Source organism: Pseudophryne corroboree (assembly GCF_028390025.1).
Source record: "Pseudophryne corroboree isolate aPseCor3 chromosome 10 unlocalized genomic scaffold, aPseCor3.hap2 SUPER_10_unloc_1, whole genome shotgun sequence".
In the NCBI taxonomy this organism is placed as follows: domain Eukaryota; kingdom Metazoa; phylum Chordata; class Amphibia; order Anura; family Myobatrachidae; genus Pseudophryne; species Pseudophryne corroboree.
In genome coordinates, this window is record NW_026967472.1 from 1,550,490 (window position 1) to 1,622,578 (window position 72,089).

Genomic DNA, 72,089 nt, shown 5'->3' on the forward strand with positions numbered 1-72,089 from the left:
TGCTGAACAGAAGGGCGACACGCCCCTATCAGTGTGGCCAGTCAGAGCAGGGGAGGGGTTTTATTAAAGAGTATTTACTCCATCTGCTGGTTGCTTGTAGGTTAGGACTCTGATGGAGGATTTTCCATATGTTTTCAATCAGGCATGTTATACTAATTTTCAAGGGACTTTTAACACAAAGATCCTGTGAACGACTGGATATCAACCTCGACCTCAGAACTGAATCACAGTTGGGTGTGCGAGGGTTGTAACGAGGCTGTTGTTTAAATAAGATTTTACTTACCGGTAAATCTATTTCTCGTAGTCCGTAGAGGATGCTGGGACTCCGTAAGGACCATGGGGAATAGACGGGCTCCGCAGGAGATAGGGCACTTTAAGAAAGCTTTGGACTCTGGGTGTGCACTGGCTCCTCCCTCTATGCCCCTCCTCCAGACCTCAGTTAGGGAAACTGTGCCCAGAGGAGATGGACAGTAAGAGGAAGGATTTTTGTAAATCTAAGGGCGAGATCCATACCAGCCACACCAATCACACCATATAACTTGTGATAAACTTACCCAGTCAACAGTATGAACAACAACATAGCCACGGTTCAACCGAAAAACTATAACATAACCCTTATGTAAGGAATAACTATATACAAGTCTTGCAGAAGAAGTCCGCACTTAGGACGGGCGCCCAGCATCCTCTACGGACTACGAGAAATAGAATTACCGGTAAGTAAAATCTTATTTTCTCTAACGTCCTTGAGAATACTGGGACTCCGTAAGGACCATGGGGATTATACCAAAGCTCCCAAACGGGCGGGAGAGTGCGGATGACTCTGCAGCACCGATTGAGCAAACAGGAGGTCCTCCTCAGCCAGGGTATCAAACTTATAGAACTTTGCAAAGGTGTTTGTCCCCGACCAAGTAGCTGCTCGGCACAACTGTAATGCCGAGACCCCTCGGGCAGCCGCCCAAGAAGAGCCCACTTTCCTAGTGGAGTGGGCCTTAACCGATTTCGGTAACGGCAATCCTGCCGTAGAATGCGCCTGCTGAATCGTGTTACAGATCCAGCGAGCAATAGTCTGCTTTGAAGCAGGAGCGCCAACCTTGTTGGCCGCATACAGAACGAACAAAGCTTCAGTCTTCCCGATTCTAGCCGTTCTGGTCACAAATCTTCAAAGCCCTGACTACATCCAAGGACTCAGAATCCTCCAAATCCCGTGTAGCCACAGGCACGACAATAGGTTGGTTCACATGAAAAGATGAGACCACTTTTGGCAGAAAGTGAGGGCGAGTCCTCAACTCTGCCCTATCCACGTGAAAAACCAAGTATAGGCTTTTATGTGATAAAGCCGCCAATTCGGAAACACGTCTAGCCGAAGCTAACAGCAACAACATGACCACTTTCCACATGAGGTATTTCAACTCCACAGTTTTGAGTGGTTCAAACCAAAGTGACTTGAGGAAACGTAACACCACGTTAAGATCCCAAGGCGCCACCGGAGGTACAAAGGGAGGCTGAATATGCAGCACTCCCTTCACAAAAGTCTGTACTTCAGGAAGAGAGGCCAATTCTCTTTGAAAGAAAATGGATAAGGCCGGAATTTGGACCTTTATGGACCCTAATTTTAGGCCCAAATTCACTCCTGTTTGAAGTAAGTGAAGTAGACGGCCCAAATGGAACTCCTCCGTAGGAGCAGCTCTGGCCTCACACCAAGAAACATATTTCCGCCATATACGGTGATGTTTTAACGTCACGTCTTTCCTAGCCTTGGTCAGGGTAGGAATGACTTCCTCCAGAATCCCTTTTTCCGCTAGGATCCGGCGTTCAAACGCCATGCCGTCAAATGCAGCCGCGGTAAGTCTTGGAACAGACAGGGCCCCTGCCGCAGCAGGTCCTGCCTTAGAGGACGAGGCCACGGATCCCCTGCAAGCAACTCTTGCAGCTCCGGATACCAAGTCCTCCGTGGCCAATCCGGAACAATGAGTATTGTTCTGACCCTGCTTCTTCGTATTATTCTCAACACCTTGGGTATGAGAGGAAGAGGAGGAAACGCATAGACCGATCTGAACACCCAAGGTGTCACCAGAGCGTCTACCGCTACCGCCTGAGGGTCCCTTGACCTGGCACAATACCGCTTTAGCTTTTTGCTGAGACGGGATGCCATCATGTTGATTTGAGGCCGTCCCCAACAATCCGTGATCTGTGCGAAGACTTCTTGATGAAGTCCCCACTCTCCCGGATGCAGGTCGTGCCTGCTGAGGAAGTCCGCCTCCCAGTTGTCCACCCTCGGGATGAACACCGCTGATATCGCGCTTACATGGCCTTCCGCCCAGCGTAGAATCCTGGTCGCTTCTGCCATGGCCATTCTGCTCCTTGTTCATATGAGCCACTGCCGTGACATTGTGTGACTGAATCAGAACCGGTTTTCTCCGAAGCAATTCCTCCGCTTGACGCAGGGCGTTGTATATGGCCCTCAACTCCAGGACGTTGATGTGGAGACAAGACTCTAGGCTTGACCAGAGACCTTGGAAATTTCTTCCCAGTGTCACTGCTCCCCAGCCTCGGAGGCTTGCGTCCGTGGTCACCAGGACCCAGTCCTGAATGCCGAACCTGCGACCTTCTAGTAGGTGAGCACTGTTCAGCCACCACAGGAGAGATACCCTGGTCCTGGGAGACAGGGTGATCCTTTGATGCATTTGTAAATGGGACCCGGACCACTTGTCCAAGAGGTCCCATTGAAAAGTCCTCGCATGGAACCTGCCGAAAGGGATGGCCTCGTAGGATGCACTGATGCACTGAAACCTTTTTTGGTTTTAATAGGTTCCTGACCATGGCTATGAGTTCCTGAACCTTTTCGATCGGAAGAAAAACCTTTTTCTGGTCTGTGTCTAGAATCAGCCCCAAAAAGGTCAGACGCGTTGTAGGGACTAACTGGGACTTCGGTATATTGAGAATCCAGCCGTGTATCTGCAACGTCTTCATGGACAGAGACACGCTGTCCAGCAACCTCTCCCGAGATCTCGCCTTTATGAGATCGTCCAAGTATGGGATAATTGTGACCCCCTGCCTGCGCAGGAGCACCATCATTTCCGCCATTACCTTGGTGAAAATTCTCGGGGCCGTGGAAAGCCCAAACGGCAACGTCTGAAATTGGTAGGGACAGTCCTGCACTGCAAATCTCAGGAACGCCTGATGCGGGGGGGAATATCGGAACATGAAGGTAAGCATCCTTTATGTCCAGGGACACCATCCAATCCCCCCCCCCCCCCCCTCCAGGCTGGCGATGACCGCCCTCAGTGATTCCATTTTGAACTTGAACCTCTTCAAGTACAGGTTCAGAGATTTCAGGTTTAAAATGGGTCTGACCGAACCGTCCGATTTCGGGACCACAAACAGGGTTCAGTAATATCCCTCTCTTTGCTGGAGATGAGGAACTGTGACAATCACCTGTTGAATACACAATTTTTGGATTGCTGCCAACACTAGCTCCCTCTCTGACGGGGAAGCCGGCAGAGCAGATTTGAAAAATCGGCGAGGAGGCAAGTCTTCGAATTCCAGCCTGTATCCCTGAGAAACAATCTGTAATGCCCAGGGATCCACCTGCGAGTGAACCCAGACGTGGCTGAAAAACCGAAGACGAGCCCCCACCAGATCTGCCTCCCCTCGGGAAGCCCCAGCGTCATGCCGTGGACTTTGCAGACGCAGGGAAGGACTTCTGCTCTTGGGAACTAGCTGTGTGCAGCTTTTTTCCCCTGCCTTTCCCTCTGGCAACAAAAGGATGATCCCCGTACCTTCTTGTTTTTATTGAAACGAAAGGACTGCATTTGATAATGAGGTGCCTTTTTTGTATGCTGCGGGGGGACATAAGGTAAGAAATTTGACTTACCAGGTGTAGCGACCAGATCCGAGAGGCCGTCTCCAAACAACTCCACCCCTTTGTAAGGCAAGGACTCCATATGCCGATTTGAATCGGCATCTCCCGTCCACTGTCGGGTCCACAAGAGCCGCCTAGCAGAAATAGACATAGCATTTATTCTGGAGCTTAATAAACAAATGTCTCTCTGAGCATCCCTCATATACAAGGCAGCATCTCTGATATGCTCTATGGTCATATGAATGGCATCCCTATCTAAGGTGTCAATTTCCGTAGATAAGGAATCTGCCCCTGCCACAACCGCACTACAAACCCAGGCCGACGCCATAGCCGGTCGAGCAATAGTACCGGAATGATTGTAAATGTGCTTTAAGGTAATTTCCTGCCTGCGATCAGCAGGTTCCTTGAGGGAAGCCGTATCCTGAGAAGGCAGTGCCACCTTTTTGGACAAACGTGTCAGCACCTTGTCAACTTTTGGCGAAGATTCCCAGCGTATCCTATCAGTTTGTGAAAAAAGATACGCCATGAGAATCCTTTTGGGAACTTGTGGTCTCCTATCCGGAGATTCCCAAGCCTTTTCGCACAAGTCACTTAATTCAAATGAGGATGAAGAGTGACTTCAGGCTTTTTCCCTTTATACATGTGTACCCTCGTGTCAGGGACAGGGGGTTCCTCAGTAATAAGCAAAACCTCTTTAATGGCAATAATCATGTACCGTATACACTTTGCCAACTTCTGCTGTAATTTTGCATCTTCATAGTCGACACTAGAGTCAGTTTCTGTGTCGGTATCTGTGTCATCGATCTGGGATATGGTGCGCTTCCGAGACCCCGAAGGACCTGGCGCCCCAAAGAAAGGCATGGACTGGCTACCTGACTGATCCCTAGCTTCTGCCTTGTCTAACCTTTTATGCAATAGATTGACATTTGCATTCAAGACATTCAGCATATCCACCCATTTCGGTGTCGGCGTTGCCGACGGCGACCTGACATTCAAGCACTTCTCCAAATTAAGCGAGCCTTTCTTGTCAAACATGTCAACACACGCGTACCGACACACTTCCCACACACACACACACAGGGAACCCCTTTCCTGAAGACAATATCCCTATCAAGGCCCTTTGGAGAGACAGAGTATGCCAGCACACACCCCAGCGCAATGACCCTGGAGACCAACACAAAATGTTTTTCCCCAGCAGCGCTGTATAATTGTAAACCGCCAATTATGTGCCCCCCCCTCTCTTTTAAGCACCCTTTCACCGTGTGTAAGCAGGGGAGAGTCCGGGGAGCTTCCTCTCAGCAGTGCTGTGGAGAGAAAATGGCGCTGGTGAGTGCTGAGGGAGAAGCCCCGCCCCCTCAGCGGCAGGCTTCTGTCCCGCTCAAACTTAGTAAAATATGGCGGGGGCTCTTTTATATACATGTACAGAGTCCACCTGTACATGTATTTAGTCTTTTTGCCATGCAGAGGTTTATTATTGCTGCCCAGGGCGCTGCGCCCTGCACCCTTACAGTGACCGGAGTATGTGAGGTGTATGGGAGCAATAACGCACAGCTGCAGTGCTGTGCGTTACCTCAGTGAAGCTGAAGGCTTCTGCCGCCTGACGACTTCTGTCTTCTGTACTTCTAGCTCTGAGAACGGCGGCGCAGCTTCGGGGGTGGACGCCCAGTAAGAACCTGCGTTCACCCCCTCTGGAGCTAATGGTGTCCAGTAGCCGAGGAAGCAGAGCCTATCTTTGACAAGAAGGTCTGCTCCTCTCTCCTCAGTCCCTCGATGCAGGGAGCCTGTTACCAGCAGTGCTCCCTGTGAAAAAGTAGTAAAAGGTAGAAGAAAACAAAAAACAAAAATGCTTCTAGGCAGAGAACTCTGGAGAGCTCTCTGCAGTGCACCCATCTTGCTCTGGGCAGTGTAAAACTGAGGTCTGGAGGAGGGGCATAGAGGGAGGAGCCAGTGCACACCCAGAGTCCAAAGCTTTCTTAAAGTGCCCTATCTCCTGCGGAGCCAGTCTATTCCCCATGGTGCTTACGGAGTCCCAGCATCCTCAAGGACGTTAGAGAAAAATAACTTATTTATTTTCTGTCAGTGAATTCAGCCAAGTGAATCCAATGTACTTTTGTTCCCGTCATCCGTACGGTATTCCGTTGCCTATTATAAGGTTGAAAGGCACTGCCAGGTATTCTGTGGGGGTGCATTTTCAACATCAAATGCACAAACCAAGAACGCTAAGACTTATTACCAGTACGGTAACTCCAGTTTGGCGTCCATCTAATTATATATACACATAATGACTCCAACTGACGCTGCCGACAGGTCCGACGGAGAGAGCATCAATTGTCACCCAATTCAACTCTATCTGTATTAGCAGTTGATGTTTTTGTGGGTGATCGTTGAATGAGTATTATTTATTTTTTACTAGAATCCAGCTGTTTGAAGATACTCTTCAGAGCTCCAAGTATTTATACGGCTGTTTTCCTCCTATTCTCAGAGGTGACAGTCCGGCTGAGTGGTAGGTCTAGGTTTAGCTAAGGTAATTAGGAGCACTTGGCTTAGTTTGGTTACTCAAATCAATGAGCACTGAGGTTAACAGCCCTGGGGTGTGTGACAGCTGAAAATGGGCACACAACCAAGGGGCAGTGGTCCATCAAGGTTAGGAAAACATAACCTGACAATTATTTCGACAATTAAGTATGGACTGCGGGCCCATCCAAAAATAGAGAAATTCATAGTTAGAATTACTCCACCTGCACAGGTATAACACGATGGCCGAAGACTGTAATGAGACCCCTTCCTACCCTTGAGTCAGAGTAGAAAGAGGTGGTGGCTTCGTAACCGAGGGCGAGCCATTAGAGGCGTAAATATGCAGTAACAAAAGAGGCCAGGAAATGCTTCCATATTCCCAAATACAAATTTTGATTAGCGGAGCATATCCGAGGGTTAGCCATATATACAGTGGGGATTGAAAGTTTGGGCACCCCAGGCAAAAATTCATTTTAATGTGCAAAAAGAAGCCAAGGAAAGATGGAAAAATCTCCAAAAGGCATCAAATTACAGATTAGACATTCTTATAACATGTCAAAAAAAAGTTTGATTTTATTTCCATCATTTACACTTTCAAAAGAACAGAAAACAAAAAATGGTGTCTGCAAAAGTTTGGGCACCCTGCAGAGTTAATACCTTGTACTGCCCCCTTTGGCAAGTATCACAGCTTGTAAACGCTTTTTGTAGCCAGCCAAGAATCTTTCAATTCTTGTTTGAGGTATCTTCCCCCATTCTTCCTTACAAAAAGTCTTCAGTTCTTTGAGATTCCTGGGCTGTCTGTGACGCACTGCTCTTTTAAGGTCTATCCATAGATTTTCAATTATGTTGAGGTCAGGAGATTGTGAAGGCCATGGCAAAATCTTCAGTTTATGCCTCTTGATGTAATCCACCGTGGATTTTGAGGTGTGTTTAGGATCATTATCCATTTGTAGAAGCCAGCCTCTCTTTAACTTCAGCTTTTTCACAGATGGCATCAAGTTAGCATCCAAAATTTGCTGGAATCTTATTGAATCCATTTTTACTTCTACTCGTGAAATGTTCCCTGTGCCACTGGCTGCAATACAACCCCAAAGTATGATTGATCCACCCCCATGCTTAACAGTTGGACAGAGGCTCTTTTCATTAAATTCTGTGCCCTTCCTTCTCCAAACGTACCTTTGCTCATTCCGGCCAAAAAGTTCTATTTTAACCTCATCGGTCCACAGAACTTTATTCCAAAATGCATCAGGCTTGTCTATATGTTCATTTGCAAACTTCAAACGCTGATTTTTGTGGTGAGGACGTAGAAGAGGTTTTCTTCTGATCACTCTTCCATGAAGACCATATTTGTACAAGTATCTCTTTATAGTGAAATAGTGTACCACAACTCCAGTGTCTGCCAGATCTTCCTGGAGGGATCGTGCAGTCAAACGTGGATTTTGACTTGCTTTTCTCACAATCCTGCGAGCTGTTCTATCTGATATTTTTCTTGGTCTTCCAGATCTTGCTTTAACTTCCACTGTTCCTGATGACTGCCATTTCTTAATTACATTCCAAACAGAGGATATGGGCATCTGATAACGCTTTGCTATCTTCTTATAGCCTTCTCCTGCTTTGTGAGCGTCAGCTGTTCTCAGTTTCAGTGTTCTACACAACTGCTTAGAGGAACCCATGGTGCTGATTGTTGGAGCAAGGTCAGATGAGTCTGGGCTTTTAAAACCTTTGAGATTGACATCACCTGGTCTTTCCAGACGATGATTGAGAACAATCCATGACACTGCCAGGTCTCAGCTGTCCAAAGGGGGAAGTACAAGGTATTAACTCTGCAGGGTGCCCAAACTTTTGCAGACACCATTTTTTGTTTTCTGTTCTTTTGAAAGTGTAAATGATGGAAATAAAATCAAACTTTTTTTGACATGTTATAAGAATGTCTAATCTGTAATTTGATGCCTTGGAGATTTTTCCATCTTTCCTTGGCTTCTTTTTGCACATTAAAATGAATTTTTGCCTGGGGTGCCCAAACTTTCAATCCCCAGTGTACTTACCGGGCTACTAAGGAGTGTTAGCATCCCAATCTCAGCTATATTGCTCAATGGTTTCTGTGACTAACAGAATTTCGGTTTCCACAGAGGAGGAAAAATAGGATTTTGATACCTACCGGTAGTCCGTAGAGGATGCTGGGGTCCACTTCATGACCATGGGGTATAGATGGTTCCGCAGGAGCCATGGGCACTCTTAAGACTTTTCAATGGGTGTGAACTGGCTCCTCCCTCTGCCCCTCCTCCAGACCTCAGTTATAGGAACGGTGCCCAGGAAAACGGACATTTCGAGGAAAGGATTTACTTTAATACTAGTGAGATACATACCAGTTCACACTTCAACCATGCCGCACAACATGGCATTCAACATAACACGCCGACAGGCATGAACCATTTACAGCAACATGCTGAAAACAAATGTAACAACTTGTGTAACCAAAATGAACAAAACTGCAGGTAAAGTACACACTGGGACGGGCGCCCAGCATCCTCTACGGACTAGGAGAAAAGGATTTACCGGTAGGTATCAAAATCCTATTTTCTCATACGTCCTAGAGGATGCTGGGGTCCACTTCATGACCATGGGGTTTATACCAAAGCTTCAGTACGGGCGGGAGAGTGAAGATGACCGTGCAGCACCGATTGACCGAACTTGAGGTCTTCATCGGCCAAGGTGTCAAACTTGTAGAACTTAGCAAATGTGTTTGACCCTGACCAAGTAGCTGCTCTGCAAAGTTGTAATGCCGAGACCCCCCGGGCAGGCGCACAGGATGAGCCCACCTTCCTAGTAGAATGGGCCTTCACCGACGTAGGTAACGGCAACCCAGCCGTAGAATGTGCATGCTGAATCGTACCTCTGATCCAGCGCGCAATAGACTGCTTGGAAACAGGACACTTAATCTTGTTGGGAGAATACAGGACACACAGAGTCTCTGTTTTCCGTATCCTAGCTGTTCTAGTGACATAAATCTTCAAAGCCCTAACCACATCTAGAGACTTTGACTCAGTGAACGTGTCAGTAACTACTGGCACCACAATAGGCTGGTTTATGTGGAAAGATGAAACCACCTTTGGAAGAAAATGTTGGCGAGTTCTCAACTCTGCCCTATCTTCATGGAAGATCAGGTAAGGGCTCTTGTGAGACAAGGCCCCCAATTCAGACATCCGCCTTGCGGATGCCAATGCCAAAAGCATCACCACTTTCCAAGTGAGAAACTTCAACTCGATCTCTTGTAGAGGCTCAAACCAACCCAACTGAAGAAACTTCAACAGCACATTACGGTCCCATGGTGCCACTGGAGGCACAAATGGAGGCTGGATTTGCAGAACCCCTTTCACGAAGGTCTGAACCTCTGGAAGAGCGGCCAATTGTTTCTGGAAGAAAATTGACAAGGCCGAAATCTGGACCTTGATTGACCCCAATCGAAGGCCCGCCTCCACACCAGCCTGCAGAAAATGGAGAAAACGTCCCAAATTGAAACTCTTCCGTAGGAGCCTTCTTGGATTCACACCAAGACACATATTTTCTCCAAATACGGTGGTAATGTTTCGACGTTACTCCTTTCCTGGCCTGAATAAGTGTGGGAATGACTTTTCGGAATACCCTTTTGGGCTAGGATCCGGCGCTCAACAGCCATGCCGTCAAACGCATCCACGGTAAGTCTTGATACACGCATGGCCCCTGCTGCAGCAGGTTCTCGCGAAGAGGAAGAGACCGAAGCTCTTTTATGAGCAACTCCTGAAGATCTGGGTACCAAGCCCTCCTTGACCAGTCTGGGGCAATGAAGATTGCTCGAACTCTTGTTCTTTTTATGATCCTGAGCACTTTTGGGATCAGCGGAAGTGGAGGGAAGACATACACTGACTGGAATACCCACTGGGCCACCAACGCATCCACTGCTATTGCTTGAGGGTCTCTCGACCTGGAACAATATTTCTGAAGCTACTTGTTGAGACGAGATGCCATCATGTCTACTTGAGGAACTCCCCAAAGACTTGTCACCTCTGCGAAGACTTCTTGGTGGAGGCCCCACTCTCCTGGATGGAGATCGTGTCTGCTGAGGAAGTCTGCTTCCCAGTTGTCTACTCCAAGAATGAAAATTGCCGACAGAGCTTTTACATATCTTTCTGCCCAGAGGAGGATCTTCTCTACCATTGCCGCTCTGCTTTTCGTTCCTCCCTGCCTGTTTATGTACGCGACTGTTGTTACATTGTCCGACTGGATCTGCACGGGATGATCTTGAAGATGTACCGCTTGTCGAAGTCCGTTGTAAACGGCTCTCAATTCCAGCACGTTTATGTGAAGGCAGGCTTCCTGACTTGACCATTTTCCTTGGAAGCTTTCCCCCTGAGTGACAGTTCCCCAGCCTCGGAGACTTGCATTCGTGGTTACCAGGACCCAGTCCTGAATACGGAACCTGCGTCCCTCTAGTAGGTGCGAACTGTTTAGCCACCACAGGAGCGACATCCTGGCTTTTGACGACAGGACAATCTTCTGATGCATGTGTAGGTGGGATCCCGACCACTTGTCCAACAGGTCCCACTGGAATACTCTGGCATGGAACCTGCCAAACTGTATGGCCGCGTAGGCCGCCACCATTTTCCCCAACAATCGAATGCACGGATAGATCGACACACTTGACTGTTTCAATATATGTTTTACCATTGTCTGGATTTCCAGAGCCTTTTCCACCGGAAGAAATACTCTCTGAACTTCTGTGTCCAGAATCATCCCGAGAAAAGACAATCTTGTCGTCGGTTCCAACTGTGACTTTGGAGAATTTATGATCCAACCGTGTTGTTGGAGTATGGACAAGGAGAACGTGATGTTCTGTAGCAACTGCTCCCTGGATCTCGCCTTTATCAGAAGATCGTCCAGATAAGGAATTGTATTGACTCCTTTTTGACGAAGGAGGACCATCATCTCCGCCATCACCTTGGTGAATACCCTCGGCGCCGTGGAAAGACCGAAAGGCAACGTCTGGAACTGGTAATGGCAGTCCTGAAACGCAAATCTCAGATAAGCCTGGTGAAGAGGATAAATGAGAACATGTAGGTAAGCATACTTTATGTCTACTGACACCATGTAATCCCCCTCCTCCAGACTGGAAATCACTGCCCTGAGTGATTCCATCTTGAACTTGAACAGTTTCAAATAGAGATTCAGATTTTTTAGGTTTAGGATCGGTCTGACTGAGCCATCCGGCTTCGGAACTACAAAGAGGCTGGAATAAAACCCCTCCCCTAGTTGTGACAAAGGTACCAGGACTATGACCTGATCCTGACATAATTTTTGAATTGCCGCTGTTACTGCCTCTCATTCTGGAAGAGAAGCTGGCAAGGTCGATTTGAAAAATCGTCATGGGGGGGAACGTCTTGAAACTCCAGCATGTACCCCTATGATACTATCTGTAAAACCCAGGGGTCCAGGCCAGATTGAATCCAACCTAGACTGAACAGTTTCAGACGTGCCCCCACCTGAGCGGCCTCCCGCAAGGGAGCCCCAGCGTCATGCTGTAGATTTGGCAGAAGTAGGGGTTGACTTCTGCTCCTGGGATCCCGGAGATGCTGCGGGCTTCTTACCTCTTCCCCTTCCTGCAAAGAAGGGGGAACCTCTGGCCTTTTTGTATTTGTTGGGCCGAAAGGACTGCATGTGAGGGGGATGTGTCTTTTTTGCCGGTGCAGGGGCATAAGGCAAAAACGTTGACTTACCTGCGGTAGCCGCAGAGACTAACGCATCCAGCCTATCACCAAATAAGGCCTCACCTTTATATGGGAGAGCCTCCATATTCTTTTTGGAATCTGCATCCGCGTTCCACTGGCCAATCCATAACGCCCGCTGAGCCGATACTGCCATGGTAGCGGCTTGTGAACTCAAGAGTCCAATATCTTTCATCGCTTCTAGCATGTATGCGGCTGCGTCTTTGATATTACCTAACTTTAGGAGTATCTCATCCTTATCAATCGTGTCAATTTCCGATGACAAGTTGTCTGACCATTTTTCAATCGCACGACTGACATATGCGCAAGCAATTGTTGGCCTGAGCAGCGTACCATTGGCAACATAAATGGATTTCAATGTAGTCTCTATTTTGCGGTCTGCCGGCTCCTTTAGCGAAGCCATGCCAGGAGCAGGGAGAATTACCTTCGTCAACTTGCAGTGCACTGTCTAACACAGGGGGAAGGGGCGGATCCAGAAGAAAATGATAGAGGGGCACCATGGAAAGGGCAAGTACATTTGCGTGCGGCTTAGGTGCATGTGAGGTGCAGGGGGCAGCGTGTGAGGGGCAGTGTGTGAGGTGCTGGGTACAGGGGGCAGCATGTGAGGGCGCAGTGTGTGAGAGGCAGGGTGTGAGGGGCAGGGGGCAGCGTGTGAGGGGCAGGGGGCTGTGTGTGTCAGTGTGAGTGTGGGGTTGAAGAGAACTCTCATATGTGGGCTGCAGCCAGGGAAGTGAGTAGTGAATTGGTCACAGGGGCTGCCTCTCAGCAGCAAAGCTGGCCAGCCCACCTCCTGCTTCCTGGCACCAGTGACCAGGCTCAGCAGCTGAGGTCGGAAGCTGTTTCTCAGCCATCATACCCACTACACTCCGCAGCAGCTCCGGTCTTCAATGTGAGGCGCTCCGTGGTAGGTTGGACTAGTATCAGCAGGATGCCGCCCACTATGCAAATACTCCAGCCGCAGCAGCGCAGTGAGAGGCTGCCAGCCTGGATATGTGGGATGCCCGGCCCCTCGCTGTTCTGGCTGCGGCTGGAGTACTTGCATAGTGGGCAGACGGCAGTGCTTAAAGTGGTCCTAGAGAGGCGGTGGAACTCACCCCCCTCCCCACGGCGCCCAAGTAATAAAGGTATTGCGCACGTGATGCAAAAAAGGGGGCGTGGTCGCCAAAAGAATGGGGCGTGGTCATACAATAGTAATATTGCCCACAGTAGTAGCACACCGTAATACACATAATGCCCACCACAGTAGCGCTTCTTATACAATGCCCACAGTTGTAGCGCTCATTATGCAATGTCCACTGTACTGGTAGTGCCCCTTATATATACCCCATAGTAGTGGTGCCCCTTATGCAATGCCCGTATTGCCCCCAGTAGTAATGTTGCCTGTAGTAATGCCCAGTCATTTAGCGCCCTAGTAGTTATGCCCCCAGTGGTAATGCCCCTGCAGTTATGACCCCAGTAGTTTACCCCCCCACCCTTTAGTTTAGCCTCCCAGTGGTAATGCCCCTGCAGTTATGACCCCACTAGTTCACCCCCCCCCCCCTTTAGTTTAGCCTCCCAGTGGTAATGCCCCTTCATTTATGACCCCACTAGTTTACCCCCCCCCCCCTTTAGTTTAGCCTCCCAGTGGTAATGCCCCCAGTAGTTTGCCCCATTGTAGTTTAGCCCCCTGTAGTTATGCCCCCAGTAGTTTGGACCCCCTCTAGTTTAGCCCCCAAGTAGTAATGCCCCGTAGTTACACCGCCAGTAGTAATGCCCTCCCGTAGTTTGCCCCCAGTAGTTAGCCCCTTTGTAGCTTACCCCCAGTAGTTTGACCCCAGTAATAATGTCCTCCAGTAGTTTGCCCCCAGTAGTTTCCCCCAAGTAATAATGCCCCTTGTTGATGCCCCCCATAGTTTGCACCCAGTAGATGCCCCCGCTGCACTAAGGAAGAAAAAAACCCATCATACTCACCGAGCCCAACTGCCCCTACCCCCTCCCCCCACCCCTCATGGATCTACCACTGACAGGGGGTGACTCCCATTTTTTTTCTGTCCTCCACCGGGAAAGGATAAGCTATCTGAATCCTCTTGGGAATACGAAATTTCTTTTCGGGATTCACCCACAGTCCTTCAGAGTATTCAGCTCGTGGGAGGGAGGGAAAGTGACCTTAGATTTCTTTTCCTTATAGAAATAAGCCTTCTCCTGAGGTAGAGGAGCGGCTTCCGTGACTTCCAGAACCTCCCTTATAGCCACAATCATATATTGTATATTTTTAGCTAATTTATGATCTATTTCCCTAGAGTCACCATCGCCGACACAGGAATCAGTGTCCATGTCAGTATCAGTATTCACAATATTTGAAAACGGTCTCTTATGTGACCCAGAGGGGTCACCTGCGGATAGAACAGAACCCCGAAAAATCACATCTTCTACAGATTTTCTCAAGCATTCAGCATGAGTTCAGACTTATCTAATCTATTGATATGATGCATACTATCACGTATTTCTTAACCAATGCAGGCTCTTGGTGTGTCGGCAGCGCCACCACATTACAAGTCTGTGTCCCTAAAATGGTTTCCTCTGGGGAAGAACTCCCTGCCTCAGACATGTCTTACACACGTGCACAACACCCACAGAGACACACTGGGACTTATAGGGGACAGACCCACAGTAAAATCTGTCAGAGGGACACAGTTTAGGAGCAGCCAGTTCACAACCCCAGCGCCAGTATCTAATGCCTGTGAACACAGAATGCCCACCGACATGCAGCGCTGTTTTACACAGTAAACACACTAAATTCGCTTGTGCCCCCCCCCCCCCCTTTTTGCACCCTGATACATGTAGTCAGAAGTGGAGGAGGACCAACGATGTCTCTGCAGCCTGAGGAGAGAAAATGGCGCTGAGCAGTATGCTGGCTGCCTAAGGAAGAAGCTCCGCCCCCGCAATGGCACATTTTTACCTCAGATTTTTTTTATACAATATTTGTACTGGCGGGGTTAGGGCTGTGCCTGGGCATCTTATGCCCCCTTTTAGCCAGTTTATTAAGGTATTTTGCTGCCAGAGGCACCCCCACGCCCTGCAGTGCCTGTGTGTCTGGGCAGCAATGGCGCGCTGCGCTCCCACCAGCCGCACAGTACCTCAGCCGTCACTTTACTTAATTGAAGATCTATCTTCTTACACTCACCTGTCTTCTGGCTCTGTGAGGGGGGTGACGGCGCGCTGTGGGAGTGAGCATCTAGACACAGCTAGCGTTCAATACCCTTCAGGAGCTAATGATGTCCTGTCAGCCAGAAGCAGAGCCATGAAACTCTTCATGTAGTTGGTTCCTACTTCTGCCCCCTCAGTCCCACGAAGCAGGGAGGCTGAAAATAAGATTTTACTCACCGGTAAATCTATTTCTCGTAGTCCGTAGTGGATGCTGGGACTCCGTAAGGACCATGGGGAATAGCGGCTCCGCAGGAGACTGGGCACAACTAAAGAAAGCTTTAGGACTACCTGGTGTGCACTGGCTCCTCCCACCACGACCCCCCTCCAGACCTCAGTTAGGACACTGTGCCTGGAAGAGCTGACACAATAAGGAAGGATTTTGAATCCAGGGTAAGACTCATACCAGCCACACCGTATAACTCGTGATACTATACCCAGTTAACAGTATGAAATAACTGAGCCTCTCAACAGATGGCTCAACAATAACCCTTTAGTTAGGCAATAACTATAAACAAGTATTGTAGACAATCCGCACTTGGGATGGGCGCCCAGCATCCACTACGGACTACGAGAAATAGATTTACCGGTGAGTAAAATCTTATTTTCTCTGACGTCCTAAGTGGATGCTGGGACTCCGTAAGGACCATGGGGATTATACCAAAGCTCCCAAACGGGCGGGAGAGTGCGGATGACTCTGCAGCACCGAATGAGCAAACTCTAGGTCCTCCTCAGCCAGGGTATCAAACTTGTAGACTCTTACAAAAATGTTTTAACCCGACCAAGTAACAGCTCGGCAAAGTTGTAAAGCCGAGACCCCTCGGGCAGCCGCCCAAGAAGAGCCCCTTTCCTCGTGGAATGGGCGTTTACAGATTTAGGGTGCGGCAGTCCAGCTGCAGAATGTGCAAGTTGAATCGTGCTACAGATCCAGCGAGCAATAGTCTGCTTAGAAGCAGGAGCACCCAGCTTGTTGGGTGCATACAGGAGAAAGAGCGAGTCAGTTTTCCGGACTCCAGCTGTCCTGGAAACATACTTTTCAGGGCCCTGACTACGTCCAGTAACTTGGAATCCTCCAAGTCACAAGTAGCCGCAGGCACCACAATAGGTTGGTTCACATGAAAAACTGATACCACCTTAGGAAGGAATTGGGAACGAGTCCTCAATTCCGCCTTATCCATATAAAATACAGATAAGGGCTTTTGTATGACAAAACCGCCAATTCTGATACACGCCTGGCCGACGCCAAGGCCCACAGCATGACCACTTTCCACGTGAGGTATTATAGCTCCACGGATTTAAGTGGCTCAACCCAATGCGACTTCAGGAAATCCAACACCACGTTGAGATCCCACGGTGCCACAGGAGGCACAAACGGGGGCTGACTATGCAGCACTCCCTTAACAAAAGTCTGAACTTCAGGCAGTGAAGCCAGTTCTATTTTGGAAGAAAATCGATAGAGCCGAAATCTGGACCTTAACGGAACCCAATTTTAGGCCCATAGTCACCTCTGACTGTAGGAAGTGCAGAAATCGACCTAGCTGAAATTTCTCCTTTGGGGCCTACCTGGCCTCACCAAACGCAACATATTTCCGCCATATGCGGTGATAATGGTTTGCGTTCACTTCTTTCCTAGCTTTAAATAGCGTAGGGATAACTTCCTCCGGAATGCCCTTTTCCTTCAGGATCCGGCGTTCAACCGACATGCCGTCAAACGCAGCCGCGGTACGTCTTGGAACAGACAGGCCCCCTGATGCAGCAGGTCCTGTCTGAGCGGCAGAGGCCATGGGTCCTCTGAGATCATTTCTTGGAGTTCTGGTTACCAAGCTCTTCTTGGCCAACCCGGAACAATGAGTATAGTTCTTACTCCTCTCATTATTCTCATTACCCTGGGTAAGAGAGGCAGAGAAGGGAACACATACACCGACTGGTACACCCACGGTGTTACCAGAGCGTCCACAGCTATCGCCTGAGGGTCCCTTGACCTGGCGCAATAGCTTTGTAGCTTTTTGTTGAGGCGGGACGCCATCATGTCCACCTGTGGCCTTTCCCAACGGTGTACAATCATTTGGAAGACTTCTGGATGAAGTCCCCACTCTCCCGGGTGGAGGTCGTGTCTTCTGAGAAAGTCTGCTTCTCAGTTGTCCACTCCGGGAATGAACACTGCTGACAGTGCTAACACATGATTTTCCGCCCATCGGAGAATCCTTGTGGCTTCTGCCATCGCCATCCTGCTTCTTGTGCCGCCCTGTCGGTTTACATGAGCGACCGCCGTGATGTTGTCTGACTGGATCAGCACCGGCCGGTGTTGAAGCAGGGTTCTAGCCTGACTTAGGGCATTGTAAATGGCCCTTAGTTCCAGAATATTTATGTGTAGGGAAGTCTCCTGCCTTTTCCATAGCCTTGGAAGTTTCTTCCCTGTGTGACTGCCCCCCAGCCTCGAAGGCTGGCATCCGTGGTCACCAGGACCCAGTCCTGTATGCCGAATCTGCGGCCCCCTAGAAGATTAGCACTCTGCAGCCACCACAACAGCGACACCCTGGCCCTTGGAGACAGGGTTATCCGCCGATGCATCTGAAGATGCGACCCGGACCACTTGTCCAACAGATCCCACTGGAAAATCCTTGCATGGGACCTGGCGAATGGAATTTCTTCGTAAGTGTCACGATCCGGGTATCTGGACGCCATTACTTACCCTTCAGATGCCTCCTAAGGCGGGCTCAGCGTTCCAGGACCAGATTCCGCTGTTCCTGAGTTTCCACATGCAGAGTGTCAGAGTGGTGTTTTCATCAGCCGCGGCCTCCGCTGTGCCCGCGTGGTTAAATGTGCATCTATCAGCCTGGCGTCTCCTGTCTCCGGTGGCCGGCGCCGCCATTACTGTTTCCCAGACCACATGGATTACAAACCAAACTTCCCTCCAAGTGTCTGCATGGGCGCAGCCATCTTGGATTCTGTCATCTGATCATTTCCACCAATCTGCTGTTTGTATTGTTGATTTGCATAATTGCCTAGCCAACCCCTTCCTTGCTGCAGGTATAAGTAAGCTGTGCCTGAGCAAGGAAGACGTCAGTGCTTTGGTTGTCAAACCTAGTTCCTGTTTGTCTCTCTTCTATGATTGTCTTCCAGGTTCCAGCTCCTGTCTCAAGACTTCCACCATAGAGACCCGCACCAGCATTCCACCTGCGGTGTAGCCTGACTCTCCAATCCATTGTGGATTCATCTGTTTCCAGCTACAACACTACCTGCTTCCAGCCTCAGCTTCCAGCAGAATACAGCTTCCCTTAAAGGGCGGGTGTCCTTTCTACACTTTACCACTCTCCACCGGAATTATTATTTCTCCGCTCTCAAGTTCTACATTTCAGTTCACATTTCATCGCTCCCAAAGTTCATTTATTATTTAACTGGTTCCAGCCAGTATCCACTCCGTGCTAACAGTCTGGTTCCAGCCAGTATCCACAGCAGCTGTTTTACCTTCAGCAACCCAGCTCTTCCTGGAACACCAGCTGGTACAATCCTGGGTTATCTCCATTGCTACAGCCGGGCCTGGTAAGGACTTTCCATCTAGAAGATCATAAGAACTATCTCACACTACCAGTGCCCTGTGGCTCCTGCCATGCTGTAGTACTCAGGAACTGTATTTATTCTTTGCTGACTTTTACGTTTTCCTTTATTGCTGCTGTGATGCGGAGTTGTCATAATAAACATCATTGACTTTTATCTAAGTTGTCGTGGTCACGCCTTCGGGCAGTTATTATTCATGTTACTTACATGTCCAGGGGTCTGATACAACCTCCCAGGTTCCGGTACATCTCAGCCCCTACAACTGAGGCTGCCTCCCGTCAGCTCAGGCCCTCAGTTGTGACAGTAAGAAGCTACCATCTTTCCCAGGGCTCGCGTGCATTGATGCACCGACACCTGTATTTGTATTAGGAGGTCTCTGTCTAGAGACGACAACTCCTTGGACTTCTCCTCCGGGAGAAACCCTTTTTATCCTGTTCTGTGTCCAGAACCATACCCAGGAACAGTAGACGCGTCGTAGGAACCAGCTGCGACTTTGGAATATTCAGAATCCAGCCGTGCTGTTGTAGCACTTCCCGAGATAGTGCTACTCCGACGAACAACTGCTCCCTGGACCTCGCCTTTATAAGGAGATCGTCCAAGTACGGGATAAATTATTTCGGCCATTACCTTGGTAAATACCTCTGTGCCGGGGACAGACCAACGGCAACGTCTGGAATTGGTAATGACAATCCTGTACCACAATTGAGGTACTCCTGGTGAAGAGGGTAAATAATAAGAATTTACTTACCGATAATTCTATTTCTCGGAGTCCGTAGTGGATGCTGGGGTTCCTGAAAGGACCATGGGGAATAGCGGCTCCGCAGGAGACAGGGCACAAAAAGTAAAGCTTTAGGATCAGGTGGTGTGCACTGGCTCCTCCCCCTATGACCCTCCTCCAAGCCTCAGTTAGGTACTGTGCCCGGACGAGCGTACACAATAAGGAAGGATTTATGAATCCCGGGTAAGACTCATACCAGCCACACCAATCACACTGTACAACCTGTGATCTGAACCCAGTTAACAGTATGATAACAGCGGAGCCTCTGAAAAGATGGCTCACAACAATAATAACCCGATTTTTGTAACTATGTACAAGTAATGCAGATAATCCGCACTTGGGATGGGCGCCCAGCATCCACTACGGACTCCGAGAAATAGAATTATCGGTAAGTAAATTCTTATTTTCTCTATCGTCCTAGTGGATGCTGGGGTTCCTGAAAGGACCATGGGGATTATACCAAAGCTCCCAAACGGGCGGGAGAGTGCGGATGACTCTGCAGCACCGAATGAGAGAACTCCAGGTCCTCCTTAGCCAGGGTATCAAATTTGTAGGATTTTACAAACGTGTTTGCCCCTGACTAAATAGCCGCTCGGCAAAGTTGTAAAGCCGAGACCCCTCGGGCAGCCGCCCAAGATGAGCCCACCTTCCTTGTGGAATGGGCATTTACATATTTTGGCTGTGGCAGGCCTGCCACAGAATGTGCAAGCTGAATTGTATTACACATCCAACTAGCAAAAGTCTGCTTAAAAGCAAGAGCACCCAGTTTGTTGGGTGCATACAGGATAACAGCAAGTCAGTTTTCCTGACTCCAGCCGTCCTGGAACCTATATTTTCAGGGCCCTGACCACATCTAGCAACTTGGAGTCCTCCAAGTCCCTAGTAGGCGCAAGACACCACAATAAGCTGGTTCAGGTGAAACACTGACACCACCTTAGGGAGAGAACTGGGGACGAGTCCGCAGCTCTGCCCTGTCCGAATGGACAAACAGATATGGGCTTTTTTGAGAAAAAAAACACCAATTTGACACTCGCCTGGTCCAGGCCAGGTCCAAGAGCATGTTCACTTTTCATGTGAGATGCTTCAAATCCACAGATTTGACTGGTTTTAAACCAATGTGTTTTGAGGAATCCCAGAACTACGTGGAGATCCCACAGTGCCACTGGAGGCACAAAAGGGGGTTGTATATGCAATACTCCCTTGACAAACTTCTGGACTTCAGGAACTGAAGCCAATTCTTTCTGGAAGAAAAATCGACAGGGCCGAAATTTGAACCTTAATGGACCCCAATTTGAGGCCCATAGACACTCCTGTTTGCAAGAAATGCAGGAATCGACCGAGTTGAAATTTCTTCGTGGGGCCTTCCTGGCCTCACACCACGCAACATATTTTCGCCACATGTGGTGATAATGTTGTGCGGTCACCTCCTTTCTGGCTTTGACCAGGGTAGGAATGACCTCTTCCTGAATGCCTTTTCCCTTAGGATCCGGCGTTCCACCGCCATGCCGTCAAACGCAGCTGCGGTAAGTCTTGGAACAGACATGGTACTTGCTGAAACAAGTCCCTTCTTAGCGGCAGAGGCCATAAGTCCTCTGTGAGCATCTCTTGAAGTTCCGGGTACCAAGTCCTTCTTGGCCAATCCGGAGCCATGAGTATAGTTCTTACTCCTCTACGTCTTATAATGCTCAGTACCTTAGGTATGAAAAGCAGAGGATGGAACACATACACCGACTGGTACACCCACGGTGTTACCAGAACGTCCACAGCTATTGCCTGAGGGTCTCTTAACCTGGCGCAATACCTGTCCCGTTTTTTGTTCAGACGGGACGCCATCATGTCCACCTTTGGTAATTCCCAACGGTTTACAATTATGTGGAAAACTTCCCCATGAAGTTCCCACTCTGCCGGGTGGAGGTCGTGCCTACTGAGGAAGTCTGCTTCCCAGTTTCCATTCCCGGAATGAAACACTGCTGACAGTGCTATCACATGATTTTCCGCCCAGCGAAAAGTCCTTGCAGTTTTTGCCACTGCCCTCCTGCTTCTTGTGCCGCCCTGTCTATTTACGTGGGCGACTGCCGTGATGTTTTATCCCACTGGATCAATACCGGCTGACCTTGAAGCAGAGGTCTTGCTAAGCTTAGAGCATTATAAATTTACCCTTAGCTATATTTATGTGGAGAAAAATCTCCAGACTTGATCACACTCCCTGGAAATTTTTTCCTTGTGTGACTGCTCCCCAGCCTCTCGGGCTGGCCTCCGTGGTCACCAACATCCAAAACTGAATGCCGAATCTGCGGCCCTCTAGAAGATGAGCACTCTGTAACCACCACAGGAGAGACACCCTTGTCCTTGGATATAGGGTTATCCGCTGATGCATCTGAAGATGCGATCCGGACCATTTGTCCAGCAGATCCCACTGAAAAGTTCTTGCATGAAATCTGCCGACTGGAATTGCTTCGAAGGAAGTCACCATTTTTTTACCATGGCCCTTGTGCAATGATGCACTGATTTTAGGAGGTTCCTGACTAGCTCGGATAACTCCCTGGCTTTCTCTTCCGGGAGAAACACCTTTTTCTGGACTGTGTCCAGAATCATCCCTAAGCACAGGAGACTTGTTGTCGGGATCAGCTGCGATTTTGGAATATTTAGAATCCACCCCTGCTGTTGTAACAGTATCCGAGATAGTGCTACTCCGACCTCCAACTGTTCCCTGGACTTTGCCCTTATCAGGAGATCGTCCAAGTAAGGGATAATTAAGACGCCTTTTCTTCGAAGAAGAACCATCATTTCGGCCATTACCTTGGTAAAGACCCGGGGTGCCGTAGACAATCCAAACGGCAGCGTCTGAAACCGATAGTGACAGTTCTGTACCACGAACCTGAGGTACCCTTAGTGATAAGGGCAAATTTGGGACATGGAGGTAAGCATCCCTGATGTCTCGGGACACCAGATAGTCCCCTTCTTCCCGGTTCGTTATCACTGCTCTGAGTGACTCCATCTTGATTTGAACCTTTGTAAGTGTTCAAAAATTTTTTAGATTTAGAATAGGTCTCACCTAGCCTTCTGGCTTCAGTACCACAATATAGTGTGGAATAATACCCCCTTTTCTTGTTGTAGGAGGGGTAATTTAATTATCACCTGCTGGGAATACAGCTCGTGAATTTTTTCCCATACTGCCTCCTTGTCGGAGGGAGACCTTGGTAAAGCAGACTTCAGGAGCCTGCGCAGGGGAAACGTCTCGACATTCCAAACTGTACCCCTGGGATACTACTTGTAGGATCCAGGGGTCCTGTACGGTCTCAGCGTCATGCTGAGAGCTTGTCAGAAGCGTTGGAACGCTTCTGTTCCTGGGAATGGGCTGCCTGCTGCAGTCTTCTTCCCTTTCCTCTATCCCTGGGCAGATATGACTCTTATAGGGACGAAAGGACTGAAGCTGAAAAGACGGTGTCTTTTTCTGCAGAGATGTGACTTAGGGTAAAAACGGTGGATTTTCCAGCAGTTGCCGTGGCCACCAGGTCCGATGGACCGACCCCAAATAACTCCTCTTCCTTTATACGGCAATACACCTTTGTGCCGTTTGGAATCTGCATCACCTGACCACTGTCGTGTCCATAAACATCTTCTGGCAGATATGGACATCGCACTTACTCTTGATGCCAGAGTTAAATGCTCTATAGTCAATAAAATACTGTCCCTGTCAAGGGTATCAATATTTTTAGTCAGGGAATCCGACCAAGCCACCCCAGCTCTGCACATCCAGGCTGAGGCGATCGCTGGTCGCAGTATAACACCAGTATGTGTGTATATACTTTTTATGATATTTTTCCAGCCTCCTGTCAGCTGGCTCCTTGAGGACGGCCCTATCTATAGACGGTACCGCCACTTGTTCTGATAAGCGTGTGAGCGCCTTATCCACCCTAAGGGGTGTTTCCCAACGCGCCCTAACTTCTGGCGGGAAAGGGTATACCGCCCATATTTTCTATCGGGGGGAACCCACGCATCATCACACACTTCATTTAATTTATCTGATTCAGGAAAACCTACGGTAGTTTTTTCACATCCCACATAATACCCTCTTTTGTGGTACTTGTAGTATCAGAAATATGTAACACCTCCTTCATTGCCCTTAACGTGTGGCCCTAATAAGGAATACGTTTGTTTATTCACCGTCGACACTGGATTCAGTGTCCCTGTCTGTGTCTGTGTCGACCGACTAAAGTAAACGGGCGTTTTAAAACCCCTGACGGTGTTTTTGAGACGTCTGGACCGGTACTAATTGTTTGTCGGCCGTCTCATGTCGTCAACCGACCTTGGCGCGTGTTGACATTATCACGTAATTCCCTAAATAAGCCATCCATTCCGGTGTCGACTCCCTAGAGAGTGACATCACCATTACAGGCAATTGCTCCCCCTCCTCACCAACATCGTCCTCATACATGTCGACACACACGTACCGACACACAGCACACACACAGGGAATGCTCTGATAGAGGACAGGACCTACTAGCCCTTTGGAGAGACAGAGGGAGAGTTTGCCAGCACACACCAAAAACGCTATAATTATATAGGGACAACCTTATATAAGTGTTTTCCCTTATAGCATCTTTTTTATATATTTCTAACGCCAAATTAGTGCCCCCCCTCTCTGTTTTAACCCTGTTTCTGTAGTGCAGTGCAGGGGAGAGCCTGGGAGCCTTCCCCTCCAGCCTTTCTGTGAGGGAAAATGGCGCTGTGTGCTGAGGAGATAGGCCCCGCCCCTTTTTCGGCGGCCTCGTCTCCCGCTCTTAACGGATTCTGGCAGGGGTTAAATATCTCCATATAGCCCCCGGAGGCTATATGTGAGGTATTTTTAGCCAAAAAAGGTTTTCATTTTGCCTCCCAGGGCGCCCCCCTCCCAGCGCCCTGCACCCTCAGTGACTGCCGTGTGAAGTGTGCTGAGAGGAAAATGGCGCACAGCTGCAGTGCTGTGCGCTACCTTAAGAAGACTGAGGAGTCTTCTGCCGCCGATTCTGGACCTCTTCTCGTTTCAGCATCTGCAAGGGGGCCGGCGGCGAGGCTCCGGTGACCATCCAGGCTGTACCTGTGATCGTCCCTCTGGAGCTAATGTCCAGTAGCCAAGAAGCCAATCCATCCTGCACGCAGGTGAGTTCACTTCTTCTCCCCTAAGTCCCTCGTTGCAGTGATCCTGTTGCCAGCAGGACTCACTGTAAAATAAAAAACCTAAGCTAAACTTTTCTAAGCAGCTCTTTAGGAGAGCCACCTAGATTGCACCCTTCTCGGCCGGGCACAAAAATCTAACTGAGGCTTGGAGGAGGGTCATAGGGGGAGGAGCCAGTGCACACCACCTGATCCTAAAGCTTTACTTTTTGTGCCCTGTCTCCTGCGGAGCCGCTATTCCCCATGGTCCTTTCAGGAACCCCAGCATCCACTAGGACGATAGAGAAAGGGACATGCAGGTAAGCATCCTTGATGTCCAGTGATACCATGAAATTCTCCAGGCTTGCAATAATCGCCCTGAGCGATTCCATTTTGAACTTGAACCTTCGTATACAAGTGTTCAAGGATTTCAATTTTAGAATGGGTCTCACCGAACCGTCTGGTTTCGGTACCACAACATTTTGGAATAGTAACCCCAGCCTTGTTGGAGGGGTACCTTGATTTCACCTGCTGGAAGTACAGCTTGTGAATTGCCGCCAGTACTACCTCCTTTTCTCCGAGGGCAGCAGGCAAGGCTGATGTGAGGTAACGGCGAGGGGTAGTCGCCTCGAACTCCAGCCTATATCCCTGTGATACTATTTGCAGAACCTAGGGATCCACCTGTGGGCAAGCCCACTGGTCCCTGAAGTTCCCAAGACGCGCCCCTACCGCACCTGTCTCCACCTGTGGAGCCCCAGCGTCATGCGGTGGACTCAGAGGAAGCGGGGGAAGATTTTTGATCCTGGGAACTGGCTGCTGGTGCAGCTTTTTCCTTCTTCCCTTGTCTCTGTGCAGAAAGGAAGCGACTTTGACCCGCTTGCTTTTCTGAAGCCGAAAGGACTGCACCTGAAAATACGGTGCTTTCTTAGGCTGTGAGGAAACCGGAGGTAAAAAAAATTTCTTCCCAGCTGTTGCTGTGGATACGAGGTCCCAGAGACCATCCCCAAACAATTCCTCACCCTTATAAGGCTCTCCATGTGCCTTTTACAGGCAGCATCACCTGTCCACTACCGGGTTTCTAATACCCTCCTGGCAGAATGGACATTGCATTAATTCTGGATGCCAGCCGGCAAATATCCCTCTTTGCATCCTTCATATATAAGACGACGTCTTTAATATGCTCTATGTTAGCAAAATATTATCTCTATCTAGGGTATTAATATTATCTGACAGGGTATCAGACCACGCTGCAGCAGCACTATTTATGCTGAGGCAATTGCAGGTCTCAGTATAGAACCTGAGTGTATATACAGACTTCAGGATAGCATCCTGCTTTTTATCAGCAGGCTCCTTCAAGGTGGCCGTATCCTAAGACGGCAGTGCCACCTTTTTTGACAAACGTGTGAGCGCCTTATCCACCCTAGGGGATATCTCCCAACGTGACCTATCCTCTGGCGGGAAAGGGTACGCCATCAGTAACTTTTTAGAAATTACCAGTTTTTTATCGTGGGAACCCACGCTTCTTTACACACTTCATTCACTCATCTGATGGGGGAACAAAACACTGGCTGCTTTTTCTCCCCAAAAATAAAACCCCTTTTATGTGGTACTTGGGTTAATGTCAGAAATGTGTAACACATTTTTCATTGCCGAGATCATGTAACGGATGTTCCTAGTGGATTGTGTATATATCTCAACCTCGTCGACACTGGAGTCAGACTCCGTGTCGACATCTGTGTCTGCCATCTGAGGTAACAGGCGTTTTTCTGAGCCCCTGATGGCCTTTGAGACGCCTGGGCAGGCGCGGGCTGAGAAGCCGGCTGTCCCACAGCTGTTACGTCATTCAGCCTTTTATGCAAGGAGTTGACATTGTCGGTTAATACCTTCCACCTATCCATCCACTCTGGTGTCGGCCCCCAGGGGGCGACATCCCATGTATCGGCCTCTGCTACGCCTCCACGTAATCTTCCTCATCCAACATGTCGACACAGCCGTACCGACACACCGCACACACACAGGGAATGCTCTGACTGAGGACAGGACCCCACAAAGTCCTTTGGGGAGACAGAGAGAGTATGCCAGCACACACCAGAGCGCTATATAATGCAGGGATTAACACTATAACTGAGTGATTTTTCCCCCCAATAGCTGCTTGTATACACATATTGCGCCTAAATTTAGTGCCCCCCCTCTCTTTTTAACCCTTTGAGCCTGAAAACTACAGGGGAGAGCCTGGGGAGCTGTCTTCCAGCTGCACTGTGAAGAAAAAATGGCACCAGTGTGCTGAGGGAGATAGCCCCGCCCCTTTTTCGGCTGACTTTTCTCCCGCTTTTTTATGGATTCTGGCAGGGGTAATTTATCACATATATAGCCCTGGGACTATATATTGTGATGATTTGCCAGCCAAGGTGTCTTATATTGCCCTCAGGGCCCCCCCCCCCCCCCAGCTCCCTGCACCCATCAGTGACCGGAGTGTGAGGTGTACATGAGGAGCAATGGCGCACAGCTGCAGTGCTGTGCGCTACCTTGGTGAAGACCGAAGACTTCTGCCGCCGATTTTCCGGACCTCTTCATGCTTCTGGCTCTGTAAGGAGGACGGCGGCGCGGCTCCGGAAACGAACACCAAGGTCGGTTCCTGCGGTCAATCCCTCTGGAGCTAATGGTGTCCAGTAGCCTAAGAAGCCCAAACTACCACCTGTTCGGTAGGTTCGCTTCTTCTCCCCTTAGTCCCTCGCTGCAGTGAGTCTGTTGCCAGCAGATCTCACTGTAAAATAAAAAACCTAAATATACTTTCTTTCTAGGAGCTCAGGAGAGCCCCTAGTGTGCATCCAGCTCATCCGGGCACAAGATTCTAACTGAGGTCTGGAGGGGGGTCGTGGTGGGAGGAGCCAGTGCACACCAGGTAGTCCTAAAGCTTTCTTTAGTTGTGCCAAGTCTCCTGCGGAGCCGCTATTCCCCATGGTCCTTACGGAGTCCCAGCATCCACTTAGGACGTCAGAGAAAATAAAAAACTTTAGTCTTTTCAGAGAAACTCAGTAGAGCTCCTCTGGAGTGCATCCAGTCTGCCTGGGCACATTTCTAAAACTGAGATCTGGAGGAGGGGCATAGAGGGAGGAGCCAATTCATACCCATTGAAAAGTCTTAAGAGTGCCCATGGCTCCTGCGGAACAGTCTATACCCCATGGTCATGAAGTGGACCCCAGCATCCTCTAGGACGTATGAGAAATATTCCATAAGATGTTGCGCTCACCTCTACCTAGGCTGTCAACGGGACATTCTTCCTTATTATGTCCTTTGAAGAACAAGGGTCATATGTAGGTTGGAATTGACTTAGAAACTCAACTTCTAAGTACAAGGCCATCTCAAACGGACCTAAGAAGTTCGTGGTTTGGTAAAGAGGCTAAAGTTACCGGGTTGGAAGGAGATTTCTCTGTCAGTTCAAACAGATCTGTTTACCAGGTATCATTGATCTATGGCAATAGGCAGTAGAAGTGACTCTGGTCCATTAGTCAACTAGTTTGGTTCTCAGTCTCGGGCTGGAGGAGTCTCTGATAAGAGACCGTTCCAGATAGCCAGTAATCAGGTCTCTACACAAACTCACCTTGTACCTCCTATGGGGGGGTAGGGGTTGGAAGGGTCCACGGTGCCCGGGTGCGAGACTTGAAAAAGACATTCCGTGCAAAAAAATAAGATTTTACTTACCGGTAAATCTATTTCTCGTAGTCTGTAGTGGATGATGGGGACTCCGTAAGGACCATGGGGAATAGACAGGCTCCGCAGGAGACAGGGCACTTCAAGAAAGAATTTGGATACTGGTGTGCTCTGGCTCCTCCCTCTATGTCCCTCCTCCAGACCTCAGTTAAAGAAACTGTGCCCGGAAGAGCTGACAGTACAAGGAAAGGATTTTGGAATCCAGGGCAAAACTCATACCAGCCACACCAATCACACCATATAACTTGTGATAAACTTACCCAGTTAGCAGTATGATCAACCCTGATGAAACTATAACATAACCCTTATGTAAGCAATAACTATGGGGGTAATTCCAAGTTGATCGCAGCAGGAATTTAGTTAGCAATTGGGCAAAACCATGTGCACTGCAGGGGAGACAGATGAAACATGTGCAGAGAGAGTTATATTTGGGTGGAGTGTGTTCAATCTGCAATCTAATTTGCAGTGTAAAAATAAAGCAGCCAGTATTTACCCTGCACAGAAATAAAATAACCCACCCAAATCGAACTCTCTCTGCACATGTTACATCTACCTCCCCTGCAGTGCACATGGTTTTGCCCAATTGCTAACTAAATTCCTGCTGCGATCAACTTGGAATTACCCCCTATATACAAGCATTGCAGAAAAAGTCCGCACTTGGGACGGGCGCCCAGCATCCACTACGGACTACGAGAAATAGATTTACCGGTAAGTAAAATCTTATTTTCTCTAACGTCCTAGTGGATGCTGGGGACTCCGTAAGGACCATGGGGATTATACCAAAGCTCCCAAACGGGCGGGAGAGTGCGGATGACTCTGCAGCACCGAATGAGCAAACACAAGGTCCTCCTCAGCCAGGGTATCAAACTTGTAGAACTTTGCAAAAGTGTTTGAACCCGACCAAGTAGCAGCTCGGCAAAGCTGTAATGCCGAGACCCCTCGGGCAGCCGCCCAAGAAGAGCCCACCTTCCTTGTGGAATGGGCTTTTACTGATTTTGGCAGCGGCAATCCAGCCGCAGAATGAGCCTGCTGAATAGTGTTACAGATCCAGCGAGCAATAGTTTGCTTTGAAGCAGGAGCACCCAGCTTGTTGGGTGCATACAGGATAAACAGTGACTCAGTTTTCCTGACTCTAGCCGTTCTGGCTACATAAACCTTCAAAGCCCTGACCACATCTAGTAACTCTGAATCCTCCAAGTCACGAGTAGCCACAGGAACCACAATAGGTTGGTTCATATGAAAAGATGACACCACTTTTGGCAGAAATTGCGGACGGGTCCGCAATTCCGCCCTGTCCATATGGAAAACCAGATAGGGGCTTTTATGTGACAAAGCCGCTAATTCTGACACACGCCTAGCTGAAGCCAAGGCTAATAAAATTTCTCACGTGGAAGGTGGTCATGCTAACTCCACGGTTTTAAGTGGCTCAAACCAGTGTGACTTCAGGAAACTCAACACCACGTTAAGATCCCAAGGTGCCACTGGAGGCACAAAAGGGGGCTGAATATGCAGCACTCCCTTTACAAACGTCTGAACTTCAGGAAGAGAAGCCAGTTCTTTTTGAAAGAAAATGGATAGGGCCGAAATGTGGACCTTAAAGGAACTCAATTTTAGGCCCAAAGTCACTCCCGACTGTAGGAACTGAAGGAAACGGCCTAGCTGGAATTCCTCCGTAGGGGCATTCCTGGCCTCACACCAAGCAACATTTTCACCATATACGGTGATAATGTTTAGCCGTCACGTCCTTCCCAGCCTTCATCAGCGTAGGAATAACCTCATCCGGAATGCCTTTTTCTGCTAGGATCCGGCGTTCAACCGCCATGCCGTCAAACGCAGCCGCGGTAAGTCTTGGAACAGACAGGGCCCCTGCTGCAACAAGTCCTGTCTTAGAGGCAGAGGCCATGGGTCCTCTGAGCATTTCTTGCAGCTCTGGATACCAAGTCCTTCTTGGCCAATCCGGAACAATGAGTATTGTTCTCCCTCCTCTTTCTTCTTATGATTCTCAGCACCTTGGGTATGAGAGGAAGAGGAGGAAATACATAGACCGACTGGAACACCCACGGTGTCACTAGTGCGTCTACAGCTATCGCCTGAGGGTCTCTTGACCTGGCGCAATACCTCTGTAGCTTTTTGTTGAGGCGTGATGCCATCATGTCTACTTGTGGCAGTTCCCACCGACTTGCAATCTGCGTGAAGACTTCTTGATGAAGTCCCCACTCTCCCGGGTGGAGGTCGTGCCTGCTGAGGAAGTCTGCTTCCCAGTTGTCCACTCCCGGAATGAACACTGCTGACAGTGCGCTTACGTGTTTCTCCGCCCAGCGAAGAATTCTGGTGGCTTCCACCATCGCCACCCTGCTCCTTGTGCCGCCTTGGCGGTTTACATGAGCCACTGCGGCGATGTTGTCTGACTGAATCAGCACCGGTCGGTCGCGAAGCAGGGTCTCCGCTTGACGTAGGGCGTTGTATATTGCCCTTCGTTCCAGGATGTTGATGTGAAGGCAAGTCTCCTGACTTGACCACAGACCTTGGAAATTTCTTCCGTGTGACTGCTCCCCACTCTTAGAGGCTTGCGTCCGTGGTCACCAGGACCCAGTCCTGAATGCCGAATCTGCAGCCCTCGAGAAGGTGAGCACTCTGCAACCACCATAGGAGAGACACCCTGGCCCTGGGGGATAGGGTGATCAGCCGATGCATTTGTAAATGTGATCCGGACCACTTGTCCAACAGATCCCATTGAAAGGTCCTCGCATGGAACCTGCCGGAGGGAATGGCCTCGTATGATGCCACCATCTTTCCCAGGACTCGTGTGCAGTGATGCACCGACACCTGTCTTGGTTTTAATAGGTCCCTGACCAGTGTCATGAGCTCCTGAGCCTTCTCCATTGGGAGATAAACCCTCTTCTGGCCTGTGTCCAGAATCATGCCCAGGAAGGGCAGACGAGTCGTAGGAATCAACTGCGACTTTGGAATATTCAGAATCCAGCCGTGCTGTTGTAACACTTCCCGAGAGCGTGCCACGCTGATCAGCAACTGCTCTCTGGACCTCGCCTTTATGAGGAGATCGTCCAAGTATGGGATAATTGTGACTCCTTGCCGTCGCAGGAGCACCATCATTTCCGCCATTACCTTGGTAAATATTCTCGGTGCCGTGGAGAGACCAAACGGCAACGTCTGGAATTGGTAATGACAATCCTGTACCACAAATCTGAGGTACTCCTGATGAGGTGGATAAATGGGGACATGAAGGTAAGCATCCTTTATGTCCAGAGACACCATAAAATCCCCCTCCTCCAGGCTTGCGATGACCGCTCTGAGCGATTCCATCTTGAACTTGAACCTTTTCAGGTATATGTTCAGGGATTTTAAATTCAATATGGGTTTGACCGAACCGTCCGGTTTCGGTACCATAAACATGGTCGAATAGTAACCCCTTCCCTGTTGGAGGGGAACCTTTACCACCACCTGCTGAAGATACAATTTGTGAATTGCAGCTAACACTATTTCCCTCTCTAAGGGGGAAGCTGGCAGGGCCGATTTGAGGCAACGGTGAGGGGGCATCTCTTCGAATTCCAGCTTGTATCCCTGAGCAGGGGTGTATCTAGGGGTCTGAGCGCCCCTGGCAAAGTAAGGAACTGGCACCCCCCCCCCCGCCTTCCCCACCCAGGGACACAGAAGGGGGAATTACAGATAGGCTGAGGTCAGGGTCACTGAGGGAGAAATACAGGAAGGGTGCGGATAGTGACAATGAGGTGGAGGGCTTACAGGGAGGCTGAGGTCAGGGACACTGAGGGGCAATTACAGGGAGGGTGTGGGCAGGGACACTGAGGGGGAATTACAGGAGTGTGCGGGCAGGGACACTGAGGGGGATTTACGGGGAAGGTACTGGCAGGGACACTGAGGTGGAATTACAGGAGGGCGTGGGCAGGGACACTGAGGGGGAGTCACAGGGAGGCTGAGGTCAGGGAAACTAAGAGGGAATTACAGGGAGGGTCCGGGTATGGAAAATGAGAGGGATGGGCTTCAGGGAGGCTGAGGTCAAGGACACTGAGGGGCAATTACAGGGAGGGTGCGGGAAGGAACACAGAGGGAATTACAATAATGTGCGGGCAGGGACACTGAGGGGGGAGTCACAGGGAGACTGAGGTTAGGAACACTGAGGGAGAATTACAGGGAGGGTGCAGACGGGGACATTGAGGAGGAATTACGAGGAGGGTGCAGGCAGGGACACTGAGATGGAATTACGAGGAGGGTGCAGGCAGGGAGACTGGGGGGAATTCCGAGAAGTATGCAGGCAGGGACACTGAGGGGGAATTACGGTTAGGGTTCGGGTAGGGCGCACTGAAAATGAATTACGGGGAGTGTACGGGAAGGAATACTGAGGAGTAATTATGGGAAGGGTGCGGGCAGGGACACAGAGGGAATTACAGGAGTGTATGGGCAGGGTCACTGAGGGGGCAGTTACAGTGATGGTGCGGGCAGGGACACTGAGGGGGAATTACAGGAGTGTATGGGCAGGGTCACTGAGGGGACAGTTACAGGGATGGTGCGGGCAGGGACACTGAGGGGGAATTACAAGGCGGGTGCAGGCAGGGACACCGTGGGGATATATGCACACATACAGTTAAAAACCCCTCTCTAGGTGTGATGGCACTACATGTCCCAGTAAATCCAGCTGATGAGGTGTGCTGGGACTTGTAGTCTCAACACAGCTGGACAGGCAGTCACTGGTCTAGATACCTCTCCATACAGAGCTCTTTGTAACCGGTTATCCAGAGTGCCAGGATAGACCATGCAGTGCAGCTACGGTACCGCAGAAAATGTACAGGTATGCTCAGGCTGCACTGCTGACTGGTGCTGATTGTAGCGGCTGCTATTTGGTGACAGGCCGCGCGGACCAATGAGAAGGGGAGCGGATGAGGAAGTGCCTCGCCCCTCCCCATACCTGGAAGTGCCCCGCTTCCCGGCTATATTCACTATCATTGTGACCGTAGTCACAGAGAGTGTCAGAGTGCAATATGCTTCTGAGAGTCCGGCAGTGGATGAGCACTTCAAGGGATGTACTCGGTGAGAACTACTATGTCATTCTACCCCCTGGCGTGGGTGGCACTGCCGGGCGGCGCCCCCCTCTTGGCCGGCGCCCCTGGCAAGTGCCATCCTGGCCAATAGGAAGATACACCCCTGTCCCTGAGACACAATCTCTATAGCCCAGGGATCCACCGGGAGTGAACCCACTTGTGGCTGAAATTTCGGAGACGCGCCCCCACCGGGCCTAGCTCCGCCTGTGGAGCCCCAGCGTCGTGCGGTGGATTTAGTGGAAGCCGGGGAGGACTTCTGTTCCTGGGAACTAGCTGTATTGTGCAGCTTCTTTCCTCTACCCCTGCCTCTGGCAAGAAAAGACGCACCTCGGACTTTCTTGCCTTTTTGTGATCGAAAGGACTGCATTTGGTAATACGGTGCTTTCTTAGGTTGTGAGGGAACATATGGAAAAAAATTTGACCTTCCAGCCGTAGCTGTGGAGACCAGGTCCGAGAGACCGTCCCCAAACAATTCCTCACCCTTGTAAGGTAAAACCTCCATGTGCCTTTTTGAGTCGGCATCACCTGTCCATTGCAGAGTCCACAGGACCCTTCTGGCAGAAATCGACATTGCATTTATTCTAGAGCCCAGTAGGCTAATGCCTCTTTGAGCATCTCTCATATATAGGACAGCGTCTTTTATATGCCCCAGGGTTAGTAATATAGTATCCTTGTCCAAGATATCAAGTTCCTCAGATAAGGTATCTGTCCATGCTGCTACAGCACTACACATCCAGGCCGACGCAATCGCCGGCCTTAGTAAGGTACCTGAATGAGTATAAATGGACTTCAGGATACCTTCCTGCTTTCTATCCGCAGCATCTTTTAGGGTGGCCGTATCCTGTGCCGGCAGGGCTACCCTCTTGGATAAGCGTGTTAAAGCTTTGTCTACCCTAGGGGAGGATTCCCAGCGTAACCTGTCCGTTGGCGGGAAAGGATACGCCATAAGCATCCGTTTGGAAATCTGCAGTTTTCTATCTGGAGATTCCCAAGGCTTTTCACATAACTCATTTAACTCATGTGAAGGGGGAAAGGTCACCACCTGCCTTTTTCCCCCCATACATATAAACCCTCTTGTCAGGGACTGGGGTTTCCTCTGATGTGCAACACATCTTTCATTGCTATAATCATATAACGGATGGCTTTAGCCAATTTTGGCTGTAACTTTGCATCATCGCCACCGACACTGGAGTCAGAATCCGTGTCGACATCTGTGTCAACAATTTGGGATAGTGGGCGCTTCTGAGACCCTGACGGCCTCTGCGACATAGGATCAGGCATGGGCTGAGACCCCGTCTGTCCCAAGGCTTCAGCTTTATCCAACCTTTTATGCAAGGAAGTAACATTATCATTTAAGACCTTCCACATATCCATCCAATCGGGTGACGGCGCCGTCGGCGGCGACCCCACATTCATTTGTTCCCGCTCTGTTTCCACATAGCCTTCCTCGTCAAACATGCCGACACAAGCGTACCGACACCACACACACAGGGGATGCTCTATTTGAAGACAGTTTCCCCACAAGGCCTTTTGGAGAGACAAAGAGAGAGTATGCCAGCACACACCCCAGCGCTATATGTCCCAGGAATCAACCCAGTAGCTGCTGTATATACTGTTTTTGCGCCAAATTTATGTGCCCCCCTCTCTTTTTACCCTCTTCTACCGTGATTCTGCAAGGGAGAGCCTGGGGAGCTTCCTCTCAGCGGAGCTGTGGAGAGAAACTGGCGCTGGTGAGTGCTGAGGAAGAAGCCCCACCCCCTCAGCGGCGGGCTTCTGTCCCGCGATTCTGTGTAAAAATATGGCGGGGGCCCATGCATATATACAGTGCCCAACTGTATATATGCCCACTTTTGCCAAGAGGTCTCCAATTGCTGCCCAGGGCGCCCCCCCCTGCACCCTACAGTGACCGGAGTATGTGGGTTTAGTGTGGGAGCAATTGCGCACAGCTGCAGTGCTGTGCGCTACCTCATATGAGTCTTCTGCCACCGATTTCGAAGTCTTCTTGCTTCTGTCACCGGCTTCTGTCTTCCGGCTCTGCGAGGGGGACGGCGGCGCGGCTCCGGGATCGGACGACCAAGGGTGCGATCCTGTGTACGATCCCTCTGGAGCTAATGGTGTCCAGTAGCCTAAGAAGCAGGACCTATCTTCAGTGAGTAGGGCTGCTTCTCTCTCCTCAGTCCCACGTAGCAGAGAGTCTGTTGCCAGTAGATCTCTGAAAATAAAAAAACCTAACAAAATACTTTTTTTAGCAAGCTCAGGAAAGCTCACTAAGTAGCACCCAGCTCGTCCGGGTACAGATTCAAACTGAGGTCTGGAGTAGGAACATTGAGGGAGGAGCCAGAGCACACCAGTATCCAAATTCTTTCTTGAAGCGCCCTGTCTCCTGCGGAGCCAGCCTATTCCCCATGGTCCTTACGGAGTCCCCAGCATCCACTAGGACGTTAGAGAAACAGACATTACTGACGGCAATTCAGAAATTGCTACCTAATAACAGACGGTTAGATTGATACTCAATTTAGAAGTTTTTAACCAGTTCTAAAGACCTACAGATTCAAGATGGAATCAATCCAATCGGTCATTGCAGGCCTAGAATACTTACGATTCATACTGGTGAAGGACCATTACCAGTTCGAGCTTTACCATTCGGTGTATCATTAGACCCAAGAATTTTTACAAAGATCAGGGTAATAAGGGTCGCAAGATTGAGACGGTAAGGGGTCACCACCATACCTTATCTAGAAAATCTGCTGCTCAAGGTCACCTCTCGGGAACAGCTGATTAAAGATGCTCAGTCCACTCATCAATTTCTCACTCATCATGGGTAGATTTTGATTTTTCCGAGATCCAACCTGATGCAACCTCAAGGGACTCAATTTTTAGGTCTCCCAGAGAGCAAGAGCTAAGACAGAAGCTGGTGGCTCAAGTAACAGACTTTCCCTACACCTAGGTGTAAAACGTCTCGGGAAGATGGGGGCATCTTGGAAGGCTCTACAGTACGGCAGACTCCAGACTATTACAGAGGTACCTCATTGCTCAGGGAGCAGGTTCGCACTGGTTACTATATCGCAAATTGCGGCTTTTGCACAAGTCTAAACTGCCCTAATTTGGTGGTCGTTACACAGGAATCTCGCAGCAGACAAGAAATTCAGTATTTTTGATTGGAGGATCCTCACCACAGATGCCAGGCTTAAAGGTTGGGGCGCCGTCCTTGAGGAACATCTGTTTTCAGTATAGAAGGACGTCACGAGAGAGCAGTCTACCCATAAACATTCTCGAGCAGAGTGCAGTTACAATGTAACTTCTCTTAACCGTATACTTAGTGATGTGTCAACACTTTCCGTTGCAGTCGCACAGTTTCACAACAACGGCATACATAGACCGGTAAGGAGGAGCAAGGAACAAGATGGCATTTAAAGTACCCACGAAGATCTTGTTTTGGACAGAAGGGCGCAACATTGTCCTTTAAGCATAGTTCATTCCAGGAGTGGAGGACTGGGATACAGATTCTCAGTCGCCAGGACATGCATCTGGGAGAGGGTGTCTACACCCACAAGTCTTCAAGATGGTGGTATGGAGATGCAGCCCATCTTAAGTAGACCCATTGACCTCTCAAACCAACCTTCAGCTGACCAGGTATGTGGCCAGAACGAGGGATCCAGCAACGGAAAGCAGTGGACGCATTGTCACTTCCTTGGTCTTATAGAAGAGTTTACGTTTTTTCCCACCATTTCCTCTCATACCCAGGGTATTAAAAAAGGGCAAAACGGAAGAGTGTGGGTAATTCTCATTCCACCAGACTGGCCCAGCAGGGGGTGGTACTCGGACTTGAAGGGGTTAATAGCGGAAGTTCCCTGGAGGCTACCTCAGAGAGAAGACCTGTTATCACAGGGGCCGTTCCTTCACCCAGACCTGAACAGGTGGCGTTTAACAACGTGGCTATTGAGAACCTGATCTTGAAAAGTAGAGGAATACCAAATGCGGCTATTCCTACAATGATAGCCACTGGGTAGCCGGTCACGGCCATACGAGAACATGGAAGAAATCATAGACTGGTGTCAGGACCGTGGGTGGAATTCGACGAACTTCCACTTATCCAGACTTCTGCTTTTCCTTCGGGTCGGTCTTTATGTAGGACGGAGGCTGGGCTCTCTGAAGGTTCAAATTTCGTCTCTCCACATCCTATTCAACGGCGGTTAGCATCCTTGCCAGAGGTTCAAATCTTTTTACAGGGGGTTCTGAGGATAAAACCCCCCTTTTCGTCCTCCCACTGCACCATGGGACTTAAATTTGGTGCTGGAATTTTTGGGATCACCAACTTTTGAGCCATTAGCAAGCACAGACCTGAAATATCTCTCTTGGAAGGTCACGTTATTGCTTGCCTTGGTTTGCCACAAGGGTTTCGGGGTTGGGAGCCTTATTGTGTAGGAGTCCCTTTTTAAATTTTCATGAGGATAGGGCAGAACTCCGTACCAGAGCAGATTTCCTTCCTAAGGTTGTTTCGGGGTTTCACGTAAACCAGCCAATAGTGGTCCCATCTTTTCAGGGTCTTGCAGATGGGGAAGTGTCCTTGGAGGTTGTCCAAGCTTTGCGGGTATACATACAAATTACGTTGTCCTTCAGAAAGTCGTACCATTTGTTTGTTCTTTATGATGGGCCATGGAAGGGTTGGCCGGCATCTAAGCAGTCTTTGTCTAGATGGATTAGACTTGCCATCCGGCAAGCTTATATTTCCTGTGGTAAACAGGTTCCGGTTCAGACGGGTACTCATACCACCATATCAGTGGGTGCCTCATGGGTGGCTGACAGGTGCTTCCACTACGCAACTTTGCAGTGCGGTGACGTGGTCCTCAGCCCACACATTCGCAAAATTTTACAAGTTTGATACCTTTGTGTCCGGAGACTAAGTTCAGACGTTTAGTTTTGCAGGCCACCGACAGCACTCCCTCCCTGGGGGATAACTTTGGGACGTCCCCTACTGTATAAGGCTCCATTGTCCCCTAGTGGATGAAAGATAGAGAATTTTGGTACTTACCGATAAATCCATTTCTCTGCATCCTCTAGGGGACACTGGACACCCACCTCGGTGCTGTCAACCTGCTGTGTTCAAAGTACTTGTTCAGTTTGTGCAAACAGCGTTAGTTTTTTTTCTGTTAAAAGAGTTCTTGGATGCTGTTTGATATGTTGTACAGTTCGGTTCCTCGCCATGTGCTATAGTATAAATGTCCTATTCTCTCAAATTTTCCAAACAGGGGAAGGAGGGATGTGAAGGGGGAGCAGCCGGCTGTGCAGACAATGCTAATTTTAGATTGTGCCACACCTCCGGTTGCAAGCTTCACACCCCTCCTGTATAAGGCTCCAGTGTCCCCTAGAGGATTCAGAGAAATGGATTTAATCGGTAAGTAAAAAAAAATCCTCTTTTCTGATGGCACTGGTACGATCTATGTAGATTCTTAATGTCCGGACTACGTCCAGCGACGCTTCTCCCGCAGACAGTCCTGATACCTGAAAAGCCAGGACTACAATTTCTTTGTTAAGGTGAAACTTCGAGACCGCCTTTGGAAGATAACCAGACTTAGTTCTGAGAACTGCTTTATCTGGATTAAAAAAAAAAAAAAAAAAAAAAAACTAAAAATATTCAGAAAAATAAGATTTTACTTACCGATAAATCTATTTCTCGGAGTCCGTAGTGGATGCTGGGGTTCCTGAAAGGACCATGGGGAATAGCGGCTCCGCAGGAGACAGGGCACAAAAAGTAAAGCTTTTTCAGATCAGGTGGTGTGCACTGGCTCCTCCCCCTATGACCCTCCTCCAGACTCCAGTTAGGTACTGTGCCCGGACGAGCGTACACAATAAGGGAGGATTTTGAATCCCGGGTAAGACTCATACCAGCCACACCAATCACACCGTACAACCTGTGATCTAAACCCAGTTAACAGTATGATAACAGCGGAGCCTCTGAAAGATGGCTTCCTTCAACAATAACCCGAATTAGTTAACAATAACTATGTACAATTTATGCAGATAATCCGCACTTGGGATGGGCGCCCAGCATCCACTACGGACTCCGAGAAATAGATTTATCGGTAAGTAAAATCTTATTTTCTCTATCGTCCTAGTGGATGCTGGGGTTCCTGAAAGGACCATGGGGATTATACCAAAGCTCCCAAACGGGCGGGAGAGTGCGGATGACTCTGCAGCACCGAATGAGAGAACTCCAGGTCCTCCTTAGCCAGAGTATCAAATTTGTAAAATTTTACAAACGTGTTCTCCCCTGACCACGTAGCTGCTCGGCAAAGTTGTAATGCCGAGACCCCTCGGGCAGCCGCCCAAGATGAGCCCACCTTCCTTGTGGAGTGGGCCTTTACAGATTTAGGCTGTGGCAGGCCTGCCACAGAATGTGCAAGTTGGATTGTGCTACAGATCCAACGAGCAATCGTCTGCTTAGACGCAGGAGCACCCATCTTGTTGGGTGCATACAATATAAACAACGAGTCAGATTTTCTGACTCCAGCTGTCCTTGCAATATATATTTTTAATGCTCTGACAACGTCCAGTAACTTGGAGTCCTCCAAGTCACTTGTAGCCGCAGGCACTACAATAGGCTGGTTCAGATGAAATGCTGACACCACCTTAGGGAGAAAATGCGGACGAGTCCGCAGTTCTGCCCTGTCCGAATGGAAAATCAGATATGGGCTTTTGTAAGATAAAGCTGCCAATTCTGATACTCTCCTGGCAGAAGCCAGGGCTAGAAGCATGGTCACTTTCCAAGTGAGATATTTCAAATCCACCTTATTTAGTGGTTCAAACCAATGAGATTTTAGAAAGTCCAAAACCACATTGAGATCCCACGGTGCCACTGGAGGCACCACAGGAGGCTGTATATGCAGCACTCCCTTAACAAAGGTCTGGACTTCAGGGACTGAAGCCAATTCTTTTTGAAAGAAAATCGACAGGGCCGAAATTTGAACCTTAATAGATCCCAATTTGAGACCCATAGACAATCCTGATTGCAGGAAATGTAGGAATCGACCCAGTTGAAATTCCTCCGTCGGAGCACTCCGATCTTCGCACCACGCAACATATTTTCGCCAAATTCGGTGATAATGTTGCACGGTTACTTCCTTCCTTGCTTTAATCAAAGTAGGAATGACTTCTTCCGGCATGCCTTTTTCCTTTAGGATCCGGCGTTCAACCGCCATGCCGTCAAACGCAGCCGCGGTAAGTCTTGAAACAGACCGGGACCCTGCTGAAGCAAGTCCCTCCTTAGAGGTAGAGGCCACGGATCTTCCGTGATCATCTCTTGAAGTTCCGGGTACCAAGTCCTTCTTGGCCAATCCGGAACCACTAGTATCGTTCTTACGCCTCTTTGCCGTATAATTCTCAATACTTTTGGTATGAGAGGCAGAGGAGGAAACACATACACCGACTGGTACACCCAAGGCGTTACCAGCGCGTCCACAGCTATTGCCTGCGGATCTCTTGACCTGGCGCAATACCTGTCCAGTTTTTTGTTGAGGCGAGACGCCATCATGTCCACCATTGGTCTTTCCCAACGGGTTACCAGCATGTGGAAGACTTCTGGATGAAGTCCCCACTCTCCCGGGTGAAGATCGTGTCTGCTGAGGAAGTCTGCTTCCCAGTTGTCCACTCCCGGGATGAACACTGCTGACAGTGCTATCACATGATTCTCTGCCCAGCGAAGAATCCTTGCAGCTTCTGCCATTGCACTCCTGCTTCTTGTGCCGCCCTGTCTGTTCACATGGGCGACTGCCGTGATGTTGTCCGACTGGATCAACACCGGTTTTCCCTGAAGCAGAGGTTCTGCCTGGCTTAGAGCATTGTATATTGCTCTTAGTTCCAGAATGTTTATGTGAAGAGACATTTCCAGGCTCGTCCATACTCCCTGGAAGTTTCTTCCTTGTGTGACTGCTCCCCAGCCTCTCAGGCTGGCGTCCGTGGTCACCAGGATCCAATCCTGTATGCCGAATCTGCGGCCCACCAATAGATGAGGACTCTGCAACCACCACAGAAGAGACACCCTTGTCCTTGGAGACAGGGTTATCCGTAGGTGCATCTGAAGATGCGACCCTGACCATTTGTCCAACAGATCCCTTTGGAAAATTCTTGCGTGGAATCTGCCAAATGGAATTGCTTCGTAAGAAGCCACCATTTTTCCCAGGACTCTTGTGCATTGATGTACAGACACCTTTCCTGGTTTTAGGAGGTTCCTGACAAGCTCGGATAACTCCTTGGCTTTTTCCTCCGGGAGAAAAACCTTTTTCTGAACCGTGTCCAGAATCATCCCTAGGAACAGCAGACGAGTTGTCGGCATTAACTGGGATTTTGGAATATTCAGAATCCACCCGTGCTGTTTTAGCACTTCTTGAGACAGTGCTAATCCCATCTCTAGCTGTTCTCTGGACCTCGCCCTTATTAGGAGATCGTCCAAGTATGGGATAATTAATATGCCTTTTCTTCGAAGAAGAATCATCATCTCGGCCATTACCTTTGTAAAGATCCGAGGTGCCGTGGACAATCCGAACGGCAGCGTCTGAAACTGATAGTGACAGTTTTGTACAACGAACCTGAGGTACCCCTGGTGTGAGGGGTAAATTGGAACGTGGAGATACGCATCCTTGATGTCCAAGGATACCATAAAGTCCCCCTCTTCCAGGTTCGCTATCACTGCTCTGAGTGACTCCATCTTGAACTTGAACTTCTTTATGTACAGGTTCAAGGACTTCAGATTTAGAATAGGCCTTACCGAGCCATCCGGCTTCGGTACCACAAAAAGAGTGGAATAATACCCCTTCCCTTGTTGTAGAAGAGGTACCTTGACTATCACCTGCTGAGAGTACAGCTTGTGAATGGCTTCCAAAACCGTCTCCCTTTCGGAGAGGGACGTTGGTAAAGCAGACTTCAGGAAACGGCGAGGTGGATCTGTCTCTAATTCCAACCTGTACCCTTGAGATATTATCTGCAGGATCCAGGGATCTACCTGCGAGTGAGCCCACTGCGCGCTGTAATTTTTGAGACGACCGCCCACCGTCCCCGAGTCCGCTTGAGAAGCCCCAGCGTCATGCTGAGGCTTTTGTAGAAGCCGGGGAGGGCTTCTGTTCCTGGGAAGGAGCTGCGTGTTGCTGTCTCTTCCCTCGACCTCTGCCTCGTGGCAGATATGAATAGCCCTTTGCTCTCTTATTTTTAAAGGAACGAAAGGGCTGCGGTTGAAAAGTCGGTGCCTTTTTCTGTTGGGGAGTGACTTGAGGTAGAAAGGTGGATTTCCCGGCTGTAGCCGTGGCCACCAAATCTGATAGACCGACTCCAAATAACTCCTCCCCTTTATACGGCAAAACTTCCATATGCCGTTTTGAATCCGCATCGCCCGTCCACTGTCGCGTCCATAAAGCTCTTCTGGCCGAAATGGACATAGCACTTACCCGTGATGCCAGTGTGCAGATATCCCTCTGTGCATCACGCATATAAAGAAATGCATCCTTTATTTGTTCTAACGACAGTAAAATCTTGTCCCTGTCCAGTGTATCAATATTTTCAATCAGGGACTCTGACCAAACTACCCCAGCACTGCCCATCCAGGCAGTCGCTACAGCTGGTCGTAGTATAACACCTGCATGTGTGTATATACTTTTTTGGATATTTTCCATCCTCCTATCTGATGGATCTTTAAGTGCGGCCGTCTCAGGAGAGGGTAACGCCACTTGTTTAGATAAGCGTGTTAGCGCCTTGTCCACCCTAGGAGGTGTTTCCCAGCGCTCCCTAACCTCTGGCGGGAAAGGGTATAATGCCAATAATTTCTTTGAAATTATCAGCTTTTTATCAGGGGCAACCCACGCTTCATTACACACGTCATTTAATTCTTCTGATTCAGGAAAAACTATAGGTAGTTTTTTCATACCCCACATAATACCCTGTTTAGTGGTACCTGTAGTATCAGCTAATTGTAACGCCTCCTTCATTGCCAAAATCATATAACGTGTGGCCCTACTGGAAAATACGGTTGAATCGTCACCGTCACCACTGGAGTCAGTGCCTGCGTCTGGGTCTGTGTCGACCGACTGAGGCAAAGGGCGTTTCACAGCCCCTGACGGTGTTTGAGTCGCCTGGACAGGCACTAATTGATTGTCCGGCCGCCTCATGTCGTCAAACGACTGCTTTAGCGTGTTGACACTATCCCGTAGTTCCATAAATAAAGGCATCCATTCTGGTGTCGACTCCCTAGGGGGTGACATCCTCATATTTGGCAATTGCTCCGCCTCCACACCAATATCGTCCTCATACATGTCGACACACACGTACCGACACCCAGCAGACACACAGGGAATGCTCCTAACGAAGACAGGACCCACTAGCCCTTTGGGGAGACAGAGGGAGAGTTTGCCAGCACACACCAAAAGCGCTATATATATATATCAGGGATAGCCTTATAATAAGTGCTCCCTTATAGCTGCTTTGTTATATCAAAATATCGCCATAAATTTGCCCCCCCCTCTCTGTTTTACCCTGTTTCTGTAGTGCAGTGCAGGGGAGAGACTTGGGAGCCGTCCTGACCAGCGGAGCTGTGAGAGGAAATGGCGCCGTGTGCTGAGGAGATAGGCCCCGCCCCTTTTCTGGCGGGCTCGTCTCCCGCTATTTAGAAAAATCAGGCAGGGGTTAAATATCTCCATATAGCCTCTAGGGGCTATATGTGAGGTATTTTTAGCCTTTATAGGTATTCATTTGCCTCCCAGGGCGCCCCCCTCCCAGCGCCCTGCACCCTCAGTGACTGCCGTGTGAAGTGTGCTGAGGGGAAAATGGCGCACAGCTGCAGTGCTGTGCGCTACCTTTAGAAGACTGCAGGAGTCTTCAGCCGCCGATTCTGGACCTCTTCTGACTTCAGCATCTGCAAGGGGGCCGGCGGCGCGGCTCCGGTGACCATCCAGGCTGTACCTGTGATCGTCCCTCTGGAGCTTGATGTCCAGTAGCCAAGAAGCCAATCCATCCTGCACGCAGGTGAGTTGACTCCTTCTCCCCTCAGTCCCTCGCTGCAGTGATCCTGTTGCCAGCAGGAATCACTGTAAAATAAAAAACCTAGCTAAACTTTTTCTAAGCAGCTCTTTAGGAGAGCCACCTAGATTGCACCCTTCTCGGCCGGGCACAAAAATCTAACTGGAGTCTGGAGGAGGGTCATAGGGGGAGGAGCCAGTGCACACCACCTGATCTGAAAAAGCTTTACTTTTTGTGCCCTGTCTCCTGCGGAGCCGCTATTCCCCATGGTCCTTTCAGGAACCCCAGCATCCACTAGGACGATAGAGAAATGAGACTTACATGACAGCGCTCCTAAATCCGAGACTCTTCTAGCTGATGCCATAGTCAGTAGAAAGAGTACTTTAGCCGTTAACCATTTAAGATCCACTTTAAGTGGTTCAAATGGAGCCCCTTAAAGGGCTTTGAGGACCAGACTTAAATCCCAAGGTGCAGGAGGAACAAAAGGTGGTTGAATGCGCAGCATTCCCTGGAAAAAAAGTACGCATCTCCTGTAAAGTGGCAATTTTCTTTTGAAACCATACATAGTCAATGCTGAAACTTGAACTCTCAAGGAATCCACCTTCAAACCCTTATCCATTCCTGCCTGAACGAAATCTAAGATTCTGGATACTCTGGAAGATTTTGGATACAGATTTCTTTCACTGCACTAATGAATATAGGTTTGCCATATTCTGTGATAAATGCGAGCAGAGGAGGGTTTCCTTGCTCTAAGCATTGTTTGAATTACCTGTTGTGAAAAACCTCTTGACCTCAGGATAGAGGTTTCAACAGCCACGCCGTCAAAGACAGACTATCCAGATGCCTATGATAACAGGGACCCTGCATTAGTAGAACTGGACGTTGAGGGAGCAGAATTGGAGCATCCATCGGCATCCTCTGCAGATCTATGTACCAATGCCTTCTGGGGCAAGCCGGAGCTATTAGAATCACGGCACCCTTTGCTTGCTTTATTTTCCTCACCACCCTGGGTAGCAGAGAGATTGGAGAAAACAGATATGCCAGATGAAAGTCACATTTCACTGACAGTGCATCCACAAGGATCGCTCTGGGATCTTTTGTTATTCAGACGGGACACCATGAGATCCATCTCTGGCAACCCCCCACTTGTCTACTAGAGCCTGAAATACTTCCGGGTGTAGAGCCCATTCGGTTGCTCAAATGGCATGTCGACTGAGAAAGTCCGCTTCCCAGTTTAGGACTCCTGGAACGAACACTGCGGACAATGGTGGAAGATGGAATTCTGCCCACTTTAATATGTGACTTACCTCTTTCATTGCACTTTGGCTGCGAGTTCCTCTCTGATGGTTGAGGTACGCTACTGCCGTTGCATGGTCCAAGCGGATCTGGACTGGTTTTCCTTGCAGAATGTCCTTTGCCTGAATCAGTGCCATGTATATGGCCCACAGTTCCAACAGATTTATTGGCAGGCAACTTTCTACTGTGGTCCATTGTCCCTAGAACCATAATTTTCCAGGCACTGCTCCCCAGCCCTGAAGACTGGCATCCGTTGTCAGGATCTCCCAATCTAATATTCAAAAGGGTCTCCCCTTGTCTAGATGGGATGTCTGTAGCCAACCTTTTTACCTTTACTGGAAGTATTTGTTTCTTTATTGTCTGATGTACTCTATTTCATCTGGTCAGAATCAGATGTTGCAAAAGGTCGAGTGTAATTGTGCATATTCCACCATGTCGAATATTGACACCATCACTCGCATTGCCGTGTAAATTGATATTGTTTTGACTGTGCAACAATTCCCGAGTCATTAACTGCACCTTGGATATCTTTTCCACAGGTAAAAATATTTTCTGCAGACTTGAATCCAATACAGTCCTTAAATGAATCATCCGTTGTGACGGAATCCGAGACGACTTTGCCCAATTTATGAGCCATCCGTGTTTCTGTAGACAAGTTATTGTCTGTTGGAGATGGCTCAAGAGCAATTCCTGGGATTGTGCCAGGATTAAAAGATAGTCTAGGTATAGGAAAATCCTTATCCCCTGCTTGCGGAGATAAGCTGCCATAACCACCATGATCTTGGTGAATACTCTGGGAGCTGTGGCTAACCCAAAGGGTAAAGCCTGGAACTGAAAATGTTGCTGGAGGATAGCATACCTCAAGTAACACTGATGGGACAATGCTATAGGCACATGCAGGTAAGCATCTTGTATATCCAGAGATACCATGTAATCCCCTGGTTCCATGGCCAAAACCATTGAGCGTAATGTCTACATGTGGAAACTTGGGACCCAAATGTATATTTGTTTAACATTTTTAGATTGAGGATGGGCCGAAATGACCCATTTGGCTTCCGGACCAAAAATAGGTTGGAGTAAAAACCCTGCCCCCGTTGTGCCTGGGGCACTGAAATAATTACCCCGGACTGAAGCAATTTCTGAACAGATTCTTACAGGGCCCTGGCCTTCGCCTCTATGTGAAATGGGCCGGTGCAAAACAACCTTCCAGGAGGCTGCTTCTTGAATGGGAAAACATAACCCAGAGATACCACTTTGTGCACCCAGGCGTCTTGTCGACTGCTGCCATATGTGTGCAAACTGAAGACGGCCCCTACCGTGGAGTCCCCCAGGTGGATGCCCGCACCATCAGGCTGATGGTTTCTGTTCTGGTTTGGAAGCTGGCCCTCTAGTGGCCCAATGCTTCTTTGGCTTTACCAGACTTATTGTACAGGGTTTGCTTTGATTCATTTTTACCTCGTTTTACCTTGCCACCGAAATGGCCGAAATCCCGAGCCTCAGGTTTAGGATTATAACTGGCAGGAAACCTGACCTTCTTGGATTCAGCTTCCGACTCCAGAATGTCAGTTCCTTACCAAAAAGAATGTTCCCAACAAAAAGGCAAAGCTTCCAGCACCTTTTTATATTCTGAATCAGCTTTCCATGTACGTAGCCAAATTGCTCTGCGAGCAGCTACAGTTAAGGCTGACGCTTTGGAGGCAATAGTACCCATATCCATTGCTGCTTCTTCTAGGAATAGCGCAGCCTGTTTCATATGGGCTATATGGGACTCCTGCTCCCTAGTAGGTGCTGAGAGCCCATTTTCCAGTTCTTCAGCCCATTCAACTACCGCTTTTGTCATCCAGGCTGAGGCCATAGCTGGCCTTATGACTGCCCCTGACAGAAAATGTTTTTCAAAAACCCATCCACTCGTCTGTGACATCCTTTAATGATGTTGACGGTAAAGGCAATATATTTTCGCACTAATCGAATGACGTGCGTATATACTTTAAAAAGAGAAGTGCCTCCAAAACAGTCCCCAGTTGGAAAAGAGTAACAGGAATCCCATTTTTTGGGAATTTTATATTTCTTATTGGGTGTAGCCCAAGCTTCCTCCATAATTTCCGTCAGCTGATCTGACCCTGGAAACTCAACCCTAACTGTTTTGGGACATTTAAACACAGGTGCCTTAGTCTTTATTATCAGCTCTACTGTCTCGTCTAGGGACAGAATAGCCTTCATTGCTCCAATTAGCTCAGCTATATCCTCTGAGCCAATACCTGCTACCTGTTCTTCATATGGTGAGGTAGAGTATATAGAGCTATCCTCATCTGATGTATCATCCTGTGTAGCCTGTGAATTCGATTCTATATTTACCCTTGGTGTATCAGCTTGTTGGCTTGTAGAAGCTGTTGGGGCTATACCATAAGAAGGGAGCTGCATGTATGGGTTAATAGTGTACCCTACTCCTGTTGAAGCTGTATGGACTAATTTTTCAGCTATACTGGACAAGGTTTGTGCAAACATAGCCCAAGGCGGATCTAACTGCCGTTGAACAGGAATCTGCCTTGCAATCTGCTGAAACGCAAAACAATTTGTACATAACCCATAATGTGCCGTACCTTAATAGGCTACACAGACTTTACACAACATTTCCCCCCCCCCCCCTTCTACAACCCTCTGGTACCGGTACAAGGCAGCTGGAGTTGATCTGGAGGGACAGCACTTCTGCAGGCAGGAAAATGGTGCTGAATGCTGCACGGTCAGCTCTGAGGAGAAGTTACACCCCCTTTCATGGTGCGGTCTTCCCGCTCTTCTGAAGATTATACTGGCCTGAGGAATTGTGCTGGCAGCGATCCTGGTACCCTAACAGACTTGCTGGATAGTGTAGGGTGTAGGCGCTGGCTCAGGGCACCCCTCACAGCACCGCACCATGTACCACTGAACCCCGGAGCGCAGTTAATACTGCGCTCCCTACCCTGTTGCCGACATCTTCACACCGCCTCCTCCCTTGACAGGGGGGGGGGGCGGTTACTAACTCGCCACTGATCTTCTGGCTCTGTAAGGGGGTGGTGGCATACTGCTGGGGTGAGCGATCCCGTGGCGGCGAACGTTCGATCCCCTCAGGAGCTTAGTGTCCTGTCAGTGGAGATAGTGGCTCAGACCCCTTAGGCCCTCGAAGCAGGTAGGCTGTTGCCAGCAGCCTCCCTGTAAAATAATAAACTTTAATAAAAATAAAAAAAAACCCACACAACAACTTTTACTAGAGAAACTCTGAAGATCTGTGAACGGCTCCTCCGGGCACATTTTCTAAACAGTCTGGTAGGAGGGGCATAGAGGGAGAAGCCAGCCCACTCAAACTCTTAAAAGTGCCATTGGTTCCTAGTGGACCAGTCTATACCCCATGGTACTAATATGGACCCCAGCATCCTCTAGGACATAAGAGAAAACGTGTTAATGTTTCAGACCATAAGTTTTTCCTCTGTCCTTTTTGAATGTTACAAAACTTAAAGGTTACTTGTAGAGAAGACAAAAAGCAGTGAACCAAATTTATTTAAATGGTTTTATTTAAGAATCCTACATTGACAGGTCTTGTAAAAAGCATCCAAACACAGAACACATGACTGCAGCAAACAGCATTCTTGTTATTACGTACAACTCAAAAGCGTCCCCACACTCTAGGACAGGAGCATGTCATTCCACTCCAGAGCGACCACCCACCCTCCAGCATCACATGGTCAGGACACCTCATACAGCATTCACAGCAATAGACATTGTAAGGAAAGGGAAACATGTTTACACAAACCAATTTCAAACAGTTGTCTCATAGGCAGAAAAAGACCCAGTCTTCCAAATGAACAAGTCCTTTGAATGCAAGAAACACTCGTACGTTACTTGCTCCCACTGCTCTCTGCACACGCTCACCAAGGCCACTGGATTGAGACACATTGCCAACTTCAATATTCCCATAATGCACCACCAGGTCTCTCCACGCGCTCGGCTTCTCGCTCATACCCAAGCCTCTCATTCCTTGGTACCATCAATCCCACAGTTCAAACAGCCTTCTGGTTCCACCTCACAGCCGTGCGTTCAACGCGCCGCTACGTTTCCACCAAATAAAGTGGATAAAAATGGATCACCCACCGTCTTAAGCTTCACTGTGCAGCAGCAGATTTCTCGATAGGAAATATTTGTAGGAGTGATCCAGGACAGGATATTTACAGAACTGTGCCAGGTCCCAGAGACAAAGGTGAGCAGCAGAGATCAGTTGCTGAAGCAGTAGACACAACAAGGAAGACTGTGCTACACAAGATCCGATTCTTTTACATCAAGAAAAACAAAAAGTTGTAATTAATCATTGGGTAATGAAATCTGATGGCAAGTGGTTTCATTTCATAGACAACGCATGCCTTCACCCATGCTCCTTCATGGAGGATATACAGCTGAATAACCTGAAGGCTTGAAGAAAACCTTTGGGAGAGTTTAAGTAAATGTATTTTACAATGTACTTACCATAAAATTAGGAAATATTTACCCATTCACCCAACACAATAAACCTAGAAAACTACATGCCCCAACCAGAGGACTTGGATTCCATGCTTGAGCTGAAGCCACCATTAAACCCAGTACCAGAGCCAGCATTAGGAGAACCCCAGCCTATAGCACCCGAGTTAGAGCCATAGGAGTTGCTAGCTGAACCAAAACCCGACTGATCCCTGGGCGGATTTCCTTGGCCATGGCTGCTAGCTTGTGGCCCACCCTGGTTCTGCTGGCTAGCAAGCATACCCATCATGCCCCAGCTACTCTGTAGAGCTGCCTGTGCAGCAGCCATCATTGCTGGGTTAATGCTAAAGGCACCAAAGTTCATACCTCCACCCCCTCCACCGCCCCCCATGTTACTAGGCTGGTTATTGCCTAGTCCACCGCTGTTTGGCCTGTGGCTGGGATACCCCTGACCACCAAAGTTTGCTCCCGGGAACCTGCCACCTCTCTCTAAGGGGATCCTGTTACTACTCTGTTTGGGTTCTGCTGTAGATACATGGACACTGACTCCTTTGATGATGAGATCTTCTCCACATAATGATTGTGCCACCTGAAAGATGAATAAAGGATTCTTAGAAACGCATGACAAGCCTTCTACAATAAGCTTACAATCGGCTAGTAGGTGTATGCACAATTCATGGAACCCCTATCAGTTCGCCATTTGGATCTGGTCCTTTACATAGGATGTATGTTATCTTTGTAAAGGAATGATAAATGGAAGTGCCTCCATCCCCCACTCATACAAGTTCTACTCATACCAACATGCTAGTTACACCGCCAATGATATCCAGCCACTAAACACCCTTGCAGTAGTCATTACTTTCACACACTAGAACTTTACCTGGTCATCAGCAAATGTCACAAAGGCAAATGCTCGGAATGGCTTTGGGATAAAAACATCAACGACCTCTCCGTACTGCGTGAAGAACTGGCGCAGCTCCTCGATGGTCATATCCTCTGTGCAACGGCCAACAAACACTTTGCGGCTACGCATTGGTTCATCTGGGCTTTGCTGTATTAGAGAAAGCCAGAGTAGTGTTTTAAGATGGTTCTATATATACGCCCACGAGAATGTATCCTATCCAACCTCACTGGTTCCTAGTAGGCTTTGGGATTTCTCAATATTTAACTTAATAGGAAAGAAACAGGTATAATATAAAGTCTAAGACCACTCCATCCCACACCCCTCTCCAGCCATTTCCCCCCTGCAGTTCTTACCTCCACTGGAGAATGAGATTCCTCTCTAAAGTAGTGTCGCGGCATCATTACATCACGGGACGACTGCGACGCTAAAAATAGCTGCGGCTCTGCAGTCCAGTAATACTGCGGTAATACAAAGATAGCCATATAGCCTTACTATTATTTTTTTATTACCGCGGTATTACTATAATACTGGTATATTTCCCCTTCCTAGTGGAACTACATGATCAAGAATTCTGGTTCAGTGCACAATATAGCCTAAACCACTATTGGGGTGGGGGGAGGTGTGGGGGGTATTTGACCAGTAAACCTACAGAAAGGACCGGTTAGTACTATAACAAGACTCACTGCACAGATTGCTACAATGATCTATATAGAAAAAAAAAAAATTGTGATAGGGCAATGTTTAGAATCATCCTGCAAACATAAAAATATACTAGAGTGGTTCTAGGACATCCACTCTTTAGGGGTGCAATAATTTAGTATGCCCACACATAGTGGACAGAGGAACTGCCATTACTTCTGCATGGTGGATAATGCTTGCATGCCACGTGAATGGTGGCTCCAACACTAAAGCACAGCTACTATGGAGAGAACTGAGAAGGTAATCCTAACCCTAGAACTGGGACAACCTATACAGACACTAGTATTAGGAAGCTGTAGATTCAAATAAAATAAGCAACAGCACAACTGGAAATACAGATATCTGTACACGAAGGAGAACCCAAGAACAATTATTGGTAAGCTGCACAGGCAGTGTATCCTGCATGTATTAATCTCACGTTTAAGACCTTGATCAGGGCATACAACTTTCTGCGATATTAATCTTTTATTCACATTACTAGTTGTAATATCCAGTTTGATAAAAGTCTGTAGGATAATAGTTACAGGCCTAGTGTGATGGGGGGTCACATTATGCAGAAGCCATGCTATGTGGATATCGAGCCCAATGTAAGAATGATAAAACGGACATAGCACAGACCACGAATGTGGAATTCGGAGGTTCAGGTAATACAGCACATTAACGCTGAGGACGGTGGCCGTCTCCTGGTGGGATCATATACAGGTCAGCTAAGTGCAGAGACCTGAACCTAATCAGCAGTGAGGGGCATAGTGGATGAATTCAGCCACAGCCATACATTACTGCAAGGTACACATTCCTCACCACCCAAGTAAACTAACTTTATAGCACTTTATGACTTGTCCATGATTACATCCAGTTAAATATAACAGAAAGGTACCTTGGAATTGGGCAGTTTACAGTCACACCACCTCCCATCTATCATGTGGCGCTGGGACATCACTTTCACTTGTGTTTCATATTCTGTGAAGCGCACAAATCCAAAGCCTTTTGAATGTCCAGTCTTTGCATCTTTCTTAACCTGAAAAAATGAAACCGAAGCATGTGAATGCCAATTAAACCATTCTAAATAGGCAAGTTGTCCCTCTGATGTAGTGGCCTAGCTATATTAGACAAAAGCAGTACCTGGACCATGATGACTTCGCCAAATGTGCTGAAATATTCCTTCAGATCCTGCTCAGTTGTTTTCCAAGGAAGCCCAAGCACAATGAGATCAGACGTTTTTGTTACAGCACGCTTTATTTTAACAGCAGAAGAAGCATCAGTTTCATCCATTTTCCTTTTGTTATCTGAGGGAACAAAGTTAAAAAGCTAAACCATCGACGTTAAGAGGAAAGAAATGCCTAGAAAATGGTACTCCGGCATGTACAGCCACTTCCAGAAACATAGCAGATCAGCAGCAAGCTCACCCATGTGGGCCACTTTCAGAGACCTCAAACCACAGAAGAACTCTACCAACAAGACAGTGTGGCTTCAGTAGCCACAGGGAAAATCCACGTTTAGTGCACCCTCTGGGGCTCACAGTATAGGTTAACCCAGACACTTCACCCAGCATCTATGGGTTAATCCAATTAGCCACAGGGAAATTAGCTAGTAATTTAATGTGTTAAACCCAGCGCTACAGCTGTGCAACTAATTAAATCAATCTTAAATGCTACAGGTAAAACGGACGTGTGGTAACCTCGTTGGAGTAACTTTCGTGTTAAGCTGGGTACACACCTATGCCTCACTATTGTAGAGGAACACATGCAGGAACATCAGCTGATAAATGGCTTACATTGCTCCTGAAACACTGAGCCATTACTAGCTCAATGTGTACATCACAAGGAGTCAAGTGGGGTACACAGCACTCGGCTGATCAGGTTAATGGTCTCGATCAGCTAAGTGACTGGAAAGGCATGTACCCAGCTTAAAGCTGCTGTCTGCAGACACTGTTGGGGGCTGATTACATTTTTGCTCTGACCGTGTGCCCATAAGCACCAAATAAATTCCTGGCAGCAGTTTGTTTGGGCACTAATGGAGCACTTTTCATACGTATCAGCTCATCATCTCTGGAGGTTGCGAGCTGAAGTGTTCCGAGCTGCTATATGCTCCTGAACAAAACAATTGGACTGCTCCATTGGGCGCCATCTAGTAGTAGCCGCAAGGTAGAACAAAATCACCCCCTTGCAGTCTAAAGTGACCAACGAGAAAGCAGAGCTACTCCAAACTAGAGATTGCGGCTTATTTCCACATGCATGTCTATCAATCGTGTACCAATTAAGCCCACTGGACTGCATGTGACACCGCATTGAATACTTTTAGCCACTGTGACGCATTGCTGGATATACCATTGTTACACCACTCACCTTTTGGGTAGTTCACAACATAAACAAGATTTCCCCATCCAGTCTCCGGTGCGTGGAGAATTCCTTCTACCAGTCTGACTCCACGCATACACTGATTCACTGGATTCCTGTATCTGAGGCCACACGCACCCGGGAACTGAGCAGTCACAGTGGACAGGAGGACAGTACCATCATCCTCTGACGGTATTTCCATCGGCTCCTCATTCTCATCCTCCGCCACACGAATATACTCCATCTCCATGGCTGCAAACTAAGAGAAGAAGCATTAGAGAAGCAGATACAGCTCCCCATCCATGCTATAAACTCATGTCTTCCCACCAGGCCCACTCACAAGAACAAGCTAATACTGGTGTCCATGCACGCCAGGACATAATACTGTATTTATTACCTTTATATAGAGCACACATTCCACTTTACAGAGTCACATCGGTCCCTGCCCCGTAGAGCTTACTCTATTCCCTACCACGTGTACACACATTCAGGTTCATTTTTTTGGGGAGCCAATTAACCTACAAGTATATTTTTGGATTGTGAGAGGAAACCGGAGTACCCAGAGAAACCCCACGCAAGTACGGGGAGAATATACAAACTCCACACAGTTAGGGCCATGGTGGGAATGGAACCCATGACCTCTGTCCTGTGAGGCAGTAATGCTAACCACTACACCATCCGTGCAGAAAGCAGGGGTGCATGTGCTTCAAGTACAGAGGAAGGGACAGGGCTGCCAAGGGGAATTCCAGTTACCCAGGCCTGATAAAGGGCAGGAGCACTGTTCTCCTGAGCTGGGCTGCAGAGAGGCTGTCTGTGGGTGGAGCAATCACCCCCCCCCCCCCCCCCCCCCAACTGAAATTGGCCCTGGCTGAGGGGCTCAAAGCACAACACCCCCCACTACAAATAGAGGGGTGGGCAGAACATGCACCCCAGGATATGTATGGTCAGGTATGGAGAGGGGGGCATGCAATGCATCCTGGGATATTTAGTCTCTGGTATAGGAGGGCCGCACATTGCACCCCCGAGATGAGGGGTCTCGGGGACGGGAAGGCCGCACAATGCACCCCCGGGATGAGGGGTCTCGGGGACGGGAGGGCCGCACATTGCACCCCCGGGATGAGGGGTCTCGGGGACGGGAGGGCCGCACATTGCACCCCCGGGATGAGGGGTCTCCGGTACAGGAGGGCCGCACATTGCACCCCCAAAATGAGGGGTCTCCGGTACAGGAGGGCCGCACATTGCACCCCCAAAATGAGGGGTCTCGGGTACGGGAAGGCCGCACATTGCACCCCCGAGATGAGGGGTCTCTGGTACAGGAGGGCCGCACATTGCACCCCCGAGGGGTCTCTGGTACAGGAGGGCCGCACATTGCACCCCCGAGATGAGGGGTCTCTGGTACAGGAGGGCCGCACATTGCACCCCCGAGATGAGGGGTCTCTGGTACAGGAGGGCCGCACATTGCACCCCCGAGATGAGGGGTCTCTGGTACAGGAGGGCCGCACATTGCACCCCCGGGATGAGGGGTCTCTGGTACAGGAGGGTCGCACATTGCACCCCCGGGATGAGGGGTCTCTGGTACAGGAGGGCCGCACATTGCACCCCCGAGATGAGGGGTCTCTGGTACAGGAGGGCCGCACATTGCACCCCCGAGATGAGGGGTCTCTGGTACAGGAGGGCCGCACATTGCACCCCCGAGATGAGGGGTCTCTGGTACAGGAGGGCCGCACATTGCACCCCCGGGATGAGGGGTCTCTGGTACAGGAGGGCCGCACATTGCACCCCCGGGATGAGGGGTCTCTGGTACAGGAGGGCCGCACATTGCACCCCCGGGATGAGGGGTCTCCGGTACAGGAGGGCCGCACATTGCACCCCCAAAATGAGGGGTCTCCGGTACAGGAGGGCCGCACATTGCACCCCCAAAATGAGGGGTCTCGGGTACGGGAAGGCCGCACATTGCACCCCCGAGATGAGGGGTCTCTGGTACGGGAAGGCCGCACATTGCACCCCCGAGATGAGGGGTCTCTGGTACGGGAAGGCCGCACATTGCACCCCCGAGATGAGGGGTCTCGGGTACGGGAAGGCCGCACATTGCACCCCCGGGATGAGGGGTCTCGGGTACGGGAAGGCCGCACATTACACCCCCGGGATGAGGGGTTTCGGGTACGGGAAGGCCGCACATTGCACCCCCGGGATGAGGGGTCTCGGGTACGGGTAGGCCGCACATTGCACCCCCGAGATGAGGGGTCTCTGGTACAGGAGGCCGGCACATTGCACCCCCGAGATGAGGGGTCTCGGGTACGGGAAGGCCGCACATTGCACCCCCAGGATGAGGGGACGGGAAGGCCGCACATTGCACCCCCGGGATAAGAGGTCTCGGGTACGGGAAGGCCGCACATTGCACCCCCAGGATGAGGGGACGGGAAGGCCGCACATTGCACCCCCGGGATAAGAGGTCTCGGGTACGGGAAGGCCGCACATTGCACCCCCGGGATGAGGGGTCTCGGGTACGGGAAGGCCGCACATTACACCCCCGGGATGAGGGGTCTCGGGTACGGGAAGGCCGCACATTACACCCCCGGGATGAGGGGTCTCGGGTACGGGAAGGCCGCACATTACACCCCCGGGATAAGGGGTCTCGGGTACGGGAAGGCCGCACATTACACCCCCGAGATGAGGGGTCTCTGGTACAGGAGGGCCGCACATTGCACCCCCGAGATGAGGGGTCTCTGGTACAGGAGGGCCGCACATTGCACCCCCGGGATGAGGGGTCTCTGGTACAGGAGGGACGCACATTGCACCCCCGGGATGAGGGGTCTCTGGTACAGGAGGGCCGCACATTGCACCCCCGGGATGAGGGGTCTCCGGTACAGGAGGGCCGCACATTGCACCCCCAAAATGAGGGGTCTCCGGTACAGGAGGGCCGCACATTGCACCCCCAAAACGAGGGGTCTCGGGTACGGGAAGGCCGCACATTGCACCCCCGAGATGAGGGGTCTCTGGTACGGGAAGGCCGCACATTGCACCCCCGAGATGAGGGGTCTCTGGTACGGGAAGGCCGCACATTGCACCCCCGAGATGAGGGGTCTCGGGTACGGGAAGGCCGCACATTGCACCCCCAGGATGAGGGGACGGGAAGGCCGCACATTGCACCCCCGGGATAAGAGGTCTCGGGTACGGGAAGGCCGCACATTGCACCCCCGGGATAAGAGGTCTCGGGTACGGGAAGGCCGCACATTGCACCCCCGGGATAAGGGGTCTCGGGTACGGGAAGGCCGCACATTGCACCCCCGGGATGAGGGGTCTCGGGTACGGGAAGGCCGCACATTACACCCCCGGGATGAGGGGTTTCGGGTACGGGAAGGCCGCACATTGCACCCCCGGGATGAGGGGTCTCGGGTACGGGTAGGCCGCACATTGCACCCCCGAGATGAGGGGTCTCTGGTACAGGAGGCCGGCACATTGCACCCCCGAGATGAGGGGTCTCGGGTACGGGAAGGCCGCACATTGCACCCCCAGGATGAGGGGACGGGAAGGCCGCACATTGCACCCCCGGGATAAGAGGTCTCGGGTACGGGAAGGCCGCACATTGCACCCCCAGGATGAGGGGACGGGAAGGCCGCACATTGCACCCCCGGGATAAGAGGTCTCGGGTACGGGAAGGCCGCACATTGCACCCCCGGGATGAGGGGTCTCGGGTACGGGAAGGCCGCACATTACACCCCCGGGATGAGGGGTCTCGGGTACGGGAAGGCCGCACATTACACCCCCGGGATGAGGGGTCTCGGGTACGGGAAGGCCGCACATTACACCCCCGGGATAAGGGGTCTCGGGTACGGGAAGGCCGCACATTACACCCCCGGGATGAGGGGTCTCTGGTACAGGAGGGCCGCACATTGCACCCCCGAGATGAGGGGTCTCGGGTACGGGAAGGCCGCACATTGCACCCCCGGGATGAGGGGTCTCGGGTACGGGAAGGCCGCACATTGCACCCCCGGGATAAGAGGTCTCGGGTACGGGAAGGCCGCACGTTGCACCCCCGGGATAAGGGGTCTCGGGTACGGGAAGGCCGCACATTACACCCCCGGGATGAGGGGTCTCGGGTACGGGAAGGCCGCACATTGCACCCCCGGGATGAGGGGTCTCGGGGACGGGAAGGCCGCACATTGCACCCCCGGGATAAGGGGTCTCGGGGACGGGAAGGCCGCACATTGCACCCCCGGGATGAGGGCCGCACATAATGAGGGGTCTCGGGGATGAGCACTCAGGACCGCGGACACTTACCTGCTCCAGGATCTATCTAGCGAGAATCCAACTCCACACCTCGCGGGGTCCGCAGCAAAATGGCGCCGGCGTCTCCTGGTGAGCTGCACATCAACGGCTGGACGCTACCACTGCCGGGGGGGGGGGGGGAGAGCGGGTTTCTCCTCACCTCGGCGCCGTGTATAATGCTCTCACATTGTAAATAGGAAATTAATATCAGAGACTGGATTATTTATAACTATTTGTCTTAAAGAAATAGGAAAAGGCGAGGCAGAGCGCGTCCCTCCCCCCTGCGGGAGATGAAGTGGTAGCGGCCTGTATGGCGGAGGGGCGCCCGTTGCGCATGCGCTGAGGCTGCCGGGCCTGTACGTCAGAGCACTGCCAGGCCGCTGCCTAATGGGAGAGAGGGGGAGACTTATCAAAGCTTGGAGAGAGATAACGCAGTCTAACTAGGGATGGACATAGAAGGAAAACATCGGTAAAAATAAGATTTTAAACCTACCGGTAAATCTTTTTCTCGTAGTCCATAGAGGATGCTGGGGACTCCGTAAGGACCATGGGGATAGACGGGCTCCGCAGGTGACATGGGCACTTTAAGAGACTTTAGGTCTGGGTGTGCACTGGCTCCTCCCTCTATGCCCCTCCTCCAGACCTCAGTTAGAGAAACTGTGCCCAGAGGAGACGGACAGTACGAGGAAAGGATTTTCTCTAACGTCCTAGTGGATGCTGGGGACTCCGTAAGGATCATGGGGAATAGATGGGCTCCGCAGGAGACAGGGCACTCCAAGAAAGAATTTGGATACGGGTGTGCTCTGGCTCCTCCCTCTATGTCCCTCCTCCAGACCTCAGTTAGAATCTGTGCCCGGACAGAGCTGGGTGCTCCTAGTGGGCTCTCCTGAGCTTGCTATAAAAGAAAGTATTTGTTAGGTTTTGTTATTTTCAGAGAGATCTGCTGGCAACAGACTCTCTGCTACGTGGGACTGAGGGGAGAGAAGCAGCCCTACTAACTGCGGATAGGTCCTGCTTCTTAGGCTACTGGACACCATTAGCTCCAGAGGGATCGTACACAGGATCTTACCCTTGGTCGTCCGATCCCGGAGCCGCGCTGCCGTCCCCCTCGCAGAGCCGGAAGACAGAAGCCGGGTGAAAAAAGCAAGAAGACTTCGAAATCGGCGGCAGAAGACTCCAGTCTTCATATGAGGTAGCGCTGCGCCATTGCTCCCACACTACACCCACATACTCCGGTCACTGTAAGGGTGCAGGGCGCAGGGGGGGGGGGGGGGGCGCCCTGGGCAGCAATTAGAGACCTCTTTGGCAAAAGTTTGCATAATATACAGTTGGGCACTGTATATATGTATGAGCCCCCGCCAAAATTGTACATGAAAGCGGGACAGAAGCCCGCCGCTGAGGGGGCGGGGCTTCTTCCTCAGCACTCACCAGCGCCATGTTTTTTCTCCACAGCACCGCTGAGAGGAAGCTCCCCAGTCTCTCCCCTGCAGTTACACGGTAGAAGAGGGTAAAAAGAGAGGGGGGGCACATAATTAGGCGCAAAAATCAATATAAACAGCAGCTACTGGGTTAACATTAAGTTACTGTGTTATTCCTGGGTTAATAGCGCTGGGGTGTGTGCTGGCATACTCTCTCTCTGTCTCTCCAAAGGGCCTTGTGGGGGAATTGTCTTCAGATGAGCATTCCCTGAGTGTGTGGTGTGTCGGTACGTGTGTGTCGACATGTCTGAGGTAAAAGGCTCCCCTAAGGAGGAGATGGAGCAAAATGTGTGTGAGAGGGTGTCTCCGTCGACAACGCCGACACCTGTTTGGATATGTGTAAGTGCTAAGGTGAATTTATTGCACAAAAGATTAGAGAACAGACAGGAAATCTACCCATGTCTGTCCCTATGTCACAGAGACCTTCAGAGTCTCACAATGCTCACTATCCAAAATAATAGACACTGATATCGACACAGAGGTTGACTCCAGTGTCGACTACGATAATGCAAAGTTACAGCCAAAATGGCAGAAAGTATTCAATATATGATTATTGTAATAAAAGATGATTTGCATATCACTGATGACTCATCTGTCCCTGACACAAGGGTACACATGTTTAAGGGGAAGAAAGCTGAGGTCAATTTCCCTCCTCATGAAGAAAAAGAGCGGGAATCTCCAGACAAGAGACTGCAGTTTCCCACAAAGAATTCTCAGGGAGTATCCTTTCCCTACTAGGGCCAGTATACGATGGGAGTCTTCCCCTAGGGTGTCACGTTTGCCCAAAAGGTAGCCCTGACGTAACAGCTATTCTCAGGGATCCTGCAGATAGCGTGCACATTCTGGTACACTACTCAGACCGGCGATTGTGTCGGCATGGGCTTATTGCGCTGTGGCAGCGTGGACATTGAGACCCTAGTATGTATATATATATGTATATATATATATATATGTATGTATAGAGATATATATATTAAAGATGCTGTCTTAAGAGAGATAGATATATATATATATATATATATATATATATATAGTTAGAACAGGAGATATTCGGCACTCCGGTATAGTGTATAAAAACCAACTTGCTCCGGTGCCCTGCTAGCCAGATAGCATATAGTGAAGAGGAAACGGCCGGCACTCGTGGAGGCTAGGAAATAACTTGACACAGCACAGCAGCTACAGTCAACGTTTCAGGATAGAATCCTTTTATCAAGACCAACTGCATAGTGAAAATACAAACATATAAATACATTACCAAACACCACGTGAAGACGCCATCCTCCGCTCTCCGGGACTCACAGTGACGTCATTGGCGCGCGCCGGCGCCGGCGACCTGCATCCACGGGGGGCGGAGCCATTGTGAAGTGTACCCATCACCATGGAAACCCGGCTGTAGAATGCCTGATAATAAGAATGCATTGTATGTTAATCTAACATCAAGGCGGGTACATGAGACAACTATTACAGAAACAGAGAATGAATTGGTCAACATGTATAATGTAAATATACTAGGGAGATGTAAGAAGAAACTGGCATAATCCATTAAACCGGGGATGTAAAAACCTGTATCAAAATGACTATAGGCAATCCCGGGTACCGAAAGGAGCCCTCGGAGAACTAATAGATACCACCCGTCACTACAATTATAGCAGCATTAAAGGTGTAGTCAGACGTCACAAAAAACAAGAATATGAGAGAATCTCATTCAAACCCAAAGGTTTGACAGTTTGTTGGGTGTAGATCCAGCGTGCTTCTTTCTGTAATAAAATTTTGCCCCGATCTCCGCCCCTTATGGATTCTGGCACACCATCAATAATTTTGTAGCGGATTGATGCAAGATTGTGGTGGCAGTCCTTAAAGTGGCGAGCCACAGGTTGATCGGAACCTTTACCTTCCAGAGCAGCTCTAATGCTAGAGCGATGGAGGGCTATCCTCTCCTTAAACTGGCGGATAGTTTTCCCAACATAGAAGAGTCCGCATGGGCATTTGATATAATAAATAACAAAACGGCTAGAGCATGTATAGGGCGCTTTGATGATGAATTTCTTGCCCGATCTCGGGTGATAAAAAAACTGGCCCGTTTCCAGGCAACTACAGGTGGTGCAGCCCAAACACCTATAGTTACCGGGTTTACGTGTAAGGAAGTGTGTTGAAGTCGTCCTGTTAAAGTTGGAGATGTCATTGTGTACAATAGTGTCCTTGATGTTTCTGCCCCGACGGAAGGATGGAAGGATAGACGCTTCTTTGAACATTGGTAGTGCTTTGTCGGTAGATATGATAGGCCAAATGCGCTTGGCCAAGCTGACCGTATGCCCACTGTTAGTGGAAAAGTCTTTCGGCCACACTACACGATCCCTAGAAGCCGTAGGTGTTCTTTTTTGAAGAAGGTCATTACGGTTCATGGAAAGAACCTTTTCTTTAGCTTTTTTGAGGTACTTGAGTTTATAACCCTTGACCAGGAACTTGCGTACCATAGTATCTATCTGATTGCCTGCATCCACACTGTCACTACAGATACGGTAAATCCTAAGAAATTGGGAGTAGGGTAAACCCCACTTCATAGCAGGAGGGTGATGACTGTTGGCGTGTAAGGTGGTGTTCCTATCTGTTTCTTTTACATAAAGAGATGTGTGTAGACAATGATTGTGATCTTGTGTGACAGTTACATCTAAAAAATGAATGGTGTCAAAGCTGGAGGAAAAAGTAAATTTAATGGCAGTGTCTTGTAAATTGACCTGACCCATGGCATTGCTGAATTCCTCTTCTGGACCTGACCACAGGATAAAAATATCATCGATGTAGCGATAAAATGCCTTAATTTTACTCGACATCTCTGGATTAGTGAGGAACAGGTCCTTTTCAACCTCACACATAAAAAGGTTAGCCAGGCTCGGAGCTACACAAGAACCCATAGCACACCCTGACTGTTGTTGATACAGTTTGCCATCAAAAATAAAGTAATTGCGTTTCAAAGTAAACTCTAAAAGCTGTATGAAGAAATTTCTTTCTATGGGTTCTTGTGTAGCTCCGAGCCTGGCTAACCTTTTTATGTGTGAGGTTGAAAAGGACCTGTTCCTCACTAATCCAGAGATGTCGAGTAAAATTAAGGCATTTTATCGCTACATCGATGATATTTTTATCCTGTGGTCAGGTCCAGAAGAGGAATTCAGCAATGCCATGGGTCAGGTCAATTTACAAGACACTGCCATTAAATTTACTTTTTCCTCCAGCTTTGACACCATTCATTTTTTAGATGTAACTGTCACACAAGATCACAATCATTGTCTACACACATCTCTTTATGTAAAAGAAACAGATAGGAACACCACCTTACACGCCAACAGTCATCACCCTCCTGCTATGAAGTGGGGTTTACCCTACTCCCAATTTCTTAGGATTTACCGTATCTGTAGTGACAGTGTGGATGCAGGCAATCAGATAGATACTATGGTACGCAAGTTCCTGGTCAAGGGTTATAAACTCAAGTACCTCAAAAAAGCTAAAAAGAAAAGGTTCTTTCCATGAACCGTAATGACCTTCTTCAAAAAAGAACACCTACGGCTTCTAGGGATCGTGTAGTGTGGCCGCAAGACTTTTCCACTAACAGTGGGCATACGGTCAGCTTGGCCAAGCGCATTTGGCCTATCATATCTACCGACAAAGCACTACCAATGTTCAAAGAAGCGTCTATCCTTCCATCCTTCCGTCGGGGCAGAAACATCAAGGACACTATTGTACACAATGACATCTCCAACTTTAACAGGACGACTTCAACACACTTCCTTACACGTAAACCCGGTAACTATAGGTGTTTGGGCTGCACCACCTGTAGTTGCCTGGAAACGGGCCAGTTTTTTTATCACCCGAGATCGGGCAAGAAATTCATCATCAAAGCGCCCTATACATGCTCTAGCCGTTTTGTTATTTATTATATCAAATGCCCATGCGGACTCTTCTATGTTGGGAAAACTATCCGCCAGTTTAAGGAGAGGATAGCCCTCCATCGCTCTAGCATTAGAGCTGCTCTGGAAGGTAAAGGTTCCGATCAACCTGTGGCTCGCCACTTTAAGGACTGCCACCACAATCTTGCATCAATCCGCTACAAAATTATTGATGGTGTGCCAGAATCCATAAGGGGCGGAGATCGGGGCAAAATTTTATTACAGAAAGAAGCACGCTGGATCTACACCCTACAAACTGTCAAACCTTTGGGTTTGAATGAGATTCTCTCATATTCTTGTTTTTTGTGACGTCTGACTACACCTGTAATGCTGCTATAATTGTAGTGACGGGTGGTATCTATTAGTTCTCTGAGGGCTCCTTTCGGTACCCGGGATTGCCTATAGTCATTTTGATACAGGTTTTTACATCCCCAGTTTAATGGATTATGCCAGTTTCTTCTTACATCTCCCTAGTATATTTACATTATACATGTTGACCAATTCATTCTCTTTGTTTCTGTAATAGTTGTCTCATGTACCCGCCTTGATGTTAGATTAACATACAATGCATTCTTATTATCAGGCATTCTACAGCCGGGTTTCCATGGTGATGGGTACACTTCACAATGGCTCCGCCCCCCGTGGATGCAGGTCGCCGGCGCCGGCGCGCGCCAATGACGTCACTGTGAGTCCCGGAGAGCGGAGGATGGCGTCTTCACGTGGTGTTTGGTAATGTATTTATATGTTTGTATTTTCACTATGCAGTTGGTCTTGATAAAAGGATTCTATCCTGAAACGTTGACTGTAGCTGCTGTGCTGTGTCAAGTTATTTCCTAGCCTCCACGAGTGCCGGCCGTTTCCTCTTCACTATATATATATATATATATATATATATATATATATAAAACATGCCCAAAGAGACATGAGTATACTGGGTCCTAGGGTGTCAAAGCTATGTCGATTTCTGCTTGACGTGTCCTGTAGAATATGCAATGGACAGATGATGCCGACTTAAGAGGCATATGGAAGGCTGAGGATTGTGTGGAGAAAGGTTCTCGGACCTGGTCTCCACAGCTATAGCTGGTAATTCTGATCTTTTGCCTTATATTCCTGCACAGCCTAGGAAAGCACGACAATATCAAATGCAACCTTTCGAACAAAGAAACAAGAAAGTCCGAGGTGCGTCCTTTCTTGCCAGAGGCGGGGGCAGAGGAAAGAAGCTGCACAACACAGCTAGTTCCCAGGAACAGAAGTCCTCCCCGGCCTCTACAAAAACCACCGCATGTCGCTGGGGCTACACAGGCGGAGCTAGGCCCGGTGGGGGCACGCCTTCGTAAGTTCAGCCACAAGTGGGTTCACTCCCTGTTAGATCCCTGGCCAATAGATATTGTGTCTCAGGGATACAAGCTGGACTTTGAGAAGATGCCCCCTCACCGACGGCCCTGCCGGCTTCCCCCCACGGGAGGGAAATAGTGTTAACTGCAATTCACAAATTGTATCTTCAACAGGTGGTGGTCAAGGTTCCCCTCCTTCAACAAGGAGGGGGTTATTATTCGACCAGGTTGTAGTCCCGAAACCAGATGGTTCGGTCAGACCCATATTGAATTTAAAATCCCTGAACATATACCTGAAAAGGTTCAAGTTCAAGATGGAATCGCTAAGAGCGGTCATTGCAAGCCTGAAAGGGGGAGATTTTATGGTGACTCGGGATATAAAGGATGCATACCTTCATGTCCCCATTTATTCACCTCATCAGGCATACCTCAGAATTGCGGTACGGGATTGTCATTACCAATTTCAGACGTTGCCGTTTGGTCTCTCCACGGCCCCGAGAATATTCACCAAGGTAATGGCGGAAATGATGGTGCTCCTACGGAAGCAAGGTGTCACTATTATCACGTACTTGGACGATCTCCTCATAAAAGCGAGATCAAGAGAGCAGTTGCTGAACAGCGTATCACTTTCTCTGGAAGTGTAACGGCAACACGGCTGGATTCTATATATTCCAAAGTTGCAGTTGGTTCCTACAGCTCATCTGCCTCTTCTAGGCATGATCCTAGACACAGACCAGAAAAGGGTTTATCTCCCGATAGAGAGAGCTCAGGAGCTCGTGACACTGGTCAGGAATCTATTGAAACCAAAAGAGGTGTCAGTGCATCACTGCACTCGAGTCCTGGGAAGGATGGTGGCATCACACGAGGCCATTCCCTTCGGCAGGTTCCATGCGAGGACCTTCCAATGGGACTTACTGGACAAGTGGTCCGGATCACATCTTCAGATGCATCGGTTAATCACCCTATACCCCAGGGCCAGGGTGTCTCTCCTGTGGTGGCTGCAGAGTACTCACCTTCTCGAAGGTCGCAGATTCGGCATTCAGGACTGGGTCCTGGTGACCACGGATGCAAGCCTCCGAGGGTGGGGGGCAGTCACACAGGGAAGAAATTTCCAAGGGCTGTGGTCAAGTCAGGAGACTTGCCTTCACATCAACATCTTGGAACTAAGGGCCATATACAACCCCCTACGTCAAGCGGAGTCCCTGCTTCGCGACCAATCAGTTCTGATTCAGTCAGACAATATCACCGCAGTGGCTCATGTAAACCGCCAAGGCGGCACAAGGAGCAGGGTGGCGATGGTAGAAGCCACCAGAATTCTTCGCTGGGCGGAGAATCACGTAAGCGCACTGTCAGCAGTGTTCATTCCGGGAGTGGACAACTTGGAAGCAGACTTCCTCAGCAGGCACGACCTTCACCCGGGAGAGTGGGGACTTCATCAAGAAGTCTTCATGCAGATTGCAAGTAGGTGGGAACTGCCACAGGTGGACATGATGGCATCCCGCCTCAACAAAAAGCTGCAGAGATATTGCGACAGGTCAAGAGACCCTCAGGCGTTAGCTGTGGACGCACTGGTGACACCGTGGGTGTTCCCGTCGGTCTATGTATTTCCTCCTCTTCCTCTCATACCCAAGGTGCTGAGAATCATAAGGAAAAGAGGAGTGAGAACAATACTCTTTGTTCCGGATTGGCCAAGAAGGACTTGGTATCCAGATCTGCAAGAAATGCTCAGAGGACCCGGGCCTCTGCCTCTAAGACAGGACTTGTGCAACAGGGGCCCTGTCTGTTCCTAGACTTACCGCGGCTGCATGTGACGGCATGGCGGTTGAACGCCGGATCCTAGCAGAAAAAGGCATTCCGGATGAGGTTATTCCTACGCTGATAAAGGCTGGGAAGGACGTGACGGCTAAACATTATCACCGTATATGGTGAAATTATGTGGCTTGGTGTGAGGCCAGGAATGCCCCTACGGAGGAATTCCAGCTGGGCCTTTTCCTTCACTTCCTACAGTCGGTAGTGACTTTGGGCCTTAAATTGGGTTCCATTAAGGTTCAGATTTCGGCCTTATCCATTTTCTTTCAAAAAGAACTGGCTTCTCTGCCTGAAGTTCAGACGTTTGTAAAGGGAGTGCTGCATATTCAGCCCCCTTTTGTGCCTCCAGTGGCACCTTGGGATCTTAACGTGGTGTTGAGTTTCCTGAAGTCACACTGGTTTGAGCCACTTAAAACCGTGGAGTTAAAATTTCTCACGCGGAAGGTGGTCATGCTATTAGCCTTGGCTTCAGCTAGGCGTGTGTCAGAATTAGCGGCTTTGTCACATAAAAGCCCCTATCTGGTTTTCCATATGGACAGGGCGGAATTGCGGACCCTTCCGCAATTTCTGCCAAAAGTGATGTCATCTTTTCATATGAACCAACCTATTGTGGTGCCTGTGGCTACTCGTGACTTGGAGGATTCCGAGTTACTAGATGTGGTCAGGGCTTTGAAGGTTTATGTAGCCAGAACGGCTAGAGTCAGGAAAACTGAGTCACTGTTTATCCTGTATGCTCCCAACAAGCTGGGTGCTCCTGCTTCAAAGCAAACTATTGCTTGCTGGATCTGTAACACGATTCAGCAGGCTCATTCTGCGGCTGGATTGCCGCTGCCAAAATCAGTAAAAGCCCATTCCACAAGGAAGGTGGGCTCTTCTTGGGCGGCTGCCCGAGGGGTCTCGGCATTACAGCTTTGCCGAGCGGCTACTTGGTCAGGTTCAAACACCTTTGCAAGGTTCTACAAGTTTGATACCCTGGCTGAGGAGGACCTTGTGTTTGCTCATTCGGTGCTGTAGAGTCATCCGCACTCTCCCGCCCGTTTGGGAGCTTTGGTGTAATCCCCATGGCCCTTACGGAGTCCCCAGCATCCACTAGGACGTTAGAGAAAATAAGATTTTACTTACCGGTAAATCTATTTCTCGTAGTCCGTAGTGCATGCTGGGCGCCTGTCCCAAGTGCGGACTTCTTCTGCAATACTTGTATATAGTTATTGCTTAAATAAGGGTTATGTTATGGTTGCATCAGGGTTGGTCTGATGCTCCGTTGTTGTTCATACTGTTAACTGGGTAAGTTTATCACAAGTTATACGGTGTGATTGGTGTGACTGGTATGAGTCTTACCCTGGATTCCAAAATCCTTTCCTTGTACTGTCAGCTCTTCCGGGCACAGTTTCTCTAACTGAGGTCTGGAGGAGGGACATAGAGGGAGGAGCCAGAGCACACCAGTATCCAAATTCTTTCTTGGAGTGCCCTGTCTCCTGCGGAGCCCATCTATTCCCCATGGTCCTTATGGAGTCCCCAGCATCCACTACGGACTACGAGAAATAGATTTACCAGTAAGTATAATCTTATTTTTGTTAATCCAAGGGCAAGATTCATACCAGCCACACCAATCACACCATATAACTTGTGTATCTATTAAACAGTTAACAGTATGAAAAAATAAGAATTTACTTACCGATAATTCTATTTCTCATAGTCCGTAGTGGATGCTGGGGACTCCGTAAGGACCATGGGGAATAGCGGCTCCGCAGGAGACTGGGCACAAAAGTAAAAGCTTTAGGACTACCTGGTGTGCACTGGCTCCTCCCCCTATGACCCTCCTCCAAGCCTCAGTTAGGATACTGTGCCCGGACGAGCGTACACAATAAGGAAGGATATTGAATCCCGGGTAAGACTCATACCAGCCACACCAATCACACCGTACAACCTGTGATCTGAACCCAGTTAACAGCATGATAACAGAGGAGCCTCTGAAAAGATGGCTCACAACAATAATAACCCGATTTTTGTAACAATAACTATGTACAAGTATTGCAGACAATCCGCACTTGGGATGGGCGCCCAGCATCCACTACGGACTATGAGAAATAGAATTATCGGTAAGTAAATTCTTATTTTCTCTGACGTCCTAAGTGGATGCTGGGGACTCCGTAAGGACCATGGGGATTATACCAAAGCTCCCAAACGGGCGGGAGAGTGCGGATGACTCTGCAGCACCGAATGAGAGAACTCCAGGTCCTCCTCAGCCAGGGTATCAAATTTGTAGAATTTAGCAAACGTGTTTGCCCCTGACCAAGTAGCTGCTCGGCAAAGTTGTAAAGCCGAGACCCCTCGGGCAGCCGCCCAAGATGAGCCCACCTTCCTTGTGGAATGGGCATTTACAGATTTTGGCTGTGGCAGGCCTGCCACAGAATGTGCAAGCTGAATTGTACTACAAATCCAGCGAGCAATAGTCTGCTTAGAAGCAGGAGCACCCAGCTTGTTGGGTGCATACAGGATAAATAGCGAGTCAGATTTTCTGACTCCAGCCGTCCTGGAAACATATATTTTCAGGGCCCTGACTACGTCCAGCAACTTGGAGTCCTCCAAGTCCCGAGTAGCCGCAGGCACCACAATAGGCTGGTTCAAGTGAAATGCTGAAACCACCTTAGGGAGAAATTGAGGACGAGTCCTCAATTCTGCCCTGTCCGTATGAAAAATTAGGTAAGGGCTTTTATAGGATAAAGCCGCCAATTCTGAGACACGCCTGGCTGAAGCCAGGGCTAACAGCATTACCACCTTCCATGTGAGATATTTTAAGTCCACAGTGGAAAGTGGTTCAAACCAATGTGATTTTAGGAATCCCAAAACTACATTTAGATCCCAAGGTGCCACTGGAGGCACAAAAGGAGGTTGTATATGCAGTACCCCCTTGACAAACGTCTGTACTTCAGGAACTGAAGCCAGTTCTTTTTGGAAGAAAATCGACAGGGCCGAAATCTGAACCTTAATGGACCCTAATTTTAGGCCCATAGACAGTCCTGTTTGTAGGAAATGCAGGAAACGACCCAGTTGAAATTCCTCTGTAGGGGCCTTCCTGGCCTCGCACCACGCAACATATTTACGCCAAATACGGTGATAATGTTGTACGGTTACATCCTTCCTGGCTTTGATCAGGGTAGGGATGACTTCATCCGGAATGCCTTTTTCCTTCAGGATCCGGCGTTCAACCGCCATGCCGTCAAACGCAGCCGCGGTAAGTCTTGGAAGAGACAGGGTCCCTGCTGGAGCAGGTCCTTTCTTAGAGGTAGAGGCCACGGGTCCTCTGTGAGCATCTCTTGAAGTTCCGGGTACCAAGTCCTTCTTGGCCAATCCGGAGCCACGAGTATAGTCCTTACTCCTCTCCTTCTTATGATCCTCAGTACCTTGGGTATGAGAGGCAGAGGAGGGAACACATACACTGACTGGTACACCCATGGTGTTACCAGAGCGTCCACAGCTATTGCCTGAGGGTCCCTTGACCTGGCGCAATATCTGTCTAGTTTTTTGTTGAGGCGGGACGCCATCATGTCCACCTTTGGTTTTTCCCAACGGTTCACAATCATGTGGAAGACTTCTGGGTGAAGTCCCCACTCCCCCGGGTGGATGTCTGCTGAGGAAGTCTGCTTCCCAGTTGTCCACACCCGGAATGAACACTGCTGACAGTGCTATCACATGATTTTCTGCCCAGCGAAGAATCCTTGCAACTTCTGTCATTGCCCTCCTGCTTCTTGTGCCGCCCTGTCTGTTTACGTGGGCGACTGCCGTGATGTTGTCTGACTGGATCAGCACCGGCTGACCTTGAAGCAGAGGTCTTGCTAGGCTCAGAGCATTGTATTTTTATGTGAAGTGATGTCTCCAGGCTTGACCACAAGCCCTGGAAATTTCTTCCCTGTGTGACTGCTCCCCAGCCTCTCAGGCTGGCATCGGTGGTCACCAGGACCCAGTCCTGAATGCCGAACCTGCGGCCCTCTAGAAGATGAGTACTCTGCAACCACCACAGGAGAGACACCCTTGTCCTTGGAGACAGGGTTATCCGCTGATGCATCTGAAGATGCGATCCGGACCATTTGTCCAGCAGATCCCACTGAAAAGTTCTTGCGTGGAATCTGCCGAATGGAATCGCTTCGTAAGAAGCCACCATTTTTCCCAGGACCCTTGTGCATTGATGCACTGACACTTGGCCTGGTTTTAGGAGGTTCCTGACTAGCTCGGATAACTCCCTGGCTTTCTCCTCCGGGAGAAACACCTTTTTCTGGACTGTGTCCAGGATCATCCCTAGGAACAGAAGACGAGTCGTCGGAATCAGCTGCAATTTTGGAATATTGAGAATCCAATCGTGCTGCCGCAACACTACCTGAGATAGTGCTACACCGACCTCAAACTGTTCCCTGGATCTTACCCTTATCAGGGAATCGTCCAAGTAAGGGATAACTAAAATTCCCTTCCTTCGAAGGAATATCATCATTTCGGCCATTACCTTGGTAAAGACCCGGGGTGCCGTGGACCATCCATACGGCAGCGTCTGAACTGATAGTGACAGTTCTGTACCACAAACCTGAGGTACCCTTGGTGAGAAAGGTAAATTGGGACATGAAGGTAAGCATCCTTGATGTCCCGAGACATCATGTAGTCCCCTTCTTCCAGGTTCGCAATCACTGCTCTGAGTGACTCAATCTTGAATTTGAACCTCCGTATGTAAGTGTTCAAGATTTTAGATTTAGAATCGGTCTCACCGAGCCGTCCGGCTTCGGTACCACAACAGTGTGGAATAATACCCCGTTCCCTGTTGCAGGAGGGGTACCTTGATTATCACCTGCTGGGAATACAGCTTGTGAATGGCTTCCAAAACTGCCTCCCTGTCAGAGGGAGACATCGGTAAAGCCGACTTTAGGAAACGGCGAGGGGGAGACGTCTCGAATTCCAATTTGTACCCCTGAGATATC

The 72,089-nt window shown here is 49.4% G+C and overlaps 1 protein-coding gene across 2 annotated transcripts; it reads right to left on the reverse strand.

Annotated features, from left to right (window-relative positions):
* Positions 1-49,400: 49,400 nt before the first annotated feature.
* TARDBP (TAR DNA binding protein) lies at positions 49,401-58,684 on the reverse strand. 2 transcript variants are annotated; one of them, XM_063948681.1, is made up of 7 exons: positions 58,576-58,684; positions 54,304-54,553; positions 53,081-53,244; positions 52,836-52,976; positions 51,613-51,717; positions 51,236-51,406; positions 49,401-50,944 (listed from the first exon to the last, which is right to left on the reverse strand). In XM_063948681.1, the coding sequence occupies exons 2-7, from the start codon at positions 54,542-54,544 to the stop codon at positions 50,417-50,419; spliced, it is 1,350 nt and encodes a 449-aa protein (XP_063804751.1). In that variant the 5' UTR covers positions 54,545-54,553; positions 58,576-58,684; the 3' UTR covers positions 49,401-50,416. The 2 variants fall into 2 exon arrangements, with proteins under 2 accessions (XP_063804751.1, XP_063804752.1); XM_063948682.1 differs by lacking the exon at positions 51,613-51,717.
* Positions 58,685-72,089: the final 13,405 nt, after the last annotated feature.

Coding starts and splice junctions, on each gene's coding strand:
- TARDBP (XM_063948681.1), bottom strand. CDS start 54,544: ATGGAGATGGAGTATATTCGTGTGGCGGAGGATGAGAATGAGGAGCCG. Junction 53,245..54,303: donor TGTTGTGAACTACCCAAAAG/GTGAGTGGTGTA, acceptor TTGTTCCCTCAG/ATAACAAAAGGAAAATGGAT. Junction 50,945..51,235: donor TGACATTTGCTGATGACCAG/GTAAAGTTCTAG, acceptor TTCATCTTTCAG/GTGGCACAATCATTATGTGG.